The following is a 72,089-nucleotide window of genomic DNA, read 5'->3' on the forward strand; positions in this document are numbered from 1 at the left end:
ATGGGTTTATTTCTGATGCTGCAATTGTATTCCATTGATCTACCTGTCTCTCTCTATTCCAGTCAACACCTTGTAATTTTTATCACTATTTTACTTTAGTATATCTTGAGGTAAGTGATCATGGTTCTGCTTAGTTCTTTTATTGTTGAGAAGGGATTTTTGCTATTCCATTTTTTGTTTATTTGTTATTTCATATGAAGTTGAGAATTTATCTTCTCATTTTTGTAAAGAATTGAGATGGAATTTTAATTAGGATTACTCTGTATCTGTCTGTAGATTGCTTTTGGTAAGATGGCTCTTAAGAATATCCTTAGTCTTCAGAGAAATGTAATTGACACTGATATTTCTCCTTGCACAAATAAGAATGGCCAAGACAAGAGCAGATACTGATGAGGATGTGGAGAAAAAGGAATATTCCTTCCAATTAATATAACCAGTTTAGGAATCGAACTGGAGGTTCCTCAGAAAAATGGAAATAGTTCTACATGAAGACCCATCTACACCATTCCTGAGCATATACCCAGAAGATGCTACCATATCACAATGACACATGTATGTTCATAACAGCCTTATTTGTAATGGCCAGACACTGGAAACAATCCAGATGTACCTTAACAGAGAATAGATACAGAAAATGTGGTGTATTTAGACCATAAAATACAGAATACACATAATAAATCCAACAAACGTTAAAATGTTATACAAGAGGGAAGGACAAGTGGGGTACGCCAATCCCACTGAAAATTGGGAACAACATGATCATAGGAGGCAGAGCAAGGGAGAAACCTGAGTCTGAGAAGGGTAGAGGAGGGGAAATAATTCAGGGTAAAATATGAAAGAGAAACAAGAGAAGGCCAGAGGATCAAGAGAATGAATGATAGCTTTTTCAACAAATGGTGCTGGTTCAATTGGAGGTCAGTATGCAGAAGAATGTGAATTGTTCCATCCTTATCTCCTTGTACTAAGCTCAATTCCAAATGGATCAAGGATCTCCACATAAACCAGACACTCTGAAGCTAATAGAAAAGAAACTGGGGAAGACCCTTGAGGACATTGGTACAGGGGGAAAGTTCCTGAACAGAACACCAATAGCTTATGCTCTAAGATCAAGAACTAACTATATTTCTAAGTTTTTTTTTTATGAGATAACATTAGATTCATAATACTATTAGCATACAATGTATTTTTGAGCCCTTTAGTCTGACATAATATCTCCTGTTGATATTGAATTGTGTTTGATGCATGCAGCAGAGGATGAACCCTGATTTCATATCCAACCCATTAATCTGTGTCTTTGAATAGTAGAAGTGAGGTGATTGTTATTGAAAGATATTTGTGCCCATTGTCCACTGATTGTTAATATCTATTATTTTCCTTCAGTTATACATTGTGGTAATTCTGTGGGTTGTGTGTTTGTGTGGGGTGTGTGTATGGGGGCCTGTTTGTTTATGTTTTCTTTTGGTTTTAGTTGTGTGATTTAATATATTTGCTATAATATTTGATGTGTGTTGTTAAAACCCTTGTTACCGGTTTTCTTTGTGCATATTTTGTAGGACTGACTTTCTAGACTGAAATGTTTGAAATTTTAATTTAATGAGGAATATTTTAATTTCTTCCTCCATTTTGCCCAGGGAGCCTTCCTATGGGGAGCATTCCTACCAGATTCTCTTAGAGCTGTTTTATCAGCATGGCTTAAGAGGGGATTTTGCATTAAATAGGGAAAGCAATGACACAGATGAAGGTCAAGAGAATTTAGCATCTCTGTGTCTCTAGCAATTAGGCAAATTCTGTGGCCCTGACTGTCTAGAAAACAGGTATGTTTTTACTACACAATAGTCACAGAACAAAGAGAGATGAATTATTATCCAATCAGTAGAGATTATTTATTTGAGTTTTCATTATACAGCCAGGGATTGAAATTGAGTTATATGTCTCATCATCTATGCTATAATGCAGGAAAATTGTATTTTACTAAATTATCTAATTTAATGAGATAATGTGTTTGAATTTTCTTTATATTGCTTCAAGTTGAGTTACAATGGAAAAATACAAGCAGAACAGATTTTATTCTAATTATTATCCCTACACCTCCAATTTAAGGAGTCTAAGGAACGTCTTGTCAAAAAAAACACACACACACACACACACAATCAATATTTCACTTCCTACATTTATGATGACATTCTTTGCAGTGTTAAAGCACTCTAGACAAATAGAAAACATACAAACAAGCTTTTATGAATAAACAAATTGTAGTGCCTAATTTATTTTACTATTTGTCTTGTCATCTAAGATATGATGTTGGAAAAGTGTATTTTATCTTATTTAATGAGATTTCTTCTTCCAGAGATATACCCTGTATGACACCCCATCTTTAAACTACAATTTCAGAGAGCTCTGAGCTATAATAAAATGAAAACTTAATTCTGTATCCTATTCTCCTGGAAAGTCAGAGGTTTGTCACTTGTCTCTGTATACCCTACACCAATTTTTCTCTTTTAATTTGCTCATGGATGGACAATTCACTAAGATGCTGCTAGTATTTGACTCATCCACCCATGTGTTTCTCTGTGTTCGATGATCTCAAAGACATGAGGATGGTTTCTAAGCAGTGGTTAAATAGAGATCACTAAGGATTTTTTTTAATAATATTTAAACACATTATTTCTCCAGGAAAAGACAAGAAGAAAATAATAATGCAAAGAGTTAACAAGAGTAGAATAGAAAAGGAGAAAAAACAATGTTAAAGATAGAAGGACATGATTATATTAATCTGCTCAGAAAAGCTAGATTTGGATCAAGTAACTGTGCTGTTTGCATTACTCTCACCATTTCCAATTGATAAGGTTATGGCAAAAGTAATTGAAATTTTTCTTAGGTATTATAATATGGGTTAGCATCTGTGGTTTCGTAGACTCTGAAATAAATCAATGGATACCTTCTCGCATTTAAATCTCCCTAGAGAAATGTAATCATAATTTTTATGCACAGTGTAAAAGTTAAATTATGTTATCCAGGTGTGGGGCCTGTGTACTTCCTGGAGACCAGCACAGGGAGAGAATCCCCATGGCCATATTCTCTGCCGGCCAGGGCAGAAGAGCTTCACTAGGTACTGTATCACCCCGAGCTTTAGATCTTTGGGGGTGCAACCACCAGGGGTCTGCCTGCGCTCAGGAACTGAGCTCATAGGCGGTTCATATGCCAGACCTCTGCTCTTGGGGCCTGTGTCCTGCCTGGAGACCAGCACAGGGAGAGAATCCCCGCGGCCATATTTGCTGCTGGCCAGGGCAGAAGAGCTTCACTAGGTACTGTATCACCCTGAGCTTTAGATCTCTGGGGTGTGCAAGCCAACAGGGGTCTGCCTGCACTCAGGAACTGAGCACATAGGTGGTTCATCTGCCAGTCTGCCAGGCATGGGGCCTGTGTCCTGCCTGGAGACCAGCAGAGGGAGAGAATCCCTGTGGCCATATTCTCTGCCTGCTGGAACAGAAGAGAGCCACTAGGTACTGTATCACCATGAGCTTTAAATCTCTGGGGGTGCAAACAGCCAGAGGTCTGCCTGCGCCCAGGACCTGAGCATACAGGTGGTTCATCTCCCAGCTGGTAGGTTGTGGGCCCTGTAACCTTTGCAGAGGACAGCAGAGGGAGCTACTCCTGTGACCATCTTTGTGGCTTGCCAGGGCAGAAAAACATCACTAGGTACTGTATTATCCTGAGCTTAAGATCTCTGGGGGTGCAAATCTCCAGGGGTCTGCCTGCGCTCAGGACCTGAGAACATAGGCAGTTTATCTGCAAACTGGTCGTTCGTGGGGCCTGTATCCTATGTGAGAATCAACAGAGGGAGTGACCACCCCCCCACTCACTATCTTTGCTCCATAATAGAGCAGTCTGAGAACACCTGGTTCAACTTGACAACTCAAGTATAACATTTCCTGAGGCAAGACTGAGCAGGGCTCCAAAGGCACAAAAGAGGAAGGCAGCATATCAGTAATCTGTGCCAGGGGAAACCCAGTCATCCAGTGTCTCGGAAATAGCCTAAAGGTCCATAATAGGTGATGGTACCAGCTAGTGATAAGAAGACCATCTAACACCAGTGAGAACTAGATGGCTAAAGGCAAGCATAGGAACATTGCTAACAGAAACCAAGGCATTATGGCAGCATCTGAACCCAATTCTCCAACAATAGCAAGTCCTGGATACCCCAACACACCAGAAAAACAAGAGTTGGATTTAAAAGCACTGGTAAGGATGCTGTTAGAGGAACACATGAAGGACATAAATAAATCTCTTAAAGAAATTCAGGAGAAAAATGATCAAAAGCTAGAAGACCTTACAAGGGAAACACAAAAATCACTTAAAGAAATTCAGGACAATATGGGTCAGACGTTTGTAGCCAATAAGGAGGAAATGCAAAATTCACTTAAAAAAATACAGCAGAACTTTGATCAACAGGCAGAAGTTATGAAAAAGGAAACACAAAAATCTCTCAAAGTATTAGAGGAAACCACAAACAAGCAAATGACAGAAGTGAGCAAAAACTTTCAGGATCTGAAAACAGAAGTAGAAACAACTAAGAAAGCACAAAGGGAGACATCTTTGGAGATAGAAAACATTGGGAAGAAATCAGGGACCATAGATGCAAATATCAACAATAGAATACAAGAGATATAAGAAAGAATCTCAGATGCCGAAGATACCATAGAAACCCTGGACTCAACAGTCAAAGAAAATGCATAATGCAAAAAGCTTGTAACCCAAAACATCCAGGAAACCCAGGACACATAGAGAATGCCAAAACTAAGGAATATAGGCATTGATGAGAGTGAAGATTTACAACTTAAAGGGCCAGCAAATATCTTCAACAAAATTATGGAAGAAAACTTCCCTAACCTAAAGAGAGAGATGCCCATGAATATACAAGAAGCCTACAGAACTCCAAATTGACTGGACCAGAACAGAACTACCTCCCATCACATAATAATAAAAACCCCAAATGTACTCAACAAAGAGAGAATACTTAGGGCAGTAAGAGAAAAAGGGCAAGTAACATATAAAGGAAGACCTATCAGAATTATACCAGACTTCTTACCAGAGACCATGAAAGCTAAAAGATCCTGGGCAGAGCTCATGCAGACTCTAAGAGAACACAAATGCCAGCCCAGACTACTATACCCTGTGAAACTCTCAATCACTATAGGTGGAGAAACCAAGATACTCCATGACAAAACCAAATTTACACAATATCTTTCCACAAACCCAGCCCTACAAAGGATAATAGAGGGAAAACACCATTACACCGAGGGAAACTATACCCTGGAAAAAGCAGGATATTAAGCTTCTTTCATAAAACTCAAAAGAAGATAACCAAACTGGTGTAAAATTAACATAAAAAATGATGGGAAGCAATAACCACTACTCCTTAATATCTCTTAACATCAATGGACTCAATTCCCCAATAAAAAGACAGATTAACATACTGGTTACATAAACAGGACCCTACATTTTGCTGCATACAGGAAACACACCTCAGTTTCAAAGACAAAAACTCCCTTAGAGTAAAAGGCTGGAAGACAATTCTACAAGCAAATGGTCTCAGGAAACAAGCCAGAGTTGCCATTCTAATATCAGATAAAATTGACTTTCAACCTAATGTCATCAAAAGAGACATGGAAGGTCACTTCTTGCTGGCCAAAGGAAAAATCCAATAAGAAGAACTCTCAATTCTGAACATCTATGCTCCAAAAACAAGGGCGCCCTCATTCATAAAAGAAACTTTACTAAAGCTCAAAGCACACATTGCACCTAACACAATAATCGTGGGTGACTTCAACACTCCACTCTCATCAATGGACCGATCAGGAAAACAGAAACTAAACAGGGAGACTGTGAACCTAATTGAAGCTTTGGACCAATTGTATTTAACAGATATATATCGAACTTTTCATCCCAAAGCAAAAGATTATACCTTTTTCTCAGCACCTCATGGTACCTTCTCCAAAATCGATCATATAGTTGGTCACAAGACAGACCTCAACAAATATAAGAAGGATGAAATAATCCCATGCCTCCTATCAGATCATGATGGAGTAATAGTGGTATTTAATAACAATAAAAACAACAGAAAGCCCACATATACATGGAAACTGATCAATACTCTACTCAATGATACCTTGGTGAAGGAAGAAATAAAAAAAAGAAATCAAAGATTTTTTAGAATTTAAAGAAATTGAAGGCACAGCATACACAAATCTATGGGACACAATGAAAGCAGTGCTAAGAGGAAAATTCATAGCTTTGAGTGCCTCCAAAAAGAAATTTGAGAGAGCATTTATTAGAAGATTAAAGGAACAACTGAAAGCTCTGGAACAAAAAGAAGCTAATTCAACCAGGAGGAGGAGAAGACAGGAAATTATCAAACTCAGAGCTGAAATCAATCAAGTAGAAACCAAGAGAACCATACAAAGAATCACCAAAACCAGGAGCTGGTTCTTTGAAAAAAATCAAAAAGATAGATAAACCCTTAGCCAGACTAACCAAAGGGCACAGAGAAAGTATCCAAATTAACAAAATTAGAAATGAAAAGGGACATATTACAACAGAAACTGAGGAAATTCAAAACATCATCAGATCCTACTACAAAAGCCTGTACTCATCACAACTGGAGAATCTGGAGGAAATGGACAGTTTTTTAGACAGATACCAAATACCAAAATTAAACCAGGACCAAATAGATCATCTAAACAGACCCACAAACCCTAAAGAAATAGAAGGGGTCATAGATAGCCTTTCGACCAAAAAAAAAAAAAAAAAAAAAAACAAAACAAAAAAAAAAAAAAAAAAAAAAAAAAAAAAAAAACCACCGGACCAGATGGTTTCAGTGCAGAATTCTATCAGATCTTCAAAGAAGACTTAACACTAATACTCTTCAAACTATTACATCACATAGAAAAAGAAGGGACACTACCCAGCTCCTTCCACAATTACGCTGATACCAAAACCACACAAAGATCCAACTAAGAAAGAGAATTTCAGGCCCATTTCCCTTATGAATATCGATGCAAAATTACTCAATAAAATTCTTGACCACCGAATCCAAGAACACATAAAAACGATAATCCACCATCAAGTAGACTTCATCTCAGGGACGCAGGGATGGTTCAATATAGAGAAATCCATCAATGATATCCACAACATAAACAAACTCAAAATAAAAAAAAAAACACATGATCATTTCATTAGATGCTGAAAAGGCATTTGACAAAATTCAGCATCCTTTTATGCTAAAAGTCTTGGAAAGGACAAGAATTCAAGGCCCATTTCTAAACATAGTAAAAGCAATATACAGGAAACCGGTAGCAACATCAAACTAAATGGAGAGAAACTTGAAGCAATCCCACTAAAATCAAGGAATAGACAAGGCTGCCCCGTCTCTCCATATCTTTTTAATATAGTTCTTGAAATCCTAGCTAGAGCAATTAGACAACATCAGGAGGTCAAATGGATACAAATTGGGAAGGAAGAAGTCAAACTATCACTATTTGCAGATGATATGATAGTATACTTAAGTGACCCAAAAAACTCTACTAGAGAACTCCTACAGCTGATAAAAAACTTCAGCAAAGTGGCTGCCTACAAAAATCAACTCAAGCAAATCAGTAGTTTTTATGCACTCAAAGGATAAGCAGACTGAGAAAGAAATTAGGGAAATGACACCCTTCACAATAGCCACAAAGAGCATAAAGTATCTTGGGGTGACTCTAACCAAACAATTGAAAGACCTATATGACAAGAACTTCAGATCTCTGAAGAAGGAAATCGAAGATCTCAGATAATGGAAAAATCTTCCATGCTCATGGATTGGCAGGTTTAATATAGTTAAAATGGCCATATTGCCAAAGGTAATCTACAGATTCAATGCAATCCCCATCAAAATCCCAACCCAGTTCTTCATAGAGCTAGAAAGAGCAATGCTCAAATTCATCTGGAATAACATAAAACCCAGGATAGCTAAAACTATTCTCAACAGTAAAAGAACTTCAGGGGGATTCTGTATCCCAGACCTCAAACTTTACTAAAGAGCAATAGTGATAAAAACTGCATGGTATTGGTACAATGTCAGGCAAGCGGATCAATGGAATAGGATTGAATACCCAGAAAAGAACCCACACACCTATGGTCACTTGATCTTCGACAAAGGAGCTGAAAGCATCCAGTGGAAAAAAGATAGTCTTTTCAACAAATGGTGCTGGCTCAATTGGAGGTCAGCATGCAGAAAAATGTGAATTGATCCATTCTTATCTCTTTGTACTAAGCTCAACTCCAAATGGATCAAGGATCTCCACATAAAATCTGACACACTGAAACTAATAGAAAAGAAACTGGGGAAGACCCTCGAGGACATGGGTACAGGGGAAAAGTTCCTGAATAGAACACCAATAGCTTATGCTCTAAGATCAAGAATTGACAAATGGGACCTCATAAAACTGCAAAGTTTCTGTAAGGCAAAGGACACTGTCAAAAGGACAAAACACCAACCAACAGATTGGGAAAGGATCTTTACCAACCCTAAATCTGACAGAGGGCTAATATCTAATATATACAGAGAACTCAAGAAGGTAGAACCTAGGGAACCAAATAACTCCATTAAAAAGTGGGATACCGAACTAAACAAAGATTTTTCACATGAAGAACTTCGGAGGGCTGAGAATCACCTTAAGAAATGTTCAACATCATTGATCATTAGGGAAATGCAAATCAAAACAACCCTGATATTTCACCTCACACCAGTCAGAATGGCTAAGGTCAAAAACTCAGGAGACTGCAGATGCTTGGGAGGATGTAGAGAAAGAGGAACACTCCTCCACTGCTGGTGGGATCGTAAGATGGTGCAACCACTTTGGAAATCAGTCTGGCGGCTCCTCAGAAAATTGGGCACGGCACTTCCGGAGGACCCTGCTATACCACTCCTGAGCATATACCCAGAGGATTCCCCAGCATGCAATAAGGACACATGCTCCACTATGTTCATAGCAGCCCTATTTGTAGTAGCCAGAACCTGGAAACAGCCTAGGTGTCACTCAACAGAGGAATGGATACAAAAAATGTGGTATATTTACACAATGGAATACTATTCAGTCATTAGAAACAATGAATTCATTAAATTCATAGACAAATGGATGGAGCTGGAGGGCATCATACTAAGTGAGGTAACCCAGTCTCAAAAGACCAGTCATGGTATGCAATCACTGATAAGTGGATAATAACCTAGAAACTTGGAATACCCAAGCAATAATCCACATATTAAATTACAAGTAATTTCAGAAAACTGGTTTGGTGAACTTGGCTTCCAAGGAATTATTCCCAAAAGGAATCATGTCTGGAACCTTCATGTCTACTGACATGAATGCAAAGGGATACATATAAGTATAATAATGACCAAGATTACTTCCTCTTTTCTTCACCTGTACATAGGACCTCAGATACAGAGCCCCAGGCCAGAGAGTGCTTCAGAATCCTCCAGAGGCAAAAAATGAACTGAAAAGCAAATGCTGTTTGAAGTACATGTGCTCTTTAATAGTAGCTACATCAATGATATGTGATATGTTCATGAAATTTTGATATGTGAGAATCTGTGAATCTGATGCTTCATGCTGCATTTTTCTAAGGCATCTATATTGATGAAAATTGAAAGATGTTCTCTTTGAGTGTGTTTTGTTTGGTTCTGAAGCTTTCCTTTCTTTTTTGCCATTTGAGTGACCCCAGATGCTTTTGGAGAATAAAAGACACAGAAAATTATTTAGGAGATAAAGATGTTGATTCTTTATTTTCCATTTATATAAAGAATGGTTATGTGAAGAATGATTACTTCAGGGATAATCTAGACAAGCTGTAAGTACATCTTTCATTTATGCATAAATGCACATTAAGCATTTCAGGGACAGGGAATGAGAGAAAAGAACCTATGAGACTTCTTGCTCATTTACCCTATTTTTAGGGTATAACTAAATGTTATTTTGTTTCATGGCTGGCCATTTCAGTCCTTATGGTAGTTTAAGATATAGCTTGTTTATTGTCATTTTTGAATAACAAACCAGTTAGGTGCTGAGTGAATGATACTACTGATCTTGCTCTTAAATATTTTGCCTTTATATGACAATTTCCATCTTCTGGTTTCATATGATGCTAGTATATGCTGCTTTGTTTGTGGCTAAATGCCTGAGATACCTAGGGTCCAGGTTAGTTAAAACTGGTGGTTTTCCTATTGGGTCACCTTCCTTCTTAGCTTTTTCCTGCCTTTCCCTTGTTCAACCACATGGATCCCTGAATTTAGCCTAATGGTTGTATAGAAATATCTGCATCTGTCTTAGTCATCTTCTTGTTGGGCATCTTAGAGAATAGTCATGCTAGGCTCCAGTCTGTAAACACACAATTTCCCTTGTTCAACCACATGGATCCATGAATTTAGCCTAATGGTTGTATAGAAATATCTGCATCTGTCTTAGTCATCTTCTTGTTGGGCATCTTAGAGAATAGTCATGCTAGGCTCCAGTCTGTAAACACACAATAGCATAAGTAATAGTGTCAGTCCTTGGAGCCCCCATTGAGATGGATCCAAATTTGACCAGGTCACTGGACCTTTTTTTTAGTCTTTTCTCTATATTTGTCACTGAATTTCTTTTAGACAGAAACATTTCGTGGTCAGAATTTTTGACTATGGGATTGCAACACATCCACCCATATTACACCCTTTCTTTCTATTGGAAGTGGACTCTTCAAGTTCCCTATGGCCAGTGTTTGACATTTCATCTAAGGAAGTTAAATATTGTTTTCTTATGTTTATGTATGAGCCTTAAATAAATGGTTTTCCCAATTCTTTTAGCGTGAAGAGGTACTGTGTTTTGTCAAACACCTTTTCAGCATCTAAGATGATCTTGTGACTTTTCAGTTTGTTTTCTGTTAGATTATGTTAATGGATTTTCATATAGTAAACACAACTTGAATTCCTGGAAGCTTTTGAAATTAACTATTGTACTAATAAGTATAAAGTCTACAGCATATGATAGATATTTTTCTTTTGGTGTAAATTTGTAGAGAAATTTATAGTAACTCAGTGAATAATTCAAATGTCTTTCTTTGAAAAATGAAATATTTTCCTATTTTCTCCCAGAAGTACCCTACCTTGTGGTATCTGCTTTTAAAATGAAGTATATTACATATTTTGAGGTATCATAGAATGAATTATCATCATATTTAAAACCTACCAATAATTCTTCCAGATGTATGCATTCTCCCTTGCTACTACATGCACTCTTTTAAATAACCAAACAATTCTACTTTGCACAGCAGATAAGCTCTTATATTTATGGCCTTTTATTACACAAAGTTTAACTGCCAAGAGGATACAGTTTTGAAGATTACTGATTCTTTATCATTTAGCATTTTCCCTCAATCACCACTATCCATTGCCTATATTAGTCTTTCTTTTTATCATATTCCATGCACATGAACTTTTTCATATGTGAATATAATGGCATTATATGGATAATAAAAGCCTAATTTCTAAATAGAGTAAAGAAGTTTGAAAATTCAAAATGTCACTTCACTTTTGTGCTTACAAGTAGAAGACATTGTGTTGTATTGGAAATCCTCATCAGATAAACTCCAAACTTTCCACAGATTAAAGGGAAATCACAGAACTGTTTAGTAGACAGTCACCAAGCAGATTAGAAAATATGGCATCAATGATGATGGGAAAACAAAACCAACAATATTTTAAAAATGTGAAGTATTAAATATTGTATATAGAAATCATTGACTATGAAATTATTTAATAATATTCTCTTACAACTGTATCACCAGTGAATTTTTTTGTCTATCCCCCATAGGGATAAATAATTTAGCATTGAGATTTCTACACAATATTAGACATAGATGTATTTTTATTCTTCTCCATGAATCCATACATTTTAGCCAGTATCTTTATTTAGTACAGGTTCTATATTCTAGCGCAGTTTTCTGGACTTTTTTATCTAAAAAAACTTTGTGTGTCCAGAGATGTGTGTTTCTTTCTAGGTCTTTGGTTGCATTCTATTTCTTAGCCTCTACCCCATCAAGCCAATTTTATTAATAGAGGTGTGGAGGACAAAGTAAGGTCAGAAATAACTACTAGTTATTTTATTATTTAGGAGTGTTTTAATTATTGTTTTTTTATCCTAACCTGTAGTTTATAAAGAAAATTCAATATCACTTGAAATATTAAACCTGCTTTCATCACCAATCAAAGTGGATTAATTAGACACCTCAATTTTAAAAGTGCATAACAATCTCTAGTACAGAATGGCAGTCACTTTTAAAAAGTATTACACACTTTCAGTTATTTCTCAATAAAAAATCCAGCAAATAAAGGAATGAGACTAGAATAAAAGTTATTAAAAACTAAGAATTTGTCAATAATAGAGAACATAAAACTGTTAAGTCAATTCAATACCAGCCTTCAAAAACCACAAGTTATGAACAGTTACAAAAATATTTACTGTAGCCCCAAAGAATTTCAGAAAATACAGTTGAGGCAGAAGCAAACTACCCATGTGCAACACCCTGAATATGTAACTGTTAAATAATATTATAAAACTCCTTAAACATGTATCAAAGCAAATATATCCACTTAAATTAGGTTTAATAAATGAGAGAAATTAAAGTTAACATATTAGAAACAGAACATATCTGTACATATCTGAACCAAATAGAACCCAAGGACAGTTTCGCAATACCCAGTGACTGTAGAAGAAAGAATGAATTAGTACAACCTAAAAGTAAATGTGACGCTAGAGGAGCACAATCCAAACCAAAAGATTGGTTTTAGTTATAATCAATTGTATATTACTCAATTTGGACAGCCTTAAACAGAAAAATGAAAAGAGATATACTCTGTAAAACAACGAAATAAATGTAAGAATTATTATGGTATTTGGATTGCCTATGAATTCGATAGAATTTTGCAATTGCTGATATAGAAAAATTTGGCTACCATTTCTTCATTCCAATATGAAGGGTGATGACATTTTTTAGTGCTGATTCTTTAAAAAAAGACTAATATTCTAGATTGTAGCTAATTCTTATTTCTATTCCATATATGTTCAGTATAAGGGTAAGGAGTTGTAGTCATGGGCAGATTCAATGTTGGTTCAGCAATATTTTTTTTGTTTATAGAAAGCACATAGATATTTCACAGTGTTCAAGAAAAATTAGATGGAAGTGAAGAAAATTTAAAAAATAACCGATTCTTATTAATATATAATTCTTATTTGAAAAACTATTAAAATCATAGAAAGAAAAAAATTATAAAGTGTCTAATTTCAGAACACAGTTAAAGAAGAGGTCAACAAAAAAGATAACAGGGCTGGAGAGATGGTTCAGCGGTTAAGAGCACTAACTGCACTTACAGAGTTCTTGAGTTCAATTTCCAGTAACCATGTGGTGGCTCAGTGCATAATATATTTGTATATTTTAGATACAAGATAAGATCAAAAGAATAAAGTTCAAGTTATCAAATTTAAAAAAAAAGCATTAAGAATGTTTTTGCAGGTCTCACGTCCTAATACCTCACAATAATGCATTGTATAACCATATAAATGTGTCATAAAAATCCAAGAAGATTTACTTAACCTACCTTGAGTTTTATTTAAAATTACCATAATCAGAACTTATATCCCCCATGACTGATGTGCTCTGTTTTCAGGGTGACACATAAGACCATCCACTTGATTTCCTCTGCTTATTTTGCCATTGAAGAAATCAATAGGAATGTTCATATTTTACCCAACATTTCCCTATTAGTTAAAGTAGAATGTAACATAATTGAGGATAATATGGAAAAAGTTTGGTCCTTGAAAAGAAGGGAAATCATTCCTAATTACTACTGTAAAAATCAGAGAAGATATTTAATTGTACTTACGGGACCTATATGGATGGCATCTTATGTACTTGGACCATTCCAGTACTTCTCTGGAACTCAAGAAGTAAGCAACATAGAGTTACTTTTAAGGAAATGTTATCTTTCTGTAGTCTGAATTGCAGAGTACCAAGGTTAAATAAAATTCAGAGAATTTATTTGTAGCTATTCTGAGCTATTGAGCATAAAGTTTAGACACTTTCAGTGTCAAACTTAACAACTTTATGACAAATGGGCAGCAGAAGCAACATAATGTGAAATATTTATTAGGTCACTTACCTTTTCTGTAATTGTATAGCAATTCACAGGACGTTGGATGTGATTTTTATAATAAGATGAATAATCAACACTTTCTCACATTTCTAGCATTTGCTCTGTCAAAATTAGATTTTAGACTGTGCCCTCTGCATTCCATATTCTTCATAATGATGATTATGCTCAATATCTTTCAGCTTTATTGTGGTTATTTTCATTTTCTAAGTGACAAGGAACAGTTTCCTCATCTCTACCAGATGTCTCCCAAAGACTCATCTCTAGCACTAGGCATAGTGTCCCTAGCAGTTCACTTTAGATGGAACTGGGTAAGACTGATAATTACAGATGATGACCATGGAATTTAATTTCTTTCTGAATTGAGACCTGTAATGGAAAGAAAGACTGTCTGCTTAGTATTTGTCACTATTATCCCAAATGATAAGATGTTATACCTTAAAATGGGTCCAAAGTATTATCATTAAATCATAAGGTCATCAGCAAAAGTTGTGATCATCTATGGGAATAAAGAATCTCCTGTACAATTTAACTTCATACTTTGGAAATTTAAAAACATTCAGAGACTGTGGGTAAGTGTTTCACAATTTGATATGATCACAATGATAGGCGATTTCATGTTTAACTCCTAACATGGGACTACTATTTTTTCACATAAGCAATCTGAGATGTCTGGTTTTAAAAAATTTCTGCAGACAGTACACCCTTCTAACTACAGTAATGACATTTCTTTTGCTAAACTGTGGTGGACTTACTTTAAGTGATCTTTACAACCACCTAATTGTACAACACTGAAGAATTGTGTAAACAAAACCTTATTTAAATGGTTATTTGTGCCACCCTTTGGAATGTCTATGAGTGAAACATGTTACAACTTATACAATTCTGTGTATGCTGTGGCTCACTCACTTCATGAGATGCTTCTGCAACAAGTAGACACAGGCTTAGAACATGATGGAAATGTATTGGAATTTAACTCCTAGAAGGTAATAATTCTTACACTGAATGGCATATATATCATAGAGATGGTATCCATAAAAGAAATGATGAATTTAAAATCCTGTAAATAAGCAAAATTTATCTTAAATACATGTATTTAGGGTCCTTTGACTGCATAAGAAGCACATCATATTAGTGTCATACTTTAGGTTATAGCCAACAATTACAGCCACGTGAACATTTCACAGTCACAGTTAGGAAATTTCCTCTGGTATTCCAATCATACAGGAATCTCATTGCTTTACCATCTGAAATATTTTTCCTATGCATTTAGTAAATGAAATTAAGAAAATGACTTTTTTATTTGAACAAATTTTTCTATGTAATGCATAGAATTCAAAAAGTTTCACATACTCTTTCTGTATTTTGAACAATTAAGTATTTAGTTTCCCTAACTTATGATCAAATAATACTATTGGCAGAAAAAATGAATAATTTCTTACTATGGTCCAAACAGAAAATGCAAGTGTCCATGTGTAATGGCATCAAATTCAGTTTAATAAATGTATTTGTAAAGCATAGTGCAATCCTAAGTGTATATGCAATACATGTTACTTTTTTCAGTAATGAATGCTTCTGAAAAATGTAGATTTTAGGCTATGAGTGATAATGGATATAAGTAATACTACCAACTTTATAATTTCTTTACTAATGTGTATGCATAGTTGACACTAAAATGTAAATATGTTTTAGATGTTCTCTTTTCTGAAAACAATGCAATTTCTAAATCCTGCTGGAGACCTAGTGAATATGAGCCAAAATAGAAAACTGCATAAAGAATATGATATTTTCTATATCATGGATATTTTAAAACAGGAAGGACTTAAAACGAAAATAGGAATTTTTACTGGTCATTTTCCAGATTGGCAACAACTGTTTATATCTGATGAAATGACAGAGTGGGCTACAGATATCAAGCAGGTAATTTAGTTTTCATTTTAATGTTTAATATGAAGAAAAACTACCTATAAACTTGTGTACTTTTGTTATGGAATAAAAATTTTAACATTTCCTCATTTATTGACTTTCGCCATCCTAGACTCTCCTTCCCTCTCTCCCTCTCCCTCCTTCTCCCCCACCTCTCTCTCTCAATGTGTCTGCCTCTGTCTCTCTCCATCTATTTGATTTATCTCTTATATTCTTTCTAATAATTGTTTCATGTTATAAAAAACAAATATTCATATAGGTTTTACCATTAAAAATAAAAACAATGTAATTTTGATTTGTATCATGATATGGTTTGTAAAGGGAAATCTTTAATTGGCTTCACTTGTGAATCACTCCAGTATTTTGACACACATATTAAACTGTTTATTCCTACAATGTATCTAATTGTGTTCAGATTCTAGCCTCCACATGTAGTGTGCCTTGCAGACCAGGACTTAGAAAATACTTACAGGAGGGAAAGGCGTTCTGCCGTTTTAATTGTTACCCTTGTCCAGAAAATGAAATTTTCAACATTACAGGTAAGGATATGATATCTCAAAGTAATAAAATTGCTTTTATCTCTCAAATGCACATAGTTTTCCAGATTCCTTTGCAAAAAAGAAAAGACAAATAAGTTGAGAAAATACATCAGAAACACTGTGATTCGAAATAAAATACTCTAGGCCTTGGACTATATTTTTTTGTTGCATAACTTTAGAAACAATGAATACAATAATTCTTCAGAGTACTAAAGATTAAGCATTTCTTATAGTTCTATGGTTCAAAATGTTAAAGATGTAGATAATTTGCTTTTTATGTTTTCAATATCCAAGGAATTTTAAAACCATCACTACATGTTAATCGATGTTATATCATGTTTTAGAATTATGAGTTTTTGAATTGTGCCATCAGATATCAATACTATCAATGCAAATTTTTATTTACAATTGCCATCTAGTTCAGATGAGTTTGGAGTTCAACATCTAGAACTCTGTATAAAAGCTTTTATTCTAAAATTCATATGTAGCATCCACAAAGATATCATAATTAAGTAGGTAGTGTTATAAATGTTGAGGATAATTAAAGCTTTGAAAATAAATTTTCAAATTAGTAATGTATAAGTGAGAAGGAGTACAGTATTACCATCTATTGCAAGGTATAGAAATAGCCAGACCAAAAAAAATAAATAAAAGTTAAAGAGTCAGGCTAGTATGCAAACGGTTCCAAGTGATTTGCATATGAGGATTATGAAAATGAAGTACTTATTTGCAAAGCTACTCTAAAGTATTAGTAAAGTTTCACTGCAAAACCCAAAGACTACAGTAAGAATTAAAACACTTAAAGTGATACAGAAAATAAATTAATAAAACTTTTATTGATTCAAATGATATTATAGCACATGTATCAAAATCAAATAAACAGTTAAATTTATTGACTTTTGAGTTAGTTGAGTACAAGATTCTAAAATAAATTTTGTCAAATATTCCTTTGTTCCTATGCTTTTCCTTTTTATGGTAAATAGGCTCTTTTCTCATACAGTGCATCCAACCATGTTTCTAATCTATCTACTCTTCCTGGCTTCTGCCAATTTCACTTTCTCCCAGAACCATTTCCTTTCTATTTTATGTTCAGAAAAGTGTGTACATCCTGAAGAAGATAGTTAAACAGGACAGGATAAGATACCATAAGACAAGACAAGTGTCAACATAAGAAAAATGGACAAGGCAACTCAAAAGGAGGAAATGAGCCTCAGGGGTCCACAGACATTCAGAGATATACCTGCTCCCACTGTTAGGAGTCCCACAGAAACTCAGACTAACAGCCATACTGTATATCCAGAGCACTGGTGCAGACATACTCAGGCTTCTTGATAGATGCTTCAGATATTGTGACTCTCATGTGAAATTTCTGCCTAGACCAAATGGTAGAATATGTTTTTTGTGGTGTTCTTCATTCCCTCTGTAATTTTTTTTTTATTTTTCTACACTTCTTCTGAAGGGATGAACATGATAAAAATTTCTAATTTAGTCTCTATTCATGCCTGGATCTGGGTCTATACACCTGCTCCTATTGCTTAAGAAAGATTTTCTGCTGATGCCAGGATGCAGCATTTGATATTTATATCAACTGATATATATACAACAATGATATATTTATATATAAGAATAATTCCTTAAATTGTTTTATAGAAGAATACTTTTTGGAATTTGTTAGTTCTCTGGAATATCCATTGTTCAAATTATGACCATCATAGTAGGGTTGAGCATAACTCCTACTTGAGGAGTGGGAATCATGTTAAGTCAGCCACTGATTGTTCATTTCAACAAGATATGTGTTTCAATTGTCTCATTGCATTTGCATCCTGGACATATTGTAGGAGAAGTGTTTATCAAGTAATATAATGCCTGTGTTTATTGTTGCACAGCTTTTAGAATACAGCTTCAAGTCCATACCAACTACAAATTTCCATATTCAATATTCAGATTCAAAGTTGTCATCATCAATGGTGCCATACTATTAGGTTTCAAATGGTTACCTTCTGAGGAAGGAAGCATCAACATGGGTTGTTTACAGATTTTCTTGTCATCTATAAACCAACAACACAACCATTTTAACCCAGTGCACCACTTTCCTGGTTGCCAAAGAGAATAATTTTACCTCTGTGATCTCAAATTTTCATGATCACCAGGGCCATCCTCATAGTTCCAAAAATGTTTCTCCTGTACTATATTTCTACATTTTCAACAAAGTACCATAAAATTCCAGTTGTTTATTCTTCTCTCTCCTGCTATAATACACAACAGACTACTTGCTCTCCTGTCTTCTTCTGCCATCAACAACAAAAATGACCTATTTTGTTTCCTTATCCCAGTAAGACTCATGCTTCTCTGTCCATAAAACTCATTACCTAGCCCCTAGGGGTAAATGCTTTCTTTGTATTTATCATTTACTTAACAGTTGATACAAAATTTTTTTTTTCTGGTTTTTTGGATTTGGTTTTTTCAAGATAGGGTTTCTCTGTATAGTCTTGATTGTCCTGGAACTCACTCTGTAGACCAGGCTGGCCTTGAACTCAGAAATCTGCCTGCCTCTGCCTCCCAGAGTGCTGGGATTACAGGCATGTGCCACCACCACCCAACTTATACAAACTTTTAAATGAATAATACTACATCTGAGGATGAGAATTTTTTCCATCATTTGTCATGGAATTACAATGTGTCATTTTGTTTTTAATAACTAAATAATACTATATTGTGCAAATGTATTTTATTTCTTTTATGCAGGCTTCAGTTGAAGTACATTTACTTCTTTGTTCTTTCTGGCTATTTTGACTATAGACACAAAAACAATTGAGCAATTTTCCTTGGGGTATGAGAGAGAACTAGGAAAATATACAAAAGTGCTATACTTGTATTTGTTATTAGATCTATTCATTGTTTTTTGGCAAACATATATATATATATGTTTTATAAGTTTGTATTCCTATAAGCAATTGAGACAAGTTCCCTTTTCTCCACATGCTTACTTGCATGAGCTATCACCTGTGTTATTGAACCTAGCCACTTTTACATGCTAACATGGAATCATAATTTGGATTTGAATTGCATTTCTATAATGGCTGAGAATGAAACTCTATTTAAGAGTTTCAAGCCATTTGAGAGTTCCCTCTTTAGAATTCTTCATTTAAATATGTACTTAAATATTAAATTGGATTTTTTAGTTATGCAGTTTCTATAGGTCATTGTATATTTAAAATATTAGCTTCATTTTGAATGTAAAGGGGGTTAAATGTTTTACCAATCCTTAGGCTATGGTGTTGTTTACTATTTTGTTGTCCTTTGCTATAAAGATGATATTGATGTTCAGTCATATAATGACTCAATATGAATTGCTGGTGTTAGTGCATGGCCTATTGATCTTATGTTCAGAAAGTCCTATATTTTGTCAGCACAGTCTTGTGACAATTCTCTTACACTCATGTATAATGTGCCTGGTTGTATATTAAGATCTTTGATGAAATTAGACAGTAGAATTGAATATGGATAAATTTGGATATATTCATGTTCCACATTCCGACATTCTGTTTAACCCACACCATTTTTAAAAGACTTTTTCTACCAGTGTGTACTTCTGGTTCCTTTATGCAATGCCAAGCATTCATAATTATGTGAATTTATCTCTCATATATTCAATTCCATTGCTCAATGGGCCTAATTTTATGTCCATATCTTGCAATTTGATAATTCTATAGTACAATTTGAAATAAAAAATGATAATTCACCTAGAAGTTGTACTATTTTTCAGGAAATCTCAGGTAATTACATGATGTTGGAAAGTGATTCTTCAAGGTATATAAAAATTAAGAAACACATTTTGATGAGATTTATTGAATCTACACATTGAAATTGAAAAGATGGTTATATTCAAATGATACAAGACAATGGAAAATCTTTCTACCTTCTGATAGTTCTTAAATTTATTCCTTCAACGTTTTGAGGATTATGGTTTCCTTTCAAACATTCATTAGTTTATTTATATTTTCAAAAAGATTTTTTATATTATTTGAATATATTATGAAGGGTGGTTTTGTTCTCTAATTTCTTCTTCAGTCAGTTTGTTTTATATATAGGGAAACTACTGATTTTTGTATGTGTGTGTGTGTGTGTGTGTGTGTGTGTGTGCATGTGCATATGTACATGTTAACCTTGTATCCAGCAATTTTGGTAACAATTTATATCATCTTCAGGTGTTCTCCACTGGGATATTTAGGGTTACATGTGTTTAAAATCATATCATTTGTAAATGATGCTTTGACTTTATTTTCTATATGTTGTATTGTCCTCTTGTTCTAGATAAACCACCAAGCACTGAAATGAATAGATAAGACAATAGTTGATGTGGCTTGATCCTGCCATTAATTAATTAATTAGTTAATATATATATATATTTAATGGATAAATATATATATATATCTATATATATATATATTTAATGGATTCTGATGCTGCCCCTTTCCTGGTCCCCATGTCAAAGAATCCCTAATCATCCTAACTACCTCCTTCATCTTTGCGAGATAGGGACCCCTAACCCTGCCACAAAAAGTTTCTGCATGGCTAGGCTCATCCTCAATGACTGAGACCAGAAATGGCAGTTATGAAGTTTGAGCTGAAAGTCTGCTATATATTTGAAGTGGGTCTTGGCCAATCTCATGTATGCTCTTTAGCTGATATGATGGCTCAATTTCTAAATTCTTGCAGGGGGAGCAATTCAAGAGTGTTCTCCTTTGACAACACCATTACTAGAATGTGGTATCACATGAATTTTTTTATCTTAGTCAATTTGATGTATGTAACATGCAATTTCTGGGTCATTTTCATTTACATTTCTGTGATGACTAAGTATGTTGATCCTTTTTTTTTTTTTCATGCTTCGATACTATTCCAGGTTTCCTCTGCTGAGAATTATCTGTTTGACTCTGTATGCCATATTCTAATTGGATCATTTGGTTTCTTGATGTCTAACTTCCTGAGTTCTTTGTGTATTGTTGATAATAACTCTACATCATATGTAGGGTTGGGGAATGCAGTTTTACATTCTGTAGGCTTTCCTATTGACAGTTTCCTCTGCCTTACAGAGGCCTTTTAGTTTCATCAGGTCCAATTTGCTAGTTGTTTATCTTTGGACCTGAGCCACTGATGTTTTGTTCAGAAAAAAAAAAAATTGTTTCTTGCTCCATCAAGTTTAAGGATATTTTCCATCTTCTCTTCCATTAGGTTTAGTATATGCAGTTTTATGTTGAGGTACTTGATTCATTTGCACTTGAGTTTTGTTCAGGATAACAAAGTTCCAGATAGAGCAATACCATTTGTTAAAGATGCTTTCATATCTGCATTGTAAAGTTTTGTATTCTTTGTCAAAAATCCAGTGTCCATAGGGCTTTGGTTTTAAATGTTGTTCTTCATTTCAACCTTTTGACTACTCTGTCTTTTTCTACATTTATATCATGTATTTTTAAATTACTATTACAGTGTAAATAGCTTGAGGGATGCTGATTCTTCAGTTTTTTTCGTGTTCAGATTTATGTTTCATTATTTTTCTTCTCCCTTTTCCTTTTCTGTGTGAAGTTAATAATTGTTTTTCAAGGTCTCTATAAAGAATTGTGTTAGTATTTTGATGGAAATTGCATAATTTCAGTGAATTTATAGATTGCTATTTCAATATGGCCTATTTTACTATTAATCATATTAATTCACGATCAATGGAGATGTAACCATCTTCTGATATTTTCCTTAATGTTTTTCATCAGAGAATTTATGTTCTTGTCAGGTATGTATTTCTCTTGCTTGGGTAGTGTTTTAGTTTATATTTTGTGTGTGTATCATAAATAATATTTTTGCCATAATTTCAATCTCAGTGCACTTATGCTTTTTTTTTATTATAATGTGATTACTATCTTTTTTGAGGTAATTTTCTATCAATCCATTTTGCTGAATATGTTTTTCAGCACTTCTCTGGTAGAATGTTTTGAGTTACTTTTGTATACTATCATATCATTTGTGAATAGCTACACTTTGAGTTATTCCCTTCTAATTTGTATCACTTCCAAATCCTCTCATCACATTGCTCTAGCTAGAAATTCAAATACTAAGTTGAAGTAATACAGAAAGATTCAAGGCGCTTGTTTCATCAGAGATTTTAGTCAATTTGTTTTATTTGGATTCTCAAAACCCAAAACTTCCAACGATTTTTGAATTGAGAATTTTTGCATCCGTGATCTTAAAGGCAATTGGCCTGAAATTCTCTATGGTTTTTTTTTCCTGCATTTTTGTGTACTTTATTTATCCCGGTTACTATGGCCTCACAAAAGTAACTTGGCAGTTTCAATTTTATGGAATAAATTGAGGAGTATTGATATTTATGTTACATTGAATGTCTTTTATAATTCTGTGGTAAAACCACTGAGACACAGACTTTACATTGTTGAGAAACTTTAAGTGACTCCTTATATTTCTTTAGGTGTTATAAGACTATCTAAATAGTCTTATGGTGTCATTTAACTTTAGTAAGTGATATCTATATAGAAAATCACCAATTTCATATAGATATTCCATTTTTTTTGTCGTACAGCCTTTTAGAGTAAGACTTAATGATTTTTTTTTTTTGAAATCCCTCAATTTCTATTGAGCAGCCCTGATAAAACACAGTTAGTGTTAGGTAATAATTCAGGGTTATAGATATGAAAATAGATAATAACACCACAGTGTACAGATAGCTTCCTGGGCCTTTTGCTGATTAAGGCATATTAAAATTATAATTGCTGTGTGTGATTTTTTTTTGTCCTGGAACTCAATATTTGTAGTTGGAGTAGAAATACCAGGTTGGGATTTAAATTTGTTTTACAATAGAAGCAGCCATTGAAATTCCATGGCAAGACAGGTGAGACCCTCAGAATTGTGATGGAGGAAGTAGAAAGAGTGTAAACAGTCTACAGGGAGTCTACCTGTTCTTTTGAAAGATGTGGCCTATGGAAAAGCAGGGTTTGTCACTCTTGAACATTGAAAATACAGTGTCCTTTGCCTCACAGATACTTTGCAATTTTATGTGATCCCGTTTGTCAGTTCTTAATCTTAGAGCATAAGCTATTGATGTTTTATTCAGGAAATTTTCCCCTGTTCTCATGTGCTCGAGGGTCTTGCCCACTTTCTTTTCTATTAGTTTCAATGTATCTGGTTTTATGTTGAGGTTCTTGATCCACTTGGACTTGAGCTTTGTACAATGGGATAAGAATGGATTGAACCAAAGAATTTACATGGAGGGACCCATGGCAACAGTCACATGGGTAGCAGAGGATGGCTTCATCAGACATCAATGAGAGGAGAGGTCCTTCAACCCATGAATACTCACTGCCACAGGGTAAGGGAATGCCAGCTCAGAGAATCTGGAGTTGGTCAATAAGTGAACATGGTAGGAGTATGAGTTATAGTAGTATTCAGAGGGGAAACGAGGAAACGGAATAGCATTTGGAATGTAAGTAAAGAAAATATCTAATTAACATAAAAGGAAAAAAGATATACTTTTATAAAAACTATAAATTGTTGCCATGGTTAAAAAAAGGAGATTGAACATGCAACAATATTATATTTGATTCCACCTTCTACAAATCCTCTTCCCATTCTTCTTTTCCCTTGCCCATTTGATGATGCTCCAACCCCAACCAGGGCCTAGAACAGGCATTGTATGCTGTTATTTGGTGGCTCAGTCTCTAGCAACTCCCTGGAATCTTGATTACTTTAGCCTTCTGGTCTTCTTATGCAGCCAATCTCTGATACACATTCTTCCATTCTTCTCCTAATTCAAACAAGTGTCCCCAACTTCAGTCCAATATTTCTGTGTAAGTTCTTGCCTCATTCAGTCAGTTGCTGATAGATTCCTCAGAGGACAGCCATGCGAGGATTCAGTATATATGCATATCATAGTATCATAGCTGGCACTAGCATTCAGTTAGAATTATTTCCAATTTCATTAAGAACCACCAGATTGATTTCCAGAATGGTTGTACCAGTTTACAATCCAACCAGCAATGGAAAAATGTTCCTCTTTCTCCACATTCTTGACAGCATGTGTTTTCATTTGGGTTTTAGATCTTAGCCATTCTGATTGGTGTGAGGTAGAATCTCAGGATCATTTTGATTTCTGTTTCCCTGATGACTAAGTATTTTGAGAATTTTTAATTGCTTCTAGGACATTGAAGATTTTACTTTTGTGAAATCTCTGTTCAACTTTGTACCTCATTTTTTAATGGGCTATTTAGTTCTTTGGAGGTTATCTTCTTGAGTTCTTTATATATGTTGGATATTAGCTCTATGGAAGAAATAGGATTAGTGATTTTTTTCCAGTCAGTAGGTTGTCAATTTTTCATATTGATGGTGTATTTTAGTTTACACAAACTCTTTAGTTTCATGATGTCCCATTTATAAACTCTTGATTTTATAGCCTGAACCATTGGTGTCCTGTTCAGGAAACTTCCCACTGTGCAAAAGAGTTCAAGGCTATTTCCAACTTTCTGTTCTATTAAATTCAATGTATCTAGTATGAATTGAGGTATTAGACTCACTTGAACTTGAGCTTTGTGTAAGGTGATAAATATGGATCAATTTTTATTCTCCTATATAGAGAATTAGATCAGCACCATTGATTGAAGATACTTCCTTTCTTTTATTTTCCAATGTATTTTTGTTTTTATTGTTTTTGTTTTTTGTCAAATATCAAGAATATAGGTTTTGGGGTTTACTTCTTGACTTTTGATTTTATTTCATTGATTAACGTGTATTTGTCTGTACCAATTCTTTCCCAGTTTTATTACTAATTCTCAGTAGTACAGCCCGAGTTCACGAAAGGTGATTTCCACTGGATGCTCCTCTATTAAGAATTATTTTGGCTGTCCTGTTTCCTTATTTTCCATATGAAGTTGAAAGTTTTTCTTTTCATGTCTATGAAAAATTGTGTTGGAATTTTGACGGTGAAAGCCCTGAATCTGCTTTTGGTAAGGTGGCCATTTTGCAATGTTAAATGGCTACTAATGTGTGAGCATAGGTGATCTTTCAATCTTTAGAGTTCTTCAATTTTTTTCAGAGATCTGAATTTCTGGTTGTTGAGTTGGTTCACTTTTTGCAAAGAGTTATACCAAGATGTTTTATACTATTTTTGGCTATTGTAAAGAGTACTGTTTTGCTAATTTGATTCTCAGACTGTTTCTCTTTTATATAAAGAAAGCTACTGATTTTTGAGGTAATTTTTTATCCTATCACTTTGTAGTATACAAACTACTTAATTATTTTTTAGTAGGTAAAAATAAAACGGAGTATTTGAATATGTCTACTCACCAATTTAGATAACACTGTATGGCAATTTGAAGAAGGAAATACAAACTGAAACCAAATGTACAACTTTCATTGCAGAGTCTCTATACATGGAAAGTAACATCACTTTTCACTTTATCTATTAGCTTAATTTGATTAATAAAACTGATTGTACTATTGTGTAATCCAGAAGTACAAATCTGAAGGGAATCTCAAAAACCTTCATCTCTACATTCTGTCGAGATTATTTTTGAGGCATTTACCATTATTTAGACTATAGTAGAATTTTTTTCCATAACAAATCCTTTATTACTAAAGAAAACTACTTCAATCAAATGTGGTCATTTAAATTGCAGAGCAACCAATAAGAAAACACAAAAAAATATGCTATGTTTCATAAACCTCTTAAAATATTGTACACATTCAATGTATCTATTACAATTCTTGACATCACAATTCATTATGCAAATAAACTTACAACAAAAATATAACAGTTTCTAAATATCATGGTGGCTATAAAAGCACAATAACCATGAAAACAAGTGACACAGATTCTCAATGATGAAGTGGAACTCAGCATCCATATGTCACTAGTGATTTGAAATGTACAGTCACTTATACTATGGCAATTTTATTTCTTTTTTATTTGTTTTAAGTTTTTTTCCATTTTTTATTGGAAAAAATATATTCTTTTTTGTATAGTTTCCTTTTTTATTAGACATTTTCTTGATTTATGTTTCAAATGTTGTCCCCTTTCCTTGTTTCTCCTCCAAAAACCCCCTATCCCATATCCCTTACACTGCTCACCAACCCACCTACCCCCTACATTAGCTGCCATGCTATTTCCCTACACTGCATCGAGCCTTCTTAGGGACAAGTGTCTCTCCTCCCGTTGATGTTCAACAATGCCATTCTATGCTACATATACAGCTTGAGCCATGGGTCTGTTCATGTGTATTCTTTTGATGGCAGTTTATAACATGAGAGTGTGGGAGTACTGGTTGGTTCATATTGTTTTTTCTCCTATGGAGCTGAAAGCTCCTTCAGCAACTTTGGTTCTTTCTATAGCTGCTCAATTGGGGACTTTGTGCTCAGTCCAATGAGCTAAGAGTTCCCACCTCTGTATTTGTCAGGAACTGGCAGAGCCTCTAAGGAAACTACTAGATCTGCCTCCTGCCAGCAAGTGCTTGTTGGCATCTATACTAGTTTCTGGGTTTGGTGACAATATATGAGGTGGACCAACAAGAATAGCAGTCTCTGGATGGCCTTTCCGTCACTCTCTGCTCCAGATTTTGTCTCAGTATCTCTTCCTATGGGTATTTTGTTCCCTCTTCTAAGGAGCACCAAAATATCCATTTTGGTCTTCTTTCTTCTTGAGCGTCGTTTGGTCTGTGAATTGGATATTGGGTATTCCAAGGTTCTGGGCTAATATCCAATAAAACTACAACAATGAGAGTACAACATAGGAAATCTTACATAAATAAGTAAAACTGACAGATACTGTACCCTAACATAATTCTCACATTTAATAACACAACTGAATGTAATAATTTTTAATGTAGAGAAATTAGGTGATAATTTTTAATATTATCTCTTCCTGCATTGACATTAGCAGTGCTATTTATGATACTTTTATTCTGGAGATTATAATATGATTACAGTATTCCCTATCTTTCCTACATTAATGCCTACACACCCTGACTTATACTTTTTCATACTTATATCATTTTTTTATTAAATGCTCTTACACACACACACACACACACACACACACAAACACATTGGTATATGCATCACAGGGAAAAACAAGTTTACTCACTCCACAAATTCCTTACTTATCTATAAATCTCTAGGCTAGAATTTTGCACGATATTCTTTACTTTCCCCAATGTGTCATTTGTTTGGTTTTGTTTTCAGCCAGTTCAGATTAAGAAGCCCTTGAATGTTGAGATGTTAATGTGTGTTACTTGCAACATTCATAGAAAATACATACTCATATAAAACTCTCTGGTCCACTAGCTCTTAAACTCTTCAAACCTTTGCTTTTACAATTTTCTAACCTTAAATGAGAAATTAATGTTTTAGATGTATCCATTGTACATAAATACATAACTCTAAATTTTTATTAACTATGATATTCTCTAACAATGTCTCCTTCAAGGGTAAGTTTAAATAATGAATGGTAAAGATCATAAATATTTGTGTGAGTAAGAACAAGTGTGTAGAACAGAGCCAGGGATTATAGTGGTTTAGTAAAATGCTGGTTCTAAGTTCTTCAATGAGACATGAAGTAGAGTTTCTATGTACAAATATCTGCTTGATACCACATGTAGGACCACACTTTATGCTGACCCATCTTTTTCCAAGTCCTTCTTTAATATAATATACATAATCATAAGTGAAATTGTGTTATTCTATGATCAATCTAAGGCATATTATTATAGAAACATCAAAATTATGCAACAGTACAATGTTGTTTGTAAAACATATAATAAATATTTTGAGTATATTAGATAAAAATATACAAAACTTGCATAAAGAATAAAAGCTTTGGAAATTAGGATCACATCTTATAAAGCTGCCATAATTATGTTTGCATTTAATATAAGATCTCAGTCTAATTTAATTATGATTTTCTCAAGCCTAAGTTTTTATATATCTTGTGTTTGTTCTAGAAAAATGAAATCTAATAGTTCTTCCATTCCTGTACTAGATATGGACTAATGTTAGAAATGTCCAGAGGATGAGTATGCCAACATAAATCAAACTAATTGTCTCAAAAAAGTTGTGATATTTCTGGATTATGAAGAGCCTTTGGGAATGGCTCTGGCAAGCATGGCTGTGTTCTTCTCTTTTCTTACAATTATTTCTCTCTGTGTATTCTTGAAATACCGCAACACTCCCATAGTTAAGGCCAATAATGAAACTCTCACCTATGTCCTACTCATTTCTCTCATATGTTGTTTTATCTGTTCCTTGCTCTACATTGGCTACCCAAGTATGTTCTGCTGCATCCTACAGCAGACCACATTTGCCATTGTATTTGCTGTGGCTGCCTTCAGTGTCTTAGCCAAAACAATTACTGTAGTACTAGCTTTTAAGATCACTGTTCCAGGAAGAAGACTGAGATGGATGTTGCTTTCAGGGGCACCTAATTACATCATTCCCATATGCACCCTAATCCAAATGATTCTCTGTGGATTTTGGCTGGGAACTTCTCCTCCATTTGTTGATGCTGATCTACACATGGTACTTGAACACATCATCATTGTTTGCAACAAAGGTTCAGTGCTTCTACTGTGTCCTGGATTACATGGACTTGCTTGCTCTAGAAAGTTTCACTGTAGCTTTCCTGGCCAGGAATCTGCCTGACAAATTCAATGAAGCCAAGTTCCTGACATTCAGCTTGTTTGTGTTCTGTAGTGTCTGGATCACCTTCCTCCCTGTCTACCACAGCACTAAGGGCAAGGCTATGGTTGCTGTCGAGGTCTTCTGTATCTTAGCCTCCAGTGCAGGGATGCTTCTTTGCATAATTATGACATTTTTTTGTTGAGACTACAAATAAATTCTTTTCATGAGTTTATGAAAATACGTGTAAAAATCTGTAAAAATTAAGTAAATGTAACTGCTTCTTTAGCATATCAAACATATTTACATGATCACCAAAATGATTACTATGTATTATAACATTATATGAGTTTCTACCATTAAAAATGTAGAAAGAAAGCTGGACAATAAAGATATAACTTATGACCTTTACATCATTCTATTTTTTCATTGAATTATCTGGTATCTGACAATGACTTAGATGTAAAAATTAATTCATTTGATATTTATTTTCCAGTGAATTGTGTGGTATTATTAGATTAAAGAAAACTTATTACCAAGGGGATTACATATATAGATAGCATTTAATAAGGAATATATATATATATATATATATATATATATATATATATATATATATATATATACACACACATACATTTGTTTATACACATAAATTTAGAACTGCAAGGATATATGTAAAACATTCTAAAGTAATTTTTTTATGTGAGGAGGTATCAAAGGACTTGAGAGAATAAGAATAACAAGGAAGGTTCAAAGGTGCTTGAATCTCCCTTAAACTAACAAATAGAATAATAATTAAATGAGGAGAGATGGCTGGAATTGGTTGGGAGATAGAATGTGGTAGTGATTAGGGAGATCAGGTGTAGGGACTGATAGAGAGGAAGTGCCAGGTCAGCAAAAAATATTGGAAGTATGAGAGTGATGAGACATCTTGGTCATGTGTCAGAGATCTGAGATGTGGGACCCTCCAAGCAATCTTGGAAGAGTACTCTAAGTCTTCTGTCAGTGTGAGATTTGGAGAGTAAAATGACCATTTCCTATAAGCAAGCAGGACATCTAGTGGACACAAACCTCAAAATCTTCAACCCATATGTTCCCCTTCATACCACATTGAAGTGAAGAGACAGTGATGGAGGAGAGACGGAGGCAATAACTAACCAATGTCTAAACACCCTTAAGATTCATCCAATGTGCAAAAACCCATATTTGAATATACTTATGCTACCCTATCATGTTTGCAGTGAGAAACTAGCATAATTATCTTCTGAGATGCTCCACTAAGGAATTGACAGAAACATATACACAGAACCCTAGATAATCATTGTATACAGTTTAGGGTATCTTCTTAAAATTTGTGGGAAGGATTGAGAGACAGAAAATATACAAAAAATACAACTAACTTGGACACTTGGGAGCTGACAGAGATGAACTATCAACTAATGATTATTTTGGGGCTGCATATGAGCAACCTGCAAAAATGTAGCAAAAGTTCAGCCTGAAAATCCTGTAAGTCTGCAAGCACCTGGAGCAGGGGATATTACTGATGCTGTTACTTCCCTGTGCAACCTGTTTCCATGACTGGGAATCTTCTCTAGCATCACTTGGAGGACATGTACCAGGTCCTGCATTGATTTGATGTCAATATGAGTTGATACCCAGGGAGTTGAAGGGGTTCTCCTCCATCTCAGAAAGGAAGGGGAGGGGAGAAAATGAGGAGGTTCCATGTGAGGTGAGTAATCAGAATGGAGGTTTTACCCAGGATGTAAATTCAATGAATACAATAATAGAAAAAAATCATTCACCTGAACTTTTATTCTCAGGAATAAAACTCAATTTATGAAAATTCAAATTCAAACAAAGAAGGAAAACCCAGCAAAAAAAAATTCTGCACCTAAACACAGATACCAATACATTGTGTGCTTTTGTTTTTCTGAAATATCCTAATGTCATAATTTTCTAATAAATCATTTATTTGATGTCTTTGTAAAACCAATAATTGTATTGGCTCATTATTACTGTTTTGTCTATTAATATGAATGCTTCCTAACTTGAAGATATTTTATGATGTAACATTATAATGTAATGTTGAAAACCTCATGAATATGGATGCAAATGAGCCTATAATATAATGGCCTTTTTATTATGGTATGTGGTGGTAGTAATATATGCATTTCAAAGTAATTATGTTTATGTGTGAGACATAAGTTTTTTTCAAACTTAGTCACAAAAACTCATTAATATGACGCACAGAAGTCATTTGAGAAGTGAAAAAATGGATTACTGTACTGATAGTAACAGACTAGGTGAACCAACTATAATAGAATAGCCAAAAGACTTAGGGTAACTCTTCAAATAGGAAGCAGAAGAAACTAATAGCTAGTGAAAGGGAAAGCTGTGCAATGTTATATTAATAATATGACTTTACACCTGAAGTTCTGGTTACTAACCAACATCTATACAAGGATAAAAAGTGTTAATCATAGCATACATTCAGAACTTTTTTGGAACCCTCCCAAGAATACTTTAAGCTATAGGCAGTAAAGAATGCTTATGGTAGGAAAGCTCATTCATTTTTTATTTTAAAACATTTACTTAGAATTCTAATTTTTTATTAAGTTAAATTTAGTGAGAAATAAATGCCAAGTTTTAAGTCATCCTCACTTATATTGATATGTATGTACTTAAACAAAAAGAGCACTTTGTTCAGTATTACACCTCAAAATGAAAGCTAATATTATGAGGAGTACAGTTAGGCATTGCAACACAGGTAGGACCACTACTGTTGCTCAGAGAAACATCCTGGAAACGATCAGGAGGGAACCTTCCAGTTTCTGTCTGTGACTGAAGACCATCCTCTGCTACAGGGATCCTAGGAGGCACAGGGAGATTGAAAGCATTCCAGGAGTGTGAACAGGTTTGAAAGCACATTTAGGACCACCTCTGCTGCTCAGAGGAACCAGACCAAAACCCTGTGGACACAAACCCCAGGGACAGCCTGGGACAGGATACATCTGATATGTGTCTCTGCCCAGAGATGATCCTGATCCACAGAGCTACATACACAAATACTGCCACTATAGAGACTTTCTACCAGGCATGCTTATTCAACTGCATGTACAGGGAAGACCAACACTTCTATTCAAATACCTGGGCAAGAGGGACCGCCTCAAAGCCATCCGGACACAGGAATCAAGGATCAGATATCCTTGATCAGGGATCAATAATGTGGAAAATCCACGGTCAGAAACAGCAAGACCAGATAACACCAGAGATAGCCATAAGGTAAAAAGCAAATGCAAGAACATCACCAACAGAATCCAAAGCAACATGTTATCATCTGAACACAGTTCTATCACAAAAGCAAGTACTAAATACCCCAGCATTCCAGAAAAGCAAGATTTGGATTTAAAATCATAACTCATAATGCTGATAGATGACTTCAAAGAGGACAAAAATAACTTCTTTAAAGAAATACAGGAGCTTTTCTGTTCAGGAAAAATTTCCCTGTGCCCATGTGTTCAAGGCTCTTCCCCAGTGTCTTTTCTATTAGTTCAGTGTGTGTGGTTTTATGTGGAGGTCATTGATCCACTTTGACTTGAGCTTTGTACAAGGAGATAACAATGAGACAATTTGCATTTTTCAACATGTTGACCTCCAGTTGACTCAGCACCATTTGTTTAAAATGCTGTCTTTTTCCTCCCAGTGGATTTCTTTAGATTCTTAGTTAATATCAAGTGACCATTGGTGTGTGGGTTCATTTCTGGGTCTTTATTTCTATTCCATTCACCTTGTTGCCTGTTTTAGTACAAATACCATGCAGTTTTTATATCTGTTTCTCTGTAGTAGTTACTTGAGCTATTTCTCTTGAGGTCAGAAATGGTGATTCCCCCAGAATATCTTTTGTTGTTTAGAACAGCTTTTGCTATCCTAGGTTTTTTTGTTATTCCAAATGAATTTTCAGATTTCTACTTCTAGCTCTATGAAGAATTGATTTGGAATTTTGATGGGGATTGAACTGAACCTGTAGATTACATTCGTCAAGATGCTTTTCATTATATTATTCCTGGCAGTGCATTAGCATGGGAGATCTTTCTATTTTCTGAGATCTTCAATTTCTTTCTTCAGAGGCTTGAAGATCTTGTCATACACATCTTTCATTTGCTTGGTTAGAGTCACATCAAGGTGTGTAATATTATGTGTAACTATTGTGAAGAGTGTCATTTTCCTAATTTCTTTATCAGCTTATTTATCCTTTTATTAGAGGAAGGCTAGTGATTTGAATTAATTTTATATACAGCTACCAGTGGCTTATGCTCTAAGAACAAGAGTCCACAAAAGGGACCTGATAAAACTACAATGTTTCTGCAAGGTAAAGGACACTGTCAGTAGGACAAAATAGCAGTCAACAGTTTGGGAAAATATCTTTACCAATCCTACATCTGACAGAGGGCTAATATCTAATGCATAGAAAGAACTGAAGAAGTTAGACTCAGGAGAATCAAATAATCCAATTAAAAATGGAATACAGAGCTAAACAGAGAATTCTAAACTGAGGATACTCAAATGGCTGTGAGGCACCTAAAGAAATCTTAACATCCTTAGTTATCATGGAAATTTAAATCAAAACAACCCTGAGATTCCACCGCACACCAGTCAGAATGGATAAGATGAAAACCTCAGGGGGCAAGAGATGCTTGTGAGGATGTGGAGAAAAAGGAACACTCCTTCCTCACTGGTGGTATTTCAAGGTGTCAAAACCACTCTGGAAATTAATTGGTGGTTCCTCCGAAAGTTAGACATAGTATTACCTGAGTACACAGCTATACCATTCCTGGAATTTTACCCAGAATATGCTCCAACATGAAATAAGGACACATGCTCCAATATGATCATAGTAGCCTTATTTATAATAGACAGAAGATAGATAGAATCCAGATGACCTTCAACATTCAGAAAATGTGTTATATATTTATAAAATGGGGTACTACTCAGCTATTAAAAGCAGTGAATTTATGAAATTCTTAGGTAAATGGGTGGAACTAGAAAGTGTCATCTTGAGGGAGATAACCCAATTACAAAAGAACACACATTGTATGCACTCATTGATAAGTGGATATAAGCCCAAACCTCAGAATAAACAAGATGAAATTCAAAGACCACAGGAAGCTCAAGCAGAAGGAAGACCAACTTGTGAGTATTTTGTATTTTTCTGAGTAAGGGATCAAAATACTCACAGAAGAAGTTATGGAGACAAAGTGTGGAGCAGACACTGAAGGAAATGCCACACAGAAACTGTCCTACTTGGGGATTCATCCTATGAACATTCACCAAACCCTGACACTATTATGGATGACAAGAAATTCTTGACAAAAAGAGCATGTTATAGTTGTCTCAGGAGTTGCCCTGCCAGAACCTTATAGATACTGAGGCAGATGCTAGCAGCCAACCATTGGCCTGAGTGTGGGGTAACCAATGGAGGAGTTAGAGGGAGGACTGGAGGAGCTGAAGGGGTTTGCAGCTCCAGGGGAAGAACAATGATGGTGGGCAACCTGTGGCAAAGAAATACCTTGTCAGGCATCAGTGGAAGAAGAGGTCCTTGGTTGCATGAAGATTGGATAGATGCTCCAATGTGAGGATTCATGTGGGGTAGGTTGAAGTGTGTTTGGTGGAGGGGCATCTTCTTGGAGTCAGGGTGTGGGAGAATGGGTTGGGGGTTTTCTGAGAGGGAGAAAACTGGGAAAGGTATAATATTTGAAATTTAAATAAAGAATATATTCAATATTTACTTTCAAAAAAGAACACACATGGTATGTATTCACTGATAAGTGGACATTAGACAAAGAGCATGAAAATCCATTATACCACTCACTGACTGCAAGAAGCTCAAGAGGAAGAAAGACCAAAGTGTGCATGCTTCATTTGTACTTAGAAGTGGGAAGAAAATAAGTGAAGAAGAAGGTGGTGGGACTTGGAAAAAGGAGAAGAGGTTGAAAGGAAAAATCAGGTGTGAGAGGAGATGGAGAATATGTACAGAGGGGTCTGGAAATTGAAAAGAAGTGTGTAACATTAGTGGGGTAGGGAACTGGGACTAGAAACCAAAAAGTCCAAGATGACATGAAAGCAAGAGCGTCCTAGGACCCCACAGGTATGATCTTAGATGAAACACCCCACATCAGGAAGGATAGCAGGTCAAGAATGTATCCAGAGGTTAGGCATGCCCCCCAAACTCTGGTTGAGGAATGGGGCTATCCACCCATCTCCAAAATTTTAACCCAGAATAGCTCCTGTCTCAAGGAAATACAGGAAAATGGGTAAAGTAGTGGCTGAAGGAAAGGTCATCCAGAGAATAAGGAGCCATCCCACTTGCAAAACCAAACCCAGACATTATGGCGGATGCCAAGCGGTGTTTTCTGACAGGATCACAATACAGTTGTCTCCAGAGAGGATCTGCCAGATCCTGACCAATACAAATGTGGATGCTTGCTGCCAACCATAGGACTGAGCAGACAAACACCAATGGAGGAAATAAGCGAAGAACTGAAGGAACTGAAGGAGCCTTATCTGGCATCAGTGGGAGTGGAGGCCCTTGGACCTATGAATGCTTGATGGCCCAGTGTAGAAGAATACTAAATCAGTGAGGTAGGAGTGGGTATGTGTGTGGGGAACACTTTCAAAGATGCAATATAAGGGGCGAAAGGAATGGATAAGGGATTTGCAGTAATGAAACAGGGATAGTGGTTAACATTCAAAATGGAAATCAATAAAATATCCAATTTAAAAAATGAATAACTGTATAATCCACTTAAGAGGTTTGTTAAGATAATTAAACAAGATCGGACACACACACACACACACACACACACACACACACACACACACACAGAGAGAGAGAGAGAGAGAGAGAGAGAGAGAGAGAGAGAGAAGTGAAGGAACTGAACAAAACCCTCCTGGATCTAAAAATGGAAGTATAAATAATATAGAAATTACAAAGGGAGACAACTCTGGAGATCAAAAACCTAGGAAAGATATGAAGAGTCATAGATGCAATCATCAACAACAGAATACAAGAGATAGAAGAAAGAATCTCAGGTGTAGAAGATACCATAGAAAACACTGACAAAATAGTCAAAGAAAATGCAAAAAGCTTCTAACCCAAAACTTCCAAGAAATCCAGAATACAATGCGAAGATAAAACCTAAGGATAATAGGTAGAGAAGGGAACAAAGATTTCCAAATTAAAGGGACAGTAAAGATCTTCAACAAAATTATAGAAGAAAAGTTCTCAACCCTAAAGAAAGAGAGTCCCATAAAATACAAGAAGTCTAAAGAACTCCAAATAGATTGGACTAGAAAAGAAATTGCTATCATCACATAATAATCAAAGCACCAAGTGTACTAGAAAATTAAAGAATATTAAAAGCATTAAGGGAAAAAGGTCAAGTAACAAAGACAAACCTATCAGAAATACACCAGACTTCTCACCAGCGAACATGAAAGCTAGATCATCTTTAGGGGAAGATCTCATACAGACCCTAAGATAACACAAATGCCAGTCCAGACTACTATGCCCAGCAAATCTCTCAATTACCATAGATGGAGAAACCAAGAGGTTCCATGACAAAACCAAATGTGCACAATATCTTTCACCAAATGCAGCCCTACAAAGGATAATAGATGGAAAATGTCATCACAGGGAGTGAAAAAAAACACCCTAGAAAAAGCAGGAAAGTAATCTTCTTTGAACAAACTCAAAGAATATAACCTCTCATACATAAAAATAACAGGAAGCAACAATCACTATTCCTTAATGTATTTTAACATCAATAGCCTCAATAACCCAATAAAAAGACATAGATCCACAGACTGGATACATAAACAAGACCCAACATTTTGCTGCATACAGGAAACACACATCATTGTCAAAGAAAAGTACTACCTCAGACAATTTCCCAAGCAATGGTCCCAGGAAACAAGCTGGTATAGACATTCTAAGATCAGATAAAATCGAATTTCAACCAAAATTCACCAAAAAGGATAAGGAAGGACATTTCACGTACATCAAAGAAAAAATCTCCCAAGAAGAATTCTCAACTCTGAACAACTATGCTCCAAATGCAAAGACATCCGTTTTCATAAGAGAAACTTTACTAAGGTTTAAAGAACACATTGCACATCACACAATAATTACCAGGGACTTCAACATTCCACTCTCACATATAGACAGATAAGGGAAACAAAAATTAAACAGAGGCACAGTGAAACTACCAGAAGTTGTGGACCAAATGATATGTATAGAATATTTCTTCCTAAATCAAGAGCATACCTTCTCCTTACCACCTCATGGTACCTTCTTCAAAGCTGACCATATAATCAGTCACAAAAACAGACTCCAAGAGATATAAGAAGATTGAAATGATCCTATTCCTCCCTTAAGATCACTACAGATTCAGTCTGGTCTTCAATAGCAATACAAACAACAGAAATCCCACATACTCATGGAAGCTGAACAATACTCTACTCAATGATAACTTGGTCAAGGAAGAAATAAGGAAATAAATCAAAGACTTTTCCAAATTTAATGAAAATTAAGGCAAAACATAACTAAACTTATGGTAAGCAGTGCTAAGAGGAAAACTCATAGTTCTGAGTCCCTGCAAAAAGAAATTGGAGAGAGAATACACTAGGACCTTAACAGAACACATGAAATCTCTAGAACAAAAAGAATTTAATACACGCAAGACAAGTAGATAGTAGGAAATCATCAAACTCAGGACTGAAATCAACCAAGTAGAAACAATAAGAGCTATACAAAGAATCAACAAAACCAGCAGCTGGTTCTTTGAGAATATCAATATGATAGATAAACCTATAGCCAGACTAACCAGAGGACACGGAGACAATATCAAAATTAACAAAATCAGAAATGGAAAGGGAGATATAACAATGGAAATGAGGAAATTCTAAAAATCATTAGATTGTACTAACAAATCCTATACACAACACAACTGGAAAAGCTTGATGAAATGGACAATTTTCTACACAGATAACAAATACCAAAGGTAAGTCAGGACAAGAAAAAATACATTTAAACAGTCCATTAACCCCTAAAGAAATAAAAGCAGTCATTGAAAGTCTCCCAACAACAACAGCAAAAAAGATCAGGACAATATGGCTTTAGTGCAGAATTCTATCAGACCTTCAAAGAAGTCCTAATAGCAAAACTCTTCCGTTTCACCAAATAGAAACAGATGGAACACTATCCAATTTGTTCTAGAATATTAAAATTAAGCTGCTACTAAAATCACACAAAAATCCATCTAAGAAAGAAACGTGCAGACAAATTTCCATTATGATATAGATACAAAAATACTCATTAAAACTATTGCCAACCGAATCCAAGAAAACATTAAAATGATCATTCACCACAATCACTTAGACTTCATTCCAGGGATTCAGGGATGGTTCAATGTACAGAAATCTATCAATGCAAGTCACTGCATAAAGGAACTTAAAGAAAACACCATATGTCATTTCATTAGATGCTGAAAAAGCGTTTGACAAAATTCAGCATCCCTTCATGTTAAAAGACTTGTAAAAAATCAGTAACTTGAGGCTCATACCTAAACATAGTAAAAGCAATATACAGCAAAGCAATAGCCAACATCAAAATAAATGGAGAGAAATATTAAGCAATCCTACTAAAATCAGGAATAAGACAAGGATGCCTTCTCTCTCTATATCTATTCAATCTAGTACTTGAAGTTCTATGTAGAGCAATTAGACAAGAAAAGAAGATCAAAAGGATATGATTTGGAAAGAAAGAATTCAAACTATCACTATTTGTAGATGATATGATAGCAAAATTAAGTGACCTCCAAATACTCCACTAGAGAACTGCTATCATTGATGAGCAATTTCAGCAAACTGACCAGGTATAAAATTAGCTCAAGCAAATCAGCAGCCTTCCAGTACTCAAAGAATACACAGGCACCCTTCACAATAGTTAAAAACAAGATAAAGTATCTTGGTGTGACTCTAACCAAAGAATAAAAACATCTGCATGACAAGAACTTCTAGTTTCTGAGGAATGAAATCCAAGCAGACCTCAAAAGACAAAAAGATCCCCGACGCTAATGGATTGGCAGGATTAATATAGTAAAAATGTCCATTTGCCAAAATCAATATATCAAATCAGCGCAATCCCCATCAAAATTGCCACTCAATTCATCATAGAGTTAGAAAGGTCAATTTGTAAATTCATCTAGAATATCAAAGAACCCAGAAGAGCTAAAACTATTCTCAACAATGAAAAAACTTGATCGGGAACCAGCCTCCCATACCTCAAGCAGTACTACAGAACAGTAGTGAAAAAAAAATTTCATGGTATTGCTACAGTGACAGAATGGCAGAGGACCAAATGACCCTATCAAAAGTGGAATACAGAGCTTAAAACAGAATTCTCTAAGGAAATAAAAGGGGCCATAGAAAGTCTTTCAACCACAAAAAAGCACGGGACCAGATGGCTTCAGAGCAGAATTCTATCAGACCTTCAAAGAAGACTTAACACCAATGTTCTTTAAAGTATTCCACCAAATAGAAACAGAAGGAACACTACCAAATTCATTCTATAAAGCCACAATTACGCTGATACCAAAAGCACCAACTATCCAACAATGAAAGAGAATTTCATGCCAATATCCCTTATAAATTTCAATGCAAAAATACTCAATAAAATTATTGCCCATCGAATCCAAGATCATATCAAAATGATCATTCACCATGATCAAGTAGGCTTCATCCTAGAGAGGCAGGCATGGTTCAATATATGGAAATCCATCAATGCTATCCACTATATAAACAAAGTCAAAGAAAAAAAAACACATGATCATTTCATTAGATGCTGAAAAAGCATTTGACAAAATTTTGCATCCTTTCAAGCTAAAAGTCTTGGAAAGAACAGGAATTCAAGGCCCATAACTAAACATAATTAAAGCAATATACAGCAAACCAGTAGCCAACATCAAACTAAATGGAGAGAAACTTGAAGCAATACCACTAAAATCGGGGACTAGACAAGGCTACCCCCACTCTCCATATCTTTTCAATATAGTTCTTGAAGTCCTACCTAGAACAATTAGACAACACAAGGAGGTCAAGGGGAGACAAATTGGAAAGGAAGAAGTCAAACTAGCACTAATTGCAGATGATATGATAGTATATGTAAGTGACCACAAAAAGTCTACCAGAGAACTCCTACAGCTGAAAAACAACTTCAGCAAAGTGTCTGGTTACAAAATCAATGCAAGCAAATCAGTAGCCTTTCTATACTCAAAGGATAAGCAGACTGAGAAAGAAATTAGGAAAATAATATCCTTCACAATAGCCACAAACAGCATAAAGTATCTTGCTGTGACTCTAACCAAACAAGTGAAAGGCCTAAAAACAAGCACTTCAGATCTCTGAAGAAGGAAATCGAAGAAGACCGCAGAAAATGGAAAAATCTTCCATGCTCATGGATTGGCAAGATTAATATAGTTAAAATTGCCATCTTGCCAAAAGAAATCTACATATTCAATGCAATCCCCATCAAAATCCCAACTCAGTTCTTCATAGAGTTAGAAAGAGTAATTCTCAAATTTATCTGGAATAACAAAAAACCCAGGATAGCTAAAACTATTCTCAACAGTAAAAGAACATCTGGTGGAATCAGTATCCCAGATCTCAAACATTACTACAGAGCAATAGTGATAAAAACTGCATGGTATTTGTACAATGTCAGGCAAGTGGATCAATGGAATAGTATTGAAGACTCAGAAATGAACCCACATTTATGGTCACTTGATCCTCGACAAAAGAGCTGAAAACACACAGTGGAAAAAAAGATAGCCTTTTCAACATATGGTGCTGGTTCAACTGGAGGTCAGTATGCAGAAGAATGTGAATTGATCCATTCTTATCTCCTTGTACTAAGCTCAACTCCAAGTGTATCAAGGACTTCCACATAAAACCTGACACACTGAAACTAATAGAAAAAAAACTCGGGAAGACCCTTGAGGACCAGGGCACAGGGGAAATGTTCCTGAACAGAACACCCATAGTTTATGCTCAACGATCAAGAATTGACCAATGGGAACTCATAAAATTACAAAGTTTCTGTAAGGTAAAGGACACTGTCAAAAGGACAAAACGTCAACCAACAGATTTGGAAAGGATCTTCACCAACCCTAAATCTGATAGAGGGCTAATATCTAATATATAAAATGAACTCAAGAAGGTAGACCCCAGAGAACCAAATAACCCTATTAAAAAGTGGGGTACAGAGCTAAACAAAAATTTTTCACTTGAAGAACTTCAAATGGCTGAGAAGAACCTTAAGAAATATTCAGCATCATTAGTCATTAGGGAAATGTAAATCAAAACAACCTGAGATTTCACCTCATACCAGTCAAAATGGCTAAGAGTAAAAACTCAGGAGACAGCAGGAGTTGGCGAGGATGTAGAGAAAGAGGAACACTCCTCCACTGCTGGTGGGAAGGCAAGTTGGTACAACCTCTCTGGAAATCAGTCTGATGGTTCTACCAAAAACTGGCTATGACACTTCCAGAGGACCTTTCTATACCACTCCTGGGCATATACCAGACGAAACCCTGGCATTCAATGGGGACACATGCTTCACTGTGTTCAAAGTAACCAGAAGCTGGAAAGAACACATATGTTCCTCAATGGAGGAATGCATACAGAAATTGTGGTATATTTACACAATGTAATACTACTCAGCAATTAAAAACAATAAATTCCTGAATTTACTAGGCAAATGGTTGGATCTGGAAAATATCATCCTAAGTGAGGTAACTTAATCACAAAAGAACACACATGGAATGCAGTCACAGATAAGTGGATATTAGCCCACTGAATACCCAAGACACAATTCACATATCAAATAATTTCCAAGAAGAAGGAAGGAGAGGGACATTGAATGGCTTGATGCAGCATTGTTGTCTATTACTAGGACAGAGAAGTAGGAGGGGTTGATTGGAGAATGGGTCGAGGGAAGAGGGCTTATGGGAAGAGTAGGGAAGCAGGACAGCGAAAATCATTTGGAATGTAAACAACTAAAATGGAAAATAAAAAAAATAAAAAAATGAAAAAAAAAATTTAAACAAGCAAAATAGGAGCCCCTGCAAAAACAAAAAGTCATAAGAAACGCTTATATATAAGTAGAAATAATAGACACATGTATATTTACAATCAATAAACCCATAAAAAGAAATGTTCACAGAGTTAAACAAAGAATTCTCACCTGAAGAACTTCGGATGGCAGAGAAGCATCTTAAAAAATGCTCAACTTCATTAGTCATTAGGGAAATGCAAATCAAAACAACCCTAAGATTTCATCTTACACCAGTCAGAATGGCTAAGATTAAAAATTCAGGAGACAGCAGGTGTTGGAGAGGGTGTGGAGAAAGAGGAACACTCCTCCACTGCTGGTGGGGTTGCAAATTGGTACAACCACTCTGGAAATCAGTCTGGCGGTTCCTCCGAAAACTGGGCACCTTACTTCCAGAAGATCCTGCTATACCACTCCTGGGCATATACCCAGAAGACTCCCCACCATGTAATAAGGATACATGTTCTACTATGTTCATAGCAGCCCTATTTGTAATTGCCAGATGCTGGAAAGAACCCAGGTATCCCTCAACAGAAGAGTGGATGCAAAAAATGTGGTATATCTACACAATGGAGTACTATTCAGCCATTAGAAACAATGAATTCATGAAATTCTTAGGCAAATGGATGGAGCTAGAGAATATCATACTAAGTGAGGTAACCCAGACTCAAAAGGTGAATCATGGTATGCACTCACTAATAAGTGGATATTAACCTAGAAAACTGGAATACCCAAAACATAATCCACACATCAAATGAGGTACAAGAAGAAAGGAGGAGTGGCCCCTGGTTCTGGAAAGACTCAGTGAAACAGTATTCAGCAAAACCAGAACGGGGAAGTGGGAAGGGGTGGGTGGGAGGACAGGGGAAGAGAAGGGGGCTTGCGGGACTTTCGGGGAGTGGGGGGACTAGAAAAGGGGAAATCATTTGAAATGTAAATAAATTATATCGAATAATAAAAAAAAAAAAGAAATGTTCAAGAGCTATAACAAACACAAAAAACTACAAACTTTTAAAGTTAATCTCATGAAATAATATAATGTGACAAAGTAGTTCCAAAATAACCCTGAGTTTAGCTTATATTGTTTATATAACTTGCATTTAGGATACCCTTAAAACAGTATCACCATTGAGTTTTTGTATACACAGTGGGCATACAAAATTTAGAGTTGAGATTTTTTCACAATTTAAACATGGATGTATTTTTATTCTTCTTGATCAATCCATAGAGTAGGACCAGTGACATTATTCAAAATACTTTCTTTAGTGCAGTTTCCTGAATTTATTATCAAATAATCACATGTCCAAAGGTGTGTGCTTATTCATAGATCTTCAGTTAGATTCTTTACATCAAATACAACACCCATTAAGCCAACTTTTTAATAGAGGTATAGAATACAAAGTGAGATCTGAAAAGATGATTCTCCTTCTTGTTATTTCATTATTTATGGTTGTTTTATGTTTTCTTTTTTTTAATTCTAGACTGTGCTTTTTAAAGACAAGTCTATATAACTTGATATATTAAATGTAGATACTTCAGCAATTGAAGAGGATTAATTGGAGTTAACTCGGCTTACAAAGTGCATATCTTTCTCCAGTAAAGAATAACTATCCTCTTAAGAAGTATGGTACAATTTCAGATATTCCTGAATGAAAGAATAAATTCAAACAATAAGGGAATAAGATTAGAAAAAAATTGTTTAAAAATGAAATAGTAAATAAGAGAGAAGATGAAACTGTTAAATCCATTCAGTACCAGCTTAAGAACCAAAAGATAAGTCCAGTTACATAAATATTTCCTGTAGTCACAAAGCATCACAGTACATACAGATGAGGCAAAAGCAAAAAAGCTCATGTACAATATACTGAAATCACAAATATGTGTGTGTGTGTGCATATATATGCAGATATATTCAGTTAAAATATATTTAATAGAAAAATTTATGTGAACATATTAGAAACTGAACAAATCTGGACAAACCTGAACCAAATATAACCTAAGTCCAGTTATGTGATATAGCCAGTGATTGTAGAGAAAGAATGAATTAATACAACTGAAGGGTACCTGTGAAATGAGAGAGCTCCATCTAAAAATGGAAATGTTTTAGTCATAACCAATTTTATATCACTCAATTTTGTACAGCCTCAAATAGAAAAAAGAAAGAAAGATGAATTGTGTGGAATGAAGAATAGAATGCAAGAATTATTGTGGTATTTGCATTATCTATGAATTCTTTAGACTTTGGCAATTGTTGACACTGACATATTTGGCAACCTATTCTTCAGCATTATGAAGGGTCATGACATATTTTAATGCTGATTCTGTAAAGAAATGTAACATAGATAGCAGATAATTCTCATTAACTTTCCTCACACATTAGGTATTAGAGTAATAAATGAAGACATGGGAAGATTCAAAGTTGGCTCAAAAATATTTTGGTATTCTTGAATGGCATAATGATATTTCACTGGGTTAAAAAACAAATAGAATTGTATAAAATTTCAAAAATGACAGAATCCTGTTAATATAACATTCATATTTTTATAACTTCATTTAAAAAATCAAAAGTAAGGATGCACATTGTTTCTAATTTCAGAACACAGCTAAATAAAAGGCCAAAAGAAGAAGATAACAAAAACTCTGTAAATGCTTAATACCTTTATATATATATTAAACTAAAGACTTCAAAACAGAAGAAAATAAAGTTCATTTCATTAAATCAAAAAATGTCATATTGTTAAATAATTTTGATAGTCTCACATACTAATACATCACAATAAGGAACTGTGTCAACATATGAATAGGTCACAAAAATCTAAGGATTCTTTGCATAACCTACAATGAGTTTTATTAAAAATTACCATAATTACAACCCCTTTGCCCCATGACTGATGTGCTCTGTTTTTTAGGGTGGCATGCAAGACTATCCACTTGAATTCCTCTGTCTAGTTTGGCATTGAAAAAAATCAATAGGAATGTTAATATTTTACCTAACATGTCCCTTCTAGTTAAGATTGAATGTAACCTAATTGTGGATAATATGAAAAGAGCTTGGTCATTGGAAAAAAAGGAAATGATTCAAAATTACTACTGTAAAATAAGAGAAGATATTTAATTGTAATTATGAGACCTGTATAGATAACATCTTACAAACTTGGACCAATCCTTTACTTCTCCAAGACTCCAGAAGTAATTCATGGAATGTTACATTTATGGAAATACTATCTTTCCACAGTCTGAGATTCTGAGTACAAAGACAGACTAAGAGACAGAGAATTTATTTATATCACCTCTGGTCTATCAAACAAAAAGTTAGATATTTTCTTTGGCAATAATAACGACTTTATGACAAATAGGCAGGAGACTCAACATAATATGAAATGTTTTACCAGAAGACTTAGTTTATTTGTATTTGTATAGCAATTCACAAGAAATTGTATAAGATTTGAATAATCCGATGAAGAATCTATACTTTCTCACACTTCTATCATGGGCTATACCACATGTAGATCTTAGACTGGGCCTTGTGAATTTCATTTCTAAATAGTAATGCTTAAGGTAAGTATCTTTCAGCTTTACTGTGGGATTATTTTCATCTTCTAATTGACCAAGAACAGTTTCCTCATCTCTACCAGATGACTCCCAAGCAGATATCTCTACCACTAGCCATGGCATCCCTAGCAGTTCACTTCAGATGGAACTGAGTAGTAGTGATCATTACAGATGATGACTATGGAATTAAATTCCTTTCTGATTTGAGAGAAGGAATGGAAAGAAACTTTGTCTGCTTAGAATTTGTCACTGTTATTGCATATGATGAGATGTTATACTTTAAAATAATTCATAAATATTATCACCAAAACATAATGTCATCAGAAAAAGTTATAATTGTCTATGGGGATAAAGAATCTCCTGTACAATTGACCTTAATACTATGGAAATCTAAAAATATTTAGAAAATCTGGGTCAGTTTGTCCCAATTTGATATAATCACAATGAAAGGATATTTCAGGCATAAATCCTTACATGTAACACTTATTTTTCACATCAGCAGTCTAAGATGTCTGGTTTTGAATAATTTATTCAAACAGTGCACCCTTCTAACTATAGTAATGACATTTGTTTTGCTAAACTTTGGTGGACCTACTTTAAGAGTTCTTTGCCACCAACTAGTTGTACAACACTGAAGAATTGTGCAATGACAACCCTATTTAATTAATAGCCCCCCTTTGGAATGTCTATGAGTGAAACATATTACAACTTATACATTTCGGTGTATGCTGTGGCCCACTCGTTTGATGAGATGCTTCTGCAACAAGTAAGCACATGCTCACATGATGATGGAAAAGAATTGGAATTTAACTCCTGAAAGGTAATAATTCTTGCACTGAATGGCATATATATCATAGAGATCAATGGCAATCATTATGGGTATCATATAGTCAAAATCATTTAAATAAGTAATCTTTAACCTAAAATGCATATATTTCTATACTCTACCACTGTATAAGAGACATATAATGTTAGTATTATAATTTAAATTACAGCCAACAGTGGTATCTAGTCAGTATTTCACAAAATAAGTCATGAAATTTCATCCAATATTTCATTCATACAAGAATCTCATGAATTTAAAATTTGAAATTTTATCTCATGAAATTAATAAATGAAGTTAAGCATATTTCTTTTATTTTAACAGAAAGTTCTTAATTAAAGTAATTAATAGACCTCAAATAATTTTAAATAATTTTTCCATATTTAGAACAATTGAATAATTAATTTCCCTATCTTATGATCAAATAACACTGTTGGCAGATAATGAATAATTTATCACTACCCTCAAAACATAACATTTATATGTGCATGTATTATGGCATAAAATACAGTGAGAAAACAGTTGTAAAGCACAGTGAAATTTTAAATGTACATGGAATATATTTTACTTTTTTAGCACTAAATACTTTTGATAAAGGTGGGTGTTAGGTGTGGATAATGGATATGAGTTTCATTCCAAATTTTACAACTTCTGTACTTATATGTATGCATAGGTGAAACTAAAATGACAAATGTGATTATGATATTCTCTTTTCTGGAGACCATACAATTTGAAAATCCTGTTGGAGACATAATAAACATGAACCAGAATAGAAAACTGAATACAGAGTAGGACATTTTCTACATCATGGATTTTCTACAGCAGTATGGACTTAAAATGAAAATAGGAGGATTTTCTGGTCATTTTCCAAGTGGTCAGCAACTGTTTATGCCTGATGAAATGATAGAGGGGGCTTCAGATATAAAGCAGGTAGTCTTAATTTTTATGCTTTACTTGAAACAAAACTGCCTATAATCTTGTCTATTTTTGTTTTCTTTTTTTTATTCGATATATTTTTTATTTACATTTCAAATGATTTCCCCTTTTCTGGCCCCCCACTCCCCAAAAGTCACATAAGCCCCCTTCCCTCCCCCTGTTCTCCCACCCACCCCTTCCCACTTCCCTGTTCTGGTTTTGCCTTATATTGCTACACTGTGTCTTTCCAGAACCAGGGGCCACTCCTCTGTTCTTCTTGTACCTCATTTGATGTGTGGATTATGTTTTGGGTATTCCAGTTTTCCAGGCTAATATCCACTTATTAGTGAGTGCATACCATGATTAATCTTTTGAGACTGGGTTACCTCACTTAGTATGATGTTCTCCAGCTCCATCCATTTGCCTAAGAATTTCATGAGTTCACTGTTTCTAATGGCTGAATAGTACTCCATTGTGTATATATACCACAATTTTTGCATCCATTCTTCTGTTGAGGGATACCTGTGTTCTTTTCAGCCTCCGGCTATTATAAATAGGGCTACTATGAACATAGTGGAGCATATATCCTTATTACATGCTGGGGAATCCTCTGGTTATATGCCCAGGAGTGGTTTAGCAGGATCTTCTGGAAGTGAGGTGCCCAGTTTTCTGAGGAACCGCCAGACTGGTTTCCAGAGTGGTTGTACCAATTTGCAACCTCACTAGCAGTGGAGGAGTGTTCCTCTTTCTCCACATCCTCGCCAACACCTGCTGTCTCCTGAGTTTTTAATCTTAGCCATTTTGACTGGTGTAAGGTGAAATCTCAGGGTTGTTTTGATTTGCATTTCCCTGATGACTAGTGAAGTTGAGCATTTGAGTATCTTCTTCATTTACATTGTCAATGGTAAAACTTTCCCAATTTCCCCCCTCCCTAAAGCCCCCTCCCCAAAGATTCCCAACCCCTCCTCCCACCCCTTGCCCCTCTACCCGACACACTCCCAACCCCCTTCCATTTGTTTGAGGGCCTCTATTGAGCCTTTACCTGACCAAAGACGACTCCTCCCACTGATGCCCAACAAGGCATTCCTCTGTCACATTTTTGGCTGGAACCATGTGTACTCCTTGGTTGATGGTTCAGTCCCTGGGAGTCTTGGGGTGTCTGGGTGCCTGAAGTCATTGCTCTTCCCATGGGGCTGTAAACCCTTTCAGCTCCTCTGGACCACCCTCCAGATCCTCCATTGGGGACCCCAAACCCAATCGTTGATTGCTAGTTTCTGCCTCTGTATTTGTAGTGCACTGGCAGGGCCCCTCTACCCTGGAGACAGCCATGATATGCTCCTTTTGATACATACTTCTTGTTGTAGTGTCGGGGTTTGGTGACTGTTTATAGGATGGATCCCCAGGTAGGGTAGTCTCTTGGTGGCCTTTACTTCAAACTCTGCTCCACACATTGCCTCCCTTATTGTTCCTGTGAGTACTATGTTCCCTTTCTCAGAGGAACCATAACACCTTCAGTTAAGCCCTCCTTCTTCTTGAGCTTCCTGTGCTGGGTGAATTATAAATCGTTTATTTTGAGCTTTTGGACTAGCATCCACTTATTAATGAGTACATACCATATGCGTTCTTTTATGACTGGGTTACTTAGCTCAGGATGATACTTTCTTGTTCCATCCATTTGCCTAAGAATTTCATGAATTCATTGTTTTTAATAGCTGAATAGTACTCCATTAAGAGGAACAGTTCTTCATTGTTGGTGGGATTGCAAGCTGCTAAAACCACTCTGGAAATCAGTTTGGCGATTCCTCAGAAAATTAGACATAGTAATACCTATAGACCCAGCTGTACCACTTCTGGGCATATACCCAGAAGGTGCTCCTACATGTAATAAGGATACATGCTCCATTATGTTCATACTTGCCTTATTTATAATAGCCAGAAGCTGGAAAGAAGACAGAAGTACCTCAACAGAGGAATGGATACAGAAACTGTAGTGTATATGCACAATGGAGTACTATTTTTGTTTTCTTATGGAATAAAATTGTTAACATTTCCTTATTTATTGACTTCCACCATCCTACATTCTCTTTCTCTCTTTCTCTCTCTCTCTTTCTCTCTCTCCATCTATTTGATCTCTCTCACTCTCTTATAAGTGTTTCATGATAGAAAATTATGAAATATTCATAAGAGTTTTATTATTATTAAAAAGCAAAACAATTCAGGTTTGCCTTCTAACATGATAGAGAGATGTCTCAGTGGCTTTCTCTTGCGAATCACTGCATTGTTTGACACATATGTTAAAATTGTTTATGACTATAATATATCTGATTTTCTTCAGGCACTTCCTCTCATATGTAGTGTGCCTTGCATAACAGGACTCAGAAAATATTTTCAGGAGGATAAGGCTGTCTGCTGTTTTGAGTGCTACCATTGCCCAGAAAACAAAATTTCCAATGTGACATGTAAGGGTATGTTTTCTCAAAGTAATAAAATTGCTTATATCTCCAATATGCTCATAGTTCTAAAAAGTCTTTTGTAGAAGGGTAAAAATTTAAAAGTACAAAAATCAGTAACACTATGATTATGTATGAGTTGATATATTAAATCTCTGTCTCTTGGACTGTAATTTTGTTTCATAATTTTAGAAGAGAGGAAAACAATATTTCTTCAGTGTATTAAAGATTATGCATTTCTCATGATTGTATGCATTAATTTTATTGAAGGTATACAGACTTTGCCTTTTTGAATTTTAAACAATCACTACACATTGATGTTATATCATGTTTTAGAAGTATGAGTTTTAGAATTGTCCTATGGTAAATCAAAATTATCATTGACAGTTTGCATTTTCAACTGTAATGTTCTCTGACAGGATTTTAGTGCAGCATATGGAACTCTAAGTAAAAGCTTTTATTCTAAGATTCATATCTAGTATGCACAGATGTATAATAATCCAATAGCTAGTGGTATCTACATTCAGCGTAATAAAATATTTGAAATTGATTTTTCAAAGTAATAGTTCATTGGGATATGAATTATAGAATTAATTAATATTGAAGGGCTTAGAAATAGCCAAGCAACTAACTGATATACAAAGGTCCAGGCCAGGATGCAAATGATTCCACATGATTTGCATGTGAGGATTATGAAGATGAAGTATATGATTCAAAAACTCCTCTAAAATATTTATTATATTTTACTACACAACCAAAAGAGTACAGTAAAAATCAAAAATACTGAGTGATATATAAAAAAATACAATTTTATTAATGCAAATTACATTATAGCACATGTATCAAAATCAAACAAACACTCAAAATTATTGAATTTTGTGTTAGTTGAATACAGGACACTAAAATAAATTTTATTAAATTTGTTTTGCTCCTATATGTTTTCCTCATTTTTTGTAAATAGAGACTTCTCTCATACAGTATATACAGACTTGTTTCCAATCCCTCTAATCTTGACTTCTTCCTATATACCTCTCTCCCAGAACCATTTCCCTTTTATTTGATGTTCAGAAAATTGTGGACATCCAAAAGAAGATAGTCAAGGAGGAAAAAAGAAAATACAATAATACAAGCAAAGAATCATCATATCAAGGATGGACAGTCAACCCAATAGGAGTAAATGAGTTTCAAAGACCAGCAAACAGTCAGAGATATGTCTGCTCCTAATGTTGTGAGTTCCATAGAAAGTAATGCTGAAAGCCATACCTTAAATGCAGATGAGCTGGTGCAGACCTACTCAGGCTTCTTTCTAGATGCTTTAATTTTTGTAACTTACATGAGAGGCTGCCTAATTAGAAAGGTAGAATATGTTTTGTTGTATATTATTTTTTAATTTTTATTTGTTTTGTGTTCTGCATTCCATCAGTATTTTTTCCTTTTCCCTACACTATTCTTCTGAAGGGAAGGTCTCTATGAAGATGTCTAATTTATTCTCAGTCAATGCTTGACAGAGGGTTTATACATTTGCTTCTATCTATACTTCGGAAAGCTTCTCTGCAGATGCCAGGATATGGTACTGACCTACCTACCTACCGACCTACCTACATACCTACCTTCCTAACTATATACATATATATATGTGTGTGTGTGTGTGTGTGTGTGTGTGCATGTGTGTGCATGTATATATATATATATATATATATATATATATATACTATAATATATAATATATAAACAAATAATTAGAAATAATTCTTTAATTTTTTTTTCTAATTTTATGCTTTTATTGGCTATTTTCTTAGTTTACATTTCAAATGGTTACCATTTCCAGGTCACTCTTCAGAAATCCCCTATCCCATCCCCACTACTCCTCTCTGTGTGAGGGTGGGTTGCACCCACCTACGCACTGCTGTATTCCCACCAAATCATTTCCCCTACACTAGGGCATGGAACACCCTCAGGCCCAAGGACCTCTCCTCCTCTCAGTCCAGCAAGCCCATCCTCTGCCATATATGTGGCCAATGCTATGGGTCCCACCATGTGTATTCTTTGGTTGGTAGTCCAGTCCCTGGGATCTAGAGGGATCTGGCCTCTTGACTTTGTTGCTCCCTCCATGGGTCTCCATACCCCTCAACTGTTTTTGTCCCTTCTCTACCTCCTCCATCTGGTACCCCTACACTTATTCCAATGGGTGGCTAAAAACAGCTACCTCTGTGTTTGTCAGGCTCTGGTAGAGATTCTGAGGTGACAGCCATATCAGGATCCCATGAACAAGCCCTTCCAGGCATCTGTAATTGTGACCAGGTTTGGTGGCTGTATATGGGATAGATATACATCCCAGATGGGGCTGTATCTGGATGTCTTTCCCTTCAATCTGTACTTCACACTTTGTCTCTGCTCCTGTGAGTATTTTGCTCATCCTTCTAAGACGTACTGCAATACCCACAATTTAGTCTTCCTTCTTCTTATGCTTCATTGTTCTGTGAGTTGAAACTTGGGTATTCCAAATTTTGGGGCTAACATCCACTTATAAGTGAGTACATAACATGTGTGCTCTTTTGTGACTGGGCTGCTTCACTCAGGATTGTATTTTCAAGTTCTATCAATTTGCCTGCCAATTTGATGAAGTCATTTTTTTTTTAAATAACTGAATTCTATTCCACTGTGTAAATGTACCACATTTTCTGTAGACATTCTTCTGTTGAGGAACATTTGGATTCTTTCCAGCTTCTGGCTATTATAAATATAGTTTCTAGAAACATAGTAGAGCATGTGTCTTTATTAAATGTTGGGGCATATCTGGGTATATGCCCAGGAGTTGTATAGCTGTGTCTTCAGCTAGTACTGTACTATTTGGGATTTGATAATTCTCTGGAATATCTATTGTCTGGGTTATGACAATTCAGGTAGGTTATGCTCAATAAATGTCATGTATATATACAATCCACATGGTAATGATTTTTCTTGGCATGTAACAAAACAACCAATTGATAATAGGCAATAGGTATCATATGAAATAATTTTTACACACAAGTAATTTTCAGATATCAGACTATTCAATGATAAATGCCTGATTATATGGCATGATTCAACAGTCTGATGTTTAAATCTGATGTTATCTCTTTATTGTACAGATTGCTTGCTTCATTTTAATGGAAGAAAGCCACATATTAATAGAATACATAATATATGCTTTTATTGGCTATTTTCTTAGTTTACATTTCAAATGGTTACCATTTCCAGGTCACTCTTCAGAAATTCCCTATCCCATCCCCACTAGTCCTCTCTGTGTGAGGGTGGGTTGCACCCACCTATGCACTGCTGTATTCCCACCAAATCATTTCCCCTACACTAGGGCATGGAACACCCTCAGAAAACGAGATACATTAAATTAATATTTAAAGCTTTAGCATGTATTTTCCTAAACTACTTAAAGAATGTATGTGTGGTCTCAATAAAATAATGTAGCACTTTGGCAAGAATATGCAAAGAATCATCCCTGCACTGGAGGTTATGATACAGAAGACGTCCATAGAAACCATAGCCTTGTGCTTAGTGGTGTGATAGACAAAAAGAAAGGTGATCCAGACACTGCAGGACACCAGCATGCTGAATGCCAGGAGCTTGGCTTTGCTGAATGTGTCAGGCAGATTCCTGGCTAGGAAAGCTACAGTGAAACTTGATAGAACAAAAGAGTCTATGTATCCCAGGAGACAGTAGAAGTTAATCACTGAAACTTTGTTACAAAGAATGAGGATGTGTCCATGTACCATGTGTATATCAGCATCAACAAATGGAGGAGATGTTCTCTGCCAGGTTCCAAGAGAATCATTTGGATCAGAGTACATATGGGAAATGATGTAATTAGGTGCCCCTGAAAGCAGCATCTACCTCATTCTTCTTCCTGGAACAGTGATCTTAAAAGCTAGTGCTACAGTAATTGTCTTGGCTAAGACACAGTGAAAACAATGGCAAATATGGTCTCCTGCAGGATGCAGCTAGCCATACTCAGATGACCAATTCAGAGCAAGGAATAGATAAAACAAATTATGAGTGAGAAGACTAGGACATAGCTGAAAATTTCATTATTTACTTTGAATATGGGAGTGTCTTGTTGTTTCATGAAGACACAGAGTACAAAAGGTATAAGAGCAGAGAACCATAGAGAGTCATTCCAAGTATTCTTCATACACCAGATAGGTTACAACTTTCTTGAGGCAGTTAGTTTGATTTGTGTTGGCACACTAATCCTGTGAACACTTTACACATTGACCCATGTCTAGAATAGGAAGGTAAGTATTATCAGATTTAATTTTTCTAGAATAAACATATATAAGCTAAACCTAATTAGGTTTACATCTTGTGTTAGGTGCAAGCCTAAATATGGGAGCATTATAAGATGTGACCTTAATTTCCCATGCTTCTATTTGTTATGCAAGCTTTTGCTCATATTTATCTAATGTACTCAATATGTTTATTATGTTTTTCAAAAACAATTATGTCCTGTAGAATAATTTTTATTTGCCCACAATAGTATAGTTTAGATTTATCACTCATAGAATAACATCACACAATTTTCACTTAAAATACTGTATACTATGAAAAACAAGAATTTAGAAGGATATGTGTCAGGAAAAACTGTGGTTCTCCTTGAGGTTTCAAGCAGATATTTGGACATAGAAACTCTATCACATTTTTTCTTGGAAAAGAATTTACAGCCAACATTTTACTAAATCATTATAATCTCAAACTCTTTTCTATACATTTTTTCTTAAACATAAAATTATTTATAGTCTTTGACATTCATTATGGAAACTGACCTTTGAACAAGACATCATTAGAAAAAATCATAGTCAATAAAAAAAATAGAGTTTTGGAGTTTGGTCCAGTGGATATATCACAAAACCATAGACCTATAAATACTTGATGTTTGTCAAAGAAACCAAAAAATATAGTGGAAAAAAGACAGCGTCTTCAATAATTGGTCCTGCTCTAATTGTTTTTTTATATGTAGGAAAATGAAAATGGACCCATATTGATCATCTTGCATATATCTCAAGTCCAAGTTAATCAAATACCACAATCTAACAACTGATACACTGAATTTAATAGAATAGAATGTGGGAAATAGCTGTAAATTCTTCAACACAGAGGGACAGTTCCTTAACAGAATACCCATGGCTTAGACTACAATATCAAGAATTGATAAATGGTGTTTCTCAGCCATCCAAGTATTCCTCTGTTGAGAATTGTTTGCTTAGCTATGTCCTCCAGTTTTTAATATGGTTATTAGTTTATCTGGAGTCTAACTTCTTGATTTCTTTGAATATATTGGATATTAGCCCTCTATCACATGTAGGACTGATAAAGATCTTTTCCCAATATGTTGGATGCCACTTTGTCCTACTGACAGTATCCTTTGCCAGTCATAAGCTCTGCAATTTTACCATGTCTCATTTGTCAATTCTTAATCTTAGAGCATAAACTATTGGTGTTCTGTTCAGGAAAATTTCCCCTATACCTATGTCCTTGAGGTTCTTCCCTATTTTCTTTTCTATTAGTTCAGTGTATCTGGTTTTATGTGGAGGTTCTTGATCCACTTGGACTTGAGCTTATTATAAGGAGATAAGAATGGATCAATTTGCATTCTTCATCAGGATAACAACCAGCTCCATTTGTTGAAAATGCTGTTTTTTTTCTTTTTTTTCTTGTTTTTGTTATATAAAAGATTTTATTTTTTAAATCTATTAGATTATTACACAGCAAAACCACTAGGAAGTATGAAATATACTCTGATTTCAAGTTGAGATACTTAGAAAACAAATACTGTCTGAGAGAAGATAGGATAAGTAGATGTTAAGCCATGGAGTGCTGCTTACATGCACAGTAGTTTTAGTTGTTTTAGTAGTTTGTGTGTCTTGTAATGGTTTAGATCGAGGAACCTAGGGATGATGTGTGATGAGGGGAAAGAAGGTGGCAGGGAAGGATTTTAGCTTTTTTTGGTATATCTTTTATTTACATTTCAAATGATTTCCCCTTTTCTGGGTCCCCACTCCCCGCAAGTCCCATAAGCCCTCTTCATTCCCCCTGCTCCTCCATCTACCCCTTCCCACTTCCCTGTTCTGGAATTCCCCTATACTCTTGCACTGAGTCGTTCCAGAACCAGGGGCCACTCCTCCATTCTTTTTGTACATCATTTAATATGTGGATTATGTCTTGGGTATTCAAAGTTTCTAGGCTAATATCCACTTATCAGTGAGTGCATACCATGATTGATCTTTTGAGACTGGGTTACCTCACTTAGTATGATGTTCTCCAGCTCCATCCATTTGTCTAAGAATTTCATTAATTCATTGTTTCTAATGGCTGAATAGTACTCCATTGTGTAAATATAACACATTTTTTGTATACATTCCTCCATTGAAGGACACCTGGGTTCTTTCCAGCTTCTGGCTACTACAAATAGGGCTGCTATGAACATAGTGGAGCATATGTCCTTATTACATGTTGAAGAATCCTCTGGGTATATGCCCAGTAGTGGTTTAACAGGGTCCTCAGGAAGTGTCATACCTAGTTTTCTGAGGAACCACTAGACTGATTTCCAAAGTGGTTGCACCATCTTGCAATCCCACGAGCAGTGGATGAGTGTTCCTCTTTCTCCACATCATCGCCAACACCTGCTGTCTCCTGAGTTTTTGACCTTAGCCATTCTGACTGGTTTGGGGTGAAATCTCAGGGTTGTTTTGATTTGCATTTCCCTAATGATTAATGATGTTGAACATATCTTAAGGTGTATTTCAGCCCTCTGAAGTTCTTCATGTGAAAATTCTTTGTTTAGTTCCATACCCCACTTTTTAATGGGGTTATTTGGTTCTCTGGGTTCTACCTTCCTGAGTTCTTTGTATATATTAGATATTAGCCCTCTGTCGGATTTAGGGTTGGTGAAGATCCTTTCCCAATCTCTTGGTTGACGTTTTGTACTTTGAACAGTGTCCTTTGCCTTACAGAAACTTTGTAGTTTTATGAGGTCCCATTTGTCAATTATTGATCTTAGAGTGTAAGCGATGGGTGTTCTATTCAGGAACTTTTACACTGTGCCCATGTCCTCAAGGGTCTTCCCCAGTTTCTTTTCTATTAGTTTCAGTGTGTCAGGTTTTATGTGGAGGTCCTTGATCCATTTGGAGTTGAGCTTAGTACAAGGAGATAGGAATGGATCGATTCACATTCTTCTGCATGCTGACCTGCAATTGAACCAGCAACATATGTTGAAACGACTATCTATTTTTCCACTGGATGCTTTCAGCTCCTTTTTCGAAGATCAAGTGACCATAGGTGTGTTGGTTTTTTTTCTGGGTCTTCAATCCTATTCCATTGATCTGCTTGCTGGACATTGTACCAATACCATGCAGTTTTTATAACTATTGCTCTGTAGTAAAGTTTAAAGTCTGGGATACTGAATCCCCTTGAAGTTCTTTTACTGTTGAGAATAGTTTTAGCTATCCTGAGTTTTTTGTTATTTCATATGAATTTGAGAATTGCTCTTTCCATCTCTATGAAGAACTTGGTTGGGATTTTTATGGGGATAGAATTGAATCTGTAGATTGTCTTTGGCAAAGTGGCCATTTTAACTATATTAATCCTGACAATCCACGAACATGGAAGATTTTTTCCATTTTCTGAGATCTTCTTTAATTTCCTTCTTCAGAGATCTGAAGTTCTTGTCATTTAGGTCTCTCACTTCTTTGGTTAGAGTCACCCCAAGATACTTTATGCTGTTTGTAGCTATTGTGAAGGGAGTCATTTCCCTAATTTCTTTCTCAGTCTGCTTGTCCTTTGAGTATATAAACGCTACTGATTTGCTTTTGTTGATTTTGTAGCCAACCACTTTGCTGAAGTTGTTTATCAGCTGTAGGAGTTCTCTAGTAGAGTTTTTAGGCTGACTCAAGTATACAATCATATCATCTGCAAATAGTGATAGTTTGACTTCTTCCTTTCCAATTTGTATCCCTTTGACTTCCTTATGTTGTCTAATTGCTCTAGCTAGGACTTCAAGAACTATATTGAAAAGATATGGAGAGAGGGGGCAGCCATGTCTAGTCCCTGATTTTAGTGGGATTGCTTCAAGTTTCTCTCCATTTAGTTTGATGTTGGCTACCAGTTTGCTTTATATTAGCTTTTACTATGTTTAGATATGGGCCTTGAATTCCTGTCCTTTCCAAGACTTTTAGCATGAAAGGATGCTGAATTTTGTCAAATGCCTTTTCAGCATCTAATGAAATGATCATGTGGTTTTTTCCTTTGAGTTTGTTTATGTAGTGGAGAACATTGATGGATTTCTCTATATTGAACCATCCCTGCATCCCTGGAATGAAGCCTACTTGATCATGGTGGATGATCGTTTTGATGTGTTCTTGGATTCGGTGGGCAAGAATTTTATTTAGTATTTTTGCATCGATATTCATAAGGGAAATTGGCCTGAAATTCTCTTTCTTTTTTGGATCTTTCTGTGGTTTTGGAATCAGCGTAATAGTGGTTTAGAAGAAGGAGTTGGGTAGTGTTCCTTCTTTTTCTATTTGGTGGAAAAGTTTGAAGAGTATTGGTGTTAAGTCTTCTTTGAAGGTATGATAGAGTTCCGCACTGAAACCATCTGGTCCTGTGCTTTTTTGGCTAGAAACCTATCTATGACCCCTTCTATTTCTTTAGGGGTTATGGGTCTAATTAGATGGTCTGTTTGATCCTGGTTTAGTTTTGGTAATTGGTATCGGTCTAAGAAATTGTCTATTTCCTCCAGATTCTCCATTTGTGTTAAGTACACGTTTTTGTAGTAGGATCTGATGATTTTTTGAATTTCCTTGGTTTCTGTTATAATATCTCCATTTTCATTTCTAATTTTGTTAATTTGGATACTTTGTCTGTGCCCTGATTAGTCTGGCTAAGTGTTTATCTATCTTATTGATTTTTTCAAAGAACCAGCTTTTGGTTTTGTTGATTCTTTTTATGGTTCTCTTTGTTTCTACTTGACTGATTTCAGACATGAGTTTGATGATTTCCTGTCTTCTCCTCCTGGGTGAATTAGCTTCTTTTTGTTCCAGGATTTTCAGTTGTTCTGTTAATCTTCTAGTGTATGCTCTCTCGAATTTCTTTTTGGAGGCACTCAAAGCTATGAGTTTTCCTCTTAGCACTGCTTTCATTGTGTCCCATAGATTTGTGTATGTTGTGCCTTCATTTTCATTAAATTCTAAGAAATCTTTGATTTCTTTCTTTCTTCCTTGACCAAGGTATCATTGAGTAGAGTATTGTCCAGTTTCCATGTGTATGTGGAATTTCTGTTGTTTTTATTGTTATTAGAGACCACTTTTACTCCATAGTGATCTGATAGGAGGCATGGGCTTATTTCAGTCTTCTTATATTTGTTGAAGTCTGTCTTGTGACCAACTATATGATCAATTTTGGAGAAAGTACCATGAGGTGCTGAGAAAAAGGTATATTCTTTTGCTTTGGGATGAAAAGGTATATATATATATATATATATATCTGTTAACTCCAATTAGTCCAAAGGTTCAAATAGTTTCACTGTCTCCATGTTTAGTTTCTGTTTTCCTGATCGGTCCATTGGTGAGAGTGGAGTGTTGAAGTCACCCACAATTATTGTGTTAGGTGCAATGTGTGCCTTGAGCTTTAGTAAAGTTTCTTTTATGAATGAGGGCACCCTTGTATTGGAGGCATAGATGTTTCATGATTGAGAGTTCTTTTTGTTGGATTTTTCCTTTGACCAGCATGAAGTGACCTTCCATGTCTCTTTTGATGACATTAGGTTGAAAGTCAATTTTATCTGATATTAGAATGGCAACTCTGGCTTGTTTCCTGAGACCATTTGCTTGTAGAATTGTCTTCCAGCCTTTTACTCTAAAGTAGATTTTGTCTTTGAAACTGAGGTGTGTTTCCTGTATGCTGCAAAACATAGGGTCCTGTTTATATAACCAGTCTGTTAGTTTATGTCTTTTTATTTGGGAATTGAGTCCATTGGTGTTAAGAGATATTAAGGCGTAGTGGTTATTGCTTCCTATCATTTTTGATTTTAATTTTATACGTGTGTGGTTATCTTCTTTGGGTTTGATGAAAGAAGCTTAATATCCTGCTTTTTCCAGGGTATAATTTCCCTCATTATAATGGTGTTTTCCCCCTATTATCCTTTGTAGGGCTGGGTTTGTGGAAAGATATTGTGTATATTTGGTTTTGTCATGGAATATCTTAGTTTCTCCATCTATAGTAATTGAGAATTTCGCTGGGTATAGTAGTCTTGGCTGGCATTTGTGTTCTCTTGGAGTCTGCCTGAGCTCCGCCCAGGATCTTCTAACTTTCATGGCCTCTGGTGAGAAATCTGCTGTGATTCTGATAGGTCTTCTTATATGTTACTTGCCCTTTTTCTCTTACTTCCCTAAGTATTCTTTCTTTGTTTAGTACATTTGGGGTTTTGATTATTATGTGATGGGAGGTATTTCTGTTCTGGTCCAGTCTGTTTGGAGTTCTGTAGGCTTCTTATATATTCATGGGCATCTCTATATTTAGGTTAGGGAAGTTTTCTTCCTCAATTTTGTTCAAGATATTTGCTGGCCCTTCAAGTTGTAAATCTTCATTCTCATCAATGCCTATAATCCTTAGGTTTGGCTTTCTCATTGTGTCCTGGATTTCCTGGATGTTTTGGGTTATAAGCTTTTTGCATTTTGCAATTTCTTTAACTGGTGAGTCCATGGTTTCTATGGTATCTTTGGCATCTGAGATTCTTTCTTCTATCTCTTGTATGCTGTTGTTATTTGTGTCTATGGTCCCTGATTTCTTCCCAAGGTTTTGTATCTCCAAAGTTGTCTCCCTTTGTGCTTTCTTACTTGTTTCTACTTCTGTTTTTAGATCTTGGAAGTTTTTTCTCAGTTCCATCATTTGCTTGTTTGTGTTTTCCTCTAATTCTTTAAGAGATTTTTGTGTTTCCTCTTTCATGACTTCTGCCTGTTGATCAAAGTTCTCCTGTATTTCTTTAAGTGATTTTTGTGTTTCCTCCTTATTGGCTTTTCTATTCTCCTGAATTTCTTTCAATGATTTTTGTGTTTCCCTTGTAAGGGCTTCTAATTTTTGATCCATTTTCTCCTGAATTTCTTTAAGTATTTCCTTCATGTGTTCCTGTACCAGCATCATGACCAGTGATTTTAAACACAAATCTTGTTTTTCTGGTGTCTTGGGGTATCCAGGACTTGCTATTGTTGGAGAATTGTGTTCAGATGCTGCCATAATGCCTTGGTTTCTGTTAATAACGTTCCTACATTTGCCTTTAACCCTCTAGGTCTCCCAGGTATTAGATGGTCTTATTGCCACTGGCTGGTGCTTCAACCTACTATGGATCTTTTTTTTTTTTTTTTTATTAGATGGTTTTAGCTCCTTTGTCAAAGATCAAGTGACTGTAGGTGTGTTGCTTCATTTCTGGGTCTTCAATTATTTTCCATTGATCTACCTTCCTCTCACTGTACAGATACCATATAGGGGCCTGATATAGCTCTCTCCTGCGAGGCTTTGGCAGTGCCTGACAAAAACTGAGGTGGATGTTCACAGCCAACCATTGGACTCATTACAGGTTACCCAATTGAGTAGCTAGAGAAAGGACCAAAGGAGTACCAGAGGTTTACAGACCCATAGGATGAAAACAATATGAACTAACAAGTATTCACACAGCTCCCAGGGACTAAACCACCAACCATAGTACACATGGAAGGACACATGTCTCCAGACCCATATGTAGCAGACTATGGCCTTGTTGGACATCAATGATAGGTGAGGTCCTTGGTCCTGTGAAGGCTAGATACCACGGTGTCGTGTAATGCCAGGACAGGGAAACCAGAGTTAGTGGGTTGGTGAGCTGGAGGAGGGGGGAGGATATAGGGGTTTTTCAGAGGGGGAAACTACGAAAGGTGGTAACATTTGAAATGTAAATAAAGTATCTAATAAAAATGATAAGTGGTTATTACCCAAAAAGTAAAGAATACCTAGAAAACAACCTACAGACCTTATGAAATGCAACAAGCAAAATGGATAAAGTAAGAAAACTTCAATGCCACTTAGAAGAGGGTGGGGATAATCGCTGTACACAAAGAGAGGACATAGTGGGAGACAGCAGGGTAAAGAGAAAAGGGGAAGAGATTTAGATATGGGGGTGCATGTTAGAAACCCACAGGGCCAATAGATTTAACAGATATAAGCAGCCTGTGAGGATTGAAAATAGAGAACCCTCTAGAAAGTACCAGAGATCTGAAAGGTTAACTGCTTCCTGTACTCATTGGTGGTAACCTTAGCAAAAATACCCAACATTATGGAGAGGAAACTCAAAGAGCCCACTCTCAGTAGATACTCATGGCCTCAAATATAGGGACATGGTTATTAACACACAATCAAAATTACTGATTCAGAATTGCTCCTGTCTAAAAGAACTCTAAGAACAAAAAAAAAAAAAAAAAAAAAAAAAAAAAAAAAAAAAAAAAAAAAAAAAAAAAAGGAGAAAAGACTGAAGGAAAGACATTTCAACGACTAGCCGAACTTGGGATCCATCTCATCAGAGAGGGAGGAGGCACCAAGGCCTGAAACTATTGCAAATGCAATGCTAAAATTATTGACTGGAGCCTGGCATAGCTGTTCTCTGAGAGGACCTATCATCAACTGATGGAAACAAAGGCTGGCACCTTCATATAACCATTATACTGAAGTCTGGCTCTTGTTGGAATTAAGAGAAGGTCTAAAAAAGCTGAAAGGGAGAGTCACAATATAGGAAAACCAATGGTCTAAACTAACACAGATCCCAAGGAGCTGCCAGGAACTGAGCCACCAACCAGCAACATACACAGCCTAGTCTGAGGCCCTGGTGGAGGACAGCATAATTTAGGAGGCATGGAAGAAAGGAATGGATTGAGGATCTGTGCCTAAGGGACTGAGGGAAGCAACAACAAAACTATAATGTGTTGTAAAATGTTGTATATTCAACACTGTATTTAATTCCTAGATAAAAATCACACAGTTATTATATGTTTAATAAGCCTTCACCAGTACAAGACCTGCACAGGTGCCTATACTTCATGGACTTAGAATCAATTTTCATAAGTAAATCCCTGAATTATTACACACCACTAGCTATGTTTCATCCAGGCTGATCATTAGACATTGAGGCATTTAAAAGAATCCCTAAGTCTTGCTTCAAAAGTCTGTACAACTCAAAATTGGATAATCAATATGAAATTGATGTATTTTTTACATATACATATGTTACTAAAGTTAAATGAAGACCAGAAAAGAATTTAAATATTCCTATAATTCTTAAGGAAATACAAAGTGTAATTAAATGTTTCCCAAAACTGTAAAGCCCAGGCTCAGATGGTTTTAGCACAGGGATCTACCAGGATTTGAATGTAATATAAATACCAATGTTCATCGATATATTCCACCAGTTTGAAACAAAATAAACATGGCCACAGGGTAAAATTTACTGAACAGTACACCAATGCCTCATGCTCTAAGATCAAGAATCAACAAATGGGACCACATAAAATAGAAAATCTTAGGTAAGGCAAAGGACACTATCAATAGGACAAAACAGGAACCAACATATTGGAAAACAATCTTTTCCAAATCTATATTCAATAGAAGGCTAATATATTATATTATATTATATATACTTCTATATAATATAATATATATATTATATTATATATACTGCTATATATACTTCATATATGTAAATATATCCATATATATACTGATATATATAATTCATATATCCTACATATATACATATATATACTGATATATATATATATATTTATACTTCATATATATATACATATATACTGATATATATATGTATATATATATATTTCATATATATATAAATTTATGAAATTACACTCCAAAGAACCAAATAATCCTATTAAAAATGGGTATAGAGTGAAATAGAATTCCCACCTGAAGAATACTGAATGGATGAGGGCACCTAAAGAAATATTGAATATTTTAAGTCATCAGGGAAATGAAAATCTAAAGGACACTGAGATTCCACTCACACTAGTCAAAATGGCTAATATAAAAGTTCAGATGACAGCAGATGCTGGAAAGAATCTGGAGGAAGAGGAACACTCCTCCATTGTTGGTGGGAATGCAAGCTGGTACAACTGCTCTGGAAATCAGTCTTGCAGTTTCTCATAAAATTGGACATAGTAGTACCTGAGGACCCAGCTATATCACGCCTGGGCATATAGTCAGAAGATACTCCAACATGTAATAAACACATGCTCCAGTATGTTCATAGAGGCATAATTTATAAGAACCAGAAGTTGGAAACAACCCAGATATCCCTCAACGGAAGAATAGATAATGAAAATATGGCACATTTACACAATGGAGCACTACACAGCCATTAAGAACAATGCATTCTTGAAATTCACAGGAAAATTGATGTAACTTGAAAATATCTTCCTGACTGAGGTAACTCTGTCCCAAAACAAATCACAGTAATGAAGGTCTTCATTAATAAGCGAATATTAACCTAAAATCTTGGAATATCTATGATACAATACACAGGCCATGTAAAGCTCAAGAAGACTAACACGTAGATTGTTCATTGCTTCACTGGCAGAGGAACAAAATATTCACAGAAGAAAATATGGAGATAAAGTGTGGAGCAGAAGCAAGAGGAAATACTATCCAGAGACTACCACATGTGCGGGTCTATCCCATATATAGTCTCCAAACCTGGATGCTATTGAATATGTTGGGAATTGCTTGCTTACATGAACCTGATATAGATATATTCTGAGAGGCTCTCCTCGAGCCTGACAAATAGAGGCAGATGCTAACAGCCAACCATTAGACTGAGTGCAGGGTCCCTAATGGACAAGTTGGAGAAGGAAGTGAAGGAGCTGAGGGGGTTTGCTGCCTATAAGGGGAGCAACAGTGTCAAATGGACAGAACCTCTGGAGCTACCAGGGACTGGACCACCAATCATAGTGTACATATAGAGGAACCCATGGCTCCTGCTCCATATGTGGGAGAGGATAACCTTGTTGGATATAAGAGGGACAATGGTCCCTTATGCCTGAGAGAGTTCAATGCCCTATTGTAGGGGAATTCGAGGGTAGGCAGGCAGGAGTGGGTGTGTGGTTGGGTGTAATATTCTAATAGAGGTGGGGCTGGGGATTGGATAGGACGTTCCTAAAAGGAGATGTTGAAAAAGGATAACATTTGAAATGTAAATAAAGAAAATATCCAATAAAAGAAAAACAAACAAAAACAAAACAAAACAAAAAAAACACTGACAAATTATTTTTATGAGTTCACAGTAACCTGGGTGAGCAAATTACATAAAAACTCAACAAGCAAAAATAATTTCCACCAAATTTCTTTTATAATCATTGATGATAAAATTCTCAATTCAAACTGTTGTAAGTTTTGTTTATAGAGATCAAATAACAGGTTAATGACATCATCTACCATTTTCAAATGGACTTCAAGTCTGAGTTCCAGGTGTGTTTCATATCAAAAAATCCACCAACATAATTAACCATTAAAAATGGAAAAATAGTTACTGGAATATTGGGGGCAATATTTGATTTGATACTAAAAATTTAGAGGCAAAATCCAACGCACCTTCATGAGAAAAATCTTGGAGAGCTGAAGAAAAAAGTGTACACACAAAATAAAATCAAAATAACCAAAACAAAAGCATCAGCCTAAGTAGAAAGAAACTTAAAGAGATTCAATTAAAATCAGTTGAGACAAGTCTTCTGAATATGTCCCTACCTTTATAATTTAGTACCTTAATTTCTAGCTAGAGCAATATGACAACTAGAGTAGATGAAGAGGATACAAATTCAAATGGAGTAAGCTAAAGTGTGTCTATTCATAAATGATATGATAGTATAACTATGTGACTCCAAAAATTTCAACAGAGAAATACTGCAGCAGAAAAACACCTTCTGCAAAGTGCATGGATACAAAATTAACTTTAAAAAAAGATAGTAGTCCCATTTTAATCAAACAGTAAATCGGCTAAGACAGAAATGTTTATCCCGTCCTGCGGGACCTAGTTATTCGGGGAGATGAGGAGGACCTTGCCTGTAAGAAAGAAACGGGCAGAAAGACAGGGTGAGACCAAGTAGTAGGAGTTTGTGTCAAGGTCTGTTTATTAACGTAAGAAAGTCTAGTTTTAAGCACACTGTAAAAAAAGATAAGGAGGGGCTGGAGGAGAATGATTTAAGGCACAGAAGAAAGGGAGGACATCTGGTGCGGATGCTGGTGACAGGCTGGCAACAGCTTGAGGCATCTTAGGGCTTTAATGGAATGCTGGTTCTTCTTTAATAACCTCAGGTGTTTATCTAAGATAAGGACCAGCTGGTTCCCACAATCATCCTTGTAAAGGAGGCTTTTTACAAGGGGTCAGCAAAAGGGGATTCTCAAAGTAGGGGCTGTTGAAGGTCTGGTTTCCCACAGTTTGGTCTCCCACAAATGTTGTCAACAATACCATTTGTGATACCCACACAAAATATAATATGAAATACTAACAAAGCAAGAGAGACTTATATGAAAGGAATGTAATGTCTTTGAAGAAAAAAATTGAATAAAATATCATAATATGGGAAGATCTCCCATGCTCACTCACTGGTAAGATTAATAGTGAAATAGGCCATGTTGACAAAAGCAACCAATAGATTCAATGCAAATATTCAATTCCCATCAAAATACTAACAAGATTCTTTATAGAGAGCTTAAACAACAATTCTTAACTTCACACAGGAAAGAAAAAAATAGAAGAAAAAATAACCAAACAGGATAGTTAAAAATAATTCCAGAAGAAAGAACTTCTGGAAGAAAAAAGCATTCCTCAAGCTGTTTTACAGAGTAATGGTGATTTAAAAATAAATTATATTCTGGTTTAGGAGTTCTCTGGTGTAAATTTGGGGGTCATTAAAGTATACTATCATATCATCTGCAAATACTGATATTTTCACTTCTTCCTTCACAATTTATATACCATTTGACTTCTTTTTGTTGGCTAATTGCTCTAGCTAGTACTTCAAGTACTATATTGAATAGGTTTGGAGAGAGTGGAATGTCCTGTCTTGTCCCTGATTTCAGTGGGATTGTTTTGAGTTTCTCTCCATTTAGATTGATGTTGGCTACTGGTTTGAAGTATATTGCTTTAACCTACATTTACGTATGGCTTTGTGTTCTTGATCTTTCCAAGGCTTTTATCATGAAGTGGTGTTATTTTTTGTCAAATGCTTTTTCAGGATCTAATGAGATGATCATATTTTTTTCTTTTCTTTTTTTTTGAGTTTGTTAATGTAGCAGATTAAATTGATGGTGGATTTCCTCATATTGAACCACCTGTGCATCCCTGGGATGAATCCTACTTAATCATGATGGATGACCATTTTGATATATTCTTGTATTCAGTTTGCAAGAATTTTATTGATTATTTTTGCATCAATATTCATAAGTGAGATTAGTCTAAAGTTCTCCTTTTTGTAGTGTTTCTGTGTGATTTAGGTATCAGAGTAACTGTGGTGTCATAGAATGAATTGGTTAGTTTTCCTTCTGTATCTATTTTGTGGAATAGTATGGAGATTATTGGTACTATGTGTGAAACCATAATGGACCCTCACTAATAGACCGGAGGGCTGGCAGGGAAAAGGTCCTGAGTTAAACAAAGAAAAGCCTCTCCCCATGAACTGTCGGTAAAAGGGAAGTTCTGAGATAGTTAAGGGATGTTCCAGCCTGCGCAAACATCAGATGTCTCCATCGGACGACCCTTATATCTTCCTGATGAAACTGCCAAGAATGCCCCTCTCTCCTTTGTTCTTGCCTTGAGGTAAGCTCTTCTTCTGAAAGCTTAAAACCTGTGAACCCTGGAAAATTTAATGAGACCTCGACAATTGAACCCTGCTTGCCTGGTCTCCTTTCTCTCTCCACACTTTGATCCTCAGGTAGCACCTCTTTGGAACCCTGAATAACTGGACCTGCTGGATGGGTCATAGTGGCACCAGAACAGGGACCCGAAGTGTGGTCAACTACTGGATGATGGAAACACCCCAGGATTTAAGGACGCCGCAGACCACATCGCTCGTGTGCGTCGCTGGAGGGGCAGGTAAGTGGCCAAAAATTGTCGTCAGATTGTCATGGGGAAACAATTATCAAAAGAGGCTAAAGAGACTTGTTTCATAAGAGGAATCAAGCATTCATTCAGGGAGAGAGGAATAGAGTTAAGGAAAAAGATTTAATTCAGTTCTTTTGTTTTGTCAATGATAAATGTCCTTGGTTAATTTTAAGTGGGCCTGATATTCACTGGCTAACTTGAGATAAGGTTGGTAAGGAAATTAATAAGATTCTGAAAATCAGTAAACCAGTGTCTGATACATTCTTTAGTTACTGGGGGCACATTTGTGATGTAATAGAATGTGCGAATAAGGACCCTGACAGACAACAGCTTTTGTCGGTTGCTGAATATTCCCTCTGCCCTTTGTTTCAGGCAGCTTCTGTGACCTCGCTTTCCCCTAAAAAGTATTCTCCAAAACCTTCCTCAGCCACTGGGACCATCCCCTGATGATATGCTATTAAGTTAAGAGAACCCCAGAGAGAAAGCCAACTTGGAGGAGAAAAGCTGCAGAGAGCAAGTAGCCCTCTTAAAGGAGCTTGGAGGGTCAACTGGTCACTCTAACTTCAAGATTTATTTCAAAGACAAACGCCTAGAAAAAGCCAGAGCCAAAACAAGCCCCTTGACTTTAAAATTTTAGAAGAATTAAAGTCCGCAGTCACAGCCTATAGGTGGACTGCTCCCTTCACTTTAGCACTTAGAATCTTCCGCTGAGGGCTGGCTGACACCTGAGGAATTTATCCAGCTGGCCCAAACTGAGCTTTCTATGAGGTAGAAAATTTTCTTTGGAAGTCAGAGGCTGCTGAGAGAGATCAAAAGCAAAAACCTTCACGGGCAGAATGTAAGTCCTGAACTACAAAGAAATTCCTGGACTCTCCTCCCCTCCCACCTCTCTCCACAGGTGTGTGTATTCACCTAGGTACCCCTTTTCCCCCTTGTTAAATCTTAAACAAGACAAAAAGCAGGTTTCAGAAAAGCAGTTTTTCCATGTGCAGGACGCGGTATCCAAAAAAAAAAAAAAAAAAAAAAAAAATGGTTGGAAGCTATTTCAAAACTCTCCTGGTGAGGACAAGAAAACAGGAGATGTCCTGTTTTCTCTCTGAAACCTTCTGGAGGTCTCCTTAGTTCAGGTTAAGATATTTGGATCTCTTTAGGACATCAAGTTCCCTCACTGTCTGTTGTTTGTCTTTGGTGCATCAAAACTTGTTCATATGTGTGTCAATTTGTGTTGTCCATTGTTTTGTTTGGCTGAATGATTGGTTGTTTTTATGTTTTATGTTAAAAAGGAAAAATATTATTTGCTGGCAGTCCTGTCAGTCCTATTTTACACAGAGGAGGCTAATTCAAGGTGCTTCACATTCTTAAGTAGAAGTCAAACACAACTGGAAAAAGAAAAAGAAAAAAGCCACTTTCAGCAGCTGCGTATGGTGGCACACGTCTTTAATCCCAGCACTTGGGAGGCAGAGCACAGGGCGGCTCACGGCACAGCGCAGGGCACAGGTCAATAACGGTGGCCACCAGAGAGAGCCCAGAATGAGCCAGGTGTCCTGGCAGCTGCAACATGCTCAACTTTTTATTCTCTTAAAGGGCCAATACCCTCCAGTTTGGAAAAACTTTGGTTGAACTTATGAAATTCGTGTAATTGCTTTATTCTTGTTTTTAATTGGTCTTCATGGTATAAGGTTTTACATATCTTGACTATAGAGTTATAAATTAATTGGTTATGATTTAAAAGGTATAGTGTTATTAAGAAAAGGTTAGTTTAAAACTGGTGATTCAGTGTCGGAGCCATCTTAACTAGCTACAGGTGGCTTGACGCAATCAGGAAATACAGGCCTCTAAGATGCTTCTAAATTGGCATGGTGTTTTGTGTGAATCTTTGCCTGGAGATTGGACTTATAAGAAATACGATTTAAAATAATGTCTCTTCAATAAGTTACACTGTCATACATTCAAACACAAGATGATGGACAAACTTTACAATATGAAAATAATGTGTTTGGCATTAATTTTAAAGAGAAAAGATTGTTTAAAACTGGGTTTTGCTTTCAAAAAATTGTAGTCATACTTTGATATTACAGGTTCCTTTTGTTATTTGACCTCCATACAGTGGGGTCTGGTTATAGGCTACTCCTTGCCGGAATGGTGGGTGTAGGTCTGGCCTTAGAGATAACAAACTCAGATTAGGAGATTTACATTTGAGTTAATACAAAGCTCAGAGCTGCCTCAAAGCTGCTCAAAGCTTCAGAGGCTTGAGAGATGGAGTTTTGTCTTGCAGGCCTCACTTAGAGAGTTTCTGGCCAAAAGAACATTCTTAACAGATTCATACAGATGTGGTTTAAAATAAAGTTCAAACTTAGACCTATAAAAGATAATAAGGCTATGTAGAAATTATGAAGGCATGAAAATTTGGCCTGCCTACTACATACAAAACTATTATAAATTTAAAAAGATGTTTTTTTGCTTTGTGGATATTGATAATAATAAAAGCATTTACTTCTGACTTTAAAAGAGCATAAGCTCACTTAAAAAGAACAATAAAATAATTTCATTAGAAAGTTATTCCTCAGGAAATGGCTTGTTCTTATCAATGGGCTTTTAAAATTTTTAAGAAAATGATTTTCAAAAGGTGTTAAGGTAAATTTTCTGGCTAAGACACAGCTTTAAGTTTGTCATTTAAACCTCTGATGTTCTCAAGATCGATGCAAAATAAATAGTGAGAGACATAACTTGGAGAAAGCAACCATAAGTATTTGTCAACAGTTTGTGATATATGTTCACTTCCATTCCTTAACAAAGAGAGCATTAATGTAAAATCTCTCCAAATAAGATTTTGACATCCTCCAATAAAAATTTGGTATAATAATAAAGTGTTACAAAATAACATCATAAAAATATTTAAAAAATATTTTAAGAGCATGATAAAATGTTTGTTCCTTATTTTAAACAGCAATCAAATTGATTATTATTAGTTGTTAATATATTACATGACAAACATTTTAAAACAAAATTAATAATTGTTATCAAAAGATAAATTGTTAAAAAATTTCCTCTATACATGTTTTATATTGTTATAGATTTATACATGCATCCTATAAAAATGCATCTACTATTGGAGTAAAGCTCATATAAATAGATCACATGTTTATCCTTTTGAGTGTCCGCTTGTTTCAGCACAGATAATTGAATTGGGTGCTGTAGTTATTCATTTTAAAATGTTAAAAATCAAACTTTTGATTTATATATTAATAATATACATATATAGCTCATGGCTTATAATTGCTTAACATTATTTCTTTTTAATGCTACTAATTCTTAACTTTTACAATTATTTATACAAATACAATTCAAAAATTAATAAAAAAATATACATATGACTATTGACAGCCTCTCAAGATTTCTAGTTATAACTGATTTAACATAAGAATCAAAATATAAAATAAAATTAGTCATTACATATATATCTTTAATACTAAATGTTCCAAATCAGATTAAGACAAATATTATAACTGATTATTATAGTCAAGTCATTTGAGATATTTTATTAACAATTTGATATTGGTCATATTATATTACTGAGATTCCTCATAATTCACAAAGACAAGATATTATAGAACAAGCCCATAAAACTTTACAATAATATTT

The 72,089-nt window shown here is 35.4% G+C and overlaps 2 pseudogenes; both read left to right on the forward strand.

Moving 5' to 3' along the window:
- The first annotated feature begins 9,691 nt into the window (after positions 1–9,691).
- LOC127685761 (vomeronasal type-2 receptor 116-like) lies at positions 9,692–29,622 on the forward strand (annotated as a pseudogene).
- Positions 29,623–31,067: 1,445 nt separating this feature from the next.
- On the forward strand, positions 31,068–53,925 carry LOC127685812 (vomeronasal type-2 receptor 116-like; annotated as a pseudogene).
- Positions 53,926–72,089: the final 18,164 nt, after the last annotated feature.

The sequence above is a fragment of the Apodemus sylvaticus genome, chromosome 1 (genome assembly GCF_947179515.1).
Source record: "Apodemus sylvaticus chromosome 1, mApoSyl1.1, whole genome shotgun sequence".
Classification (NCBI taxonomy): domain Eukaryota; kingdom Metazoa; phylum Chordata; class Mammalia; order Rodentia; family Muridae; genus Apodemus; species Apodemus sylvaticus.